The 72,089-nt window shown below is 38.4% G+C and overlaps 1 long non-coding RNA gene and 1 pseudogene across 2 annotated transcripts; one reads left to right on the top strand and one right to left on the bottom strand.

The window, feature by feature from the left end:
* The first annotated feature begins 24,974 nt into the window (after positions 1-24,974).
* Positions 24,975-50,083, top strand: LOC143891406 (nucleoside diphosphate kinase 2, chloroplastic-like; annotated as a pseudogene). Its single transcript, XR_013255313.1, has 7 exons — positions 24,975-25,264; positions 25,359-25,415; positions 25,532-25,618; positions 26,828-26,908; positions 27,012-27,125; positions 27,259-27,308; positions 49,760-50,083. The product of XR_013255313.1 is annotated as a nucleoside diphosphate kinase 2, chloroplastic-like (transcript).
* Positions 50,084-54,360: 4,277 nt separating this feature from the next.
* LOC143889377 (uncharacterized) lies at positions 54,361-65,984 on the bottom strand. The gene is made up of 2 exons (XR_013254823.1): positions 65,433-65,984; positions 54,361-54,837 (listed from the first exon to the last, which is right to left on the bottom strand). It is a non-coding gene; the product is annotated as an uncharacterized LOC143889377 (long non-coding RNA).
* Positions 65,985-72,089: the final 6,105 nt, after the last annotated feature.

Raw genomic sequence — 72,089 nt, 5'->3', positions numbered from 1 at the left:
GGGTGTCATTATCAATCTCATGCGCAATAAATAATAGGAGTTAAATGCCACTCTGTTTCTGACCTGAGTCACCCCGTTAAGTTAAAGAGTAGATATAAAATACACTAGAAAGGGGCTGTCCAGTTAAGAAGGGGGGTTGGAAATATCATTTCCTCTTACAAAAGCCATCGAATTAGGGCAAAAAGGGGGGGGATCCCATTTCGTAAACGCCAGAGGGTTTTCTTTCCATTTGGGAGAAAACCAGAAGAGAAAGCAGAGGGAGAGAGATTCGGCCATTGATTCCGGCCATCTCCTCCGGCTCCACTTCGCCCCCACCATCACCAGCAAGACCACTACCTCCTCCCTCTTATCTCCATCTCCTTCCACCTTCATCTTCTCTTCACTGCCCTAACCCATTTCCTTAACCCCAACCCAGATCTGACCACCCACTCCCATTCTCGCCACCATCTTCAACCTCCAACCACCACCATCTACAACCTTGATCCCAGCCTTCATCCCTACCTCATCACCATCTTCGTCTGCCGTTTTCCTAGAGAAATTTTAGAGCATAGAAAGAGAAAGAGAGAGTGCGGCAGAGAGGGAGCTCGAGCTCCGCCCACAACCCATCACCACCACCACCATCATCCTCACTAACAGCAACCACACCCATTCCATTTTCTACACCCCTCCTGTCACCATTGCAGCCACCATCTACTCCTCAAACCCACTTCATTTTACTTCCCTTTACAACCAGACCTAACCCATACCCTCATCAACCTCCCCTAGTTTTACCCATCCTTCGATCCCCATTTGTTAGCCCCATCTCTAAAAGCCCATCTCAACAGAACCTACTCCATCTTCTACATCCAACCTTACCACCATCAAACCCACCTGGATACTCTCCCAATTGCAGCCATTAAAACCCACTTCCATTTTCCCTCTCCTCTGCTTGAGCCATCATCTACATCTCCATCTCCACCATAGGAACCCATTTCATTTCCCCCATTTCACAGACCTCGTTCACCTATTCCACCTACAAACCCCAATACCATAGCAGCCACCTCACTTCCACATCCACCACCTTCACTACAAACCCAATTTGTTTGTCCTTCATTTGCATCTCCACTACCATCAACTCCACCACTAGCCATCACAATCTATATCTCCTTACCTTCTCTCTCAAACCCCTTCTTTAAAACCCAAGATCCATAAAACCCTAACCCATTTTCCCATGTTACAGACCCGCCTACATCATTTCCGCCGTTACCACCTCTATAGCTACTATTTTCTTATCTTCTCCTTCAAATCTAGACGAAAGTTCAATGTTGAAGAAAAATGAGAAGAAGATACTTCAAGGAGGAGGATCTGAAGAATCAAGTGGTGGGTTTGTAGTTCTTCATTTGTACTGCCCAAAACCCATCTCATCAAAATCCAAAGAGGGTTTCAAATCCGAGCTTATCGTTGTCACAACTCAGGTAATTTTCTTTGTTTTATTCGAAGCTTGATATGATCTGGGTTCATTTGAGTAATGCATGTCTATGATGTTTACTTCATTTCTATTTCTTGCTAATACTCATTTGGAAAGACACAAACTCTTCTGATTTTTTATTTTCTGGGTCGTTTCTTTGCTCAAATTTCTCTTTAGTTCATAACATCGCTGATTATGTCAATTTTACAAAAATTCAAAGAGTATATGTCATGATTTTTCTTCTCTCCCTGATGATCGTTTCAGTACATATTTCCAAAAACCAGGAGGAAATTCATATCATGAATATTGTTTCTTGTTGAACCTGAATTCTGGACTTTAACATTGTTTTGAGTTCTTTGATCCCATGCCTGATTGATTCTTTTTCTTTTTGCTACTCGTATGATGTGATATTTGCAGGGCTGCTTTGATTAATCATTTAATCGAATATTGTTGTTGTCTGCTTGAGGCTAATGCTAATTCATTAGTGGCTTGTGGGTTTGGTTGTGGTTTTCTATTTACTGTCGGTGTGCAGGTTGGAAAAGTTGTATGGTTTCACCAATAGTTTAAGGCTAAGATTTTCCAAAGAACAAAAAAGGGTACAATTCAAAGGCTTCATGAATTCCCATGTTTTTATCTTCATTTGGTTTTGCTAAGATTATTTCCGGATAATGACGACACATATGCTTTGTCGAGGTTTTTACAAATGGTCACGAATTGCCTCTGTTTGGTTCAAGTGTCTTTGGTTTTAAGATAGGGGTACAATACATACTTGATTCCCACTGCCCATAAGACACATTGTATAGTTGTTTCTTGTTCTTGCACAACATGTTCCTAAGCTTAACATAAAATCTGGGTATAGTATATTATCCATGAGCTTTTCTGTAAGCCCAAGGGTTCCCATGGGTTAATCATTCACCTTACCTTCTTATTTTGATGCTAGCAAACTAAATTGATTAGCTTTTATGGACGAATGTGTTGCTTTGAGATATTGTGTCATATACAAGAATTTCATGTCATAATCGCCATTACACAACTTTTCTCAACACATAGCTTGTGGATCAAGAAAGCAAGGAACCAAGAGCTTGCACCTACATTGGAGGCATCATCACTTGGAGATGATCAAGTCAAGAAGGTCAAGATAAATATCCCTTAAGTTCCCATCAAGTATCAACAAGAAGCTTGGAGTTGAACAAGCCATTTGTGACTCCTCATGCACCTCTCAACATGCAGTGAAGATTCACAAGAGCCAAGACAAAGTTCAAGATCTTCATTCAAGCTGAAGAAGTCCAAGGAAGTGCAAAGAGCAAAGACATTCCAAGAAGACTCAATGGTATACACTTTAGAATGTAGTTTGGAGTCCTCTTGATTTTATGTTTAAATGCACTTTCAAAAGGTTTTCAAATGGTTTTCATACTCAACTTTTTACATCTTTGAAATCCATACACACACCCAAAAATGTGTTTAAAAACCTAGGACTTAAGCCCAAGACCAAAGCCAAAGCCCCTGGATTTTAAAAGTTAAAAATAAAATTTTACTCAAGGCCGGTCGACCGGGATATGCCGGGCGACCGCGGGATGCTACCTGGAATTCCAGGGCATCTCGAAATTTATCCGGTCGGTCGACCGGGGTGATCCGGGCGACCGCGGATTCGTTTGTTGAAAATCTAGAAAACATCCAGGTTGGGCTTGGCGGACGACCGCGATGTGTCTGGTCAACCGCGATAGTGATTTTGAGCCAAATTTTTATTCAAACAGATTGCCCTCGCCGGGCGACCGCCAAAGGGCCGGTCGACCGCGCCGATATGAAATTTGAAATTAAAAAAGAGAGCCCGATAAGGGCGGGTGCGTGCCTCGGTCGATCGCCGCGACTTGGAAATAGAGCCGTTGGGACTTGCGAAGGTTGACTTTTTCAACCCTGTATTTTACAGTTTTACCCCCAAACTGTCATATTTCCTTGTGAGCTATATATACACTATTAAAACCTTTCTAAACTACCTTTTGAACATTTTGCAAGATCAAATCCTATCGTCTTGAACCTAAACTTTTATATGAAAAGTTAAACATCTTTGAACTTGTATTTTTACATTCTTTCAAGAGGATCTCCATAGGCTTTACATTTGTATCCATTCCTTGGGGAGTTTGTGAGCTTTCAAAGTTGTAATCCGCCTAATCTAGAGGCATTAGAGTTCTTAACTTTTAATTCTTCACTTATATTTGAGGGTCTCTGATTTGGCCCGCTAAGAAAGGTGAATCATTGTAAGAGGGAGTGTGCCCTCGCAAGGCTTCGTGCAAAAAGGGTGCGATCCCTTTGAAGAAGGAGTTGGTGTATGGCTTTAAGATTCGCCCGTTGATGAATCTTATATTTTAGTGAAAATCCCAAGGAGGTAAACTTGAAAGAGTGGAGTAGGTCTTGTGATAGACCGAACCACTATAAATTGTGTGTTCCTTGTGGTTGCCTCTCTTCTCCTCTTCTTGCACTTGGTGATTGGTAATCTCTATCCTTTATTTACTTCTATGTGTCAATCGAGCAAGGGTTAGAGTATATAAGTCTAAAGTGACATCTAAGCCCTAACTTCCAATATCTTGATTATTTGAACAAGGGTTAGACCATATTTGCTTAATGAGAAAATTAATTTCATTGATCCACCTAATTAAGCCAAGAATTTTTAATTGACCAATTCACCTCCCCTCCTCTTGGGTTGTCACACCCGTATTTCATTTGGTATCAGAGCCTAGGCTCTTAAAGAGATTTTTAAATTCAAAATCTACAAGAGATAAAGATCCGTGACAATTCAAATGGATTTTGAGTTAGGACAATCCGCTATAATTCCTCCATTCTTTGATGGAACAAATTATAGGGCTTGGAAAGTAAAAATATTTGCCTATCTCAAATTCATAGATTTTGACATCTTAGATGTCATTGAAAGGGGATTTTCTATACTAAGGAGATGGACTAAAAATTATGCAAAATTATTTTTGTTAAATTCAAAAGCTATTATTATAATATGTTGTGGACTATGTCCCAATGCTTTTGATAAAATTTCATCATGTACAAATGCAAAAGATATTTGGACTAATCTTGAAAAATTTTATGAGAAAAATGATAGCATCTCTTCAAATGATAAAAATGTTACTTTTGAACAAAAAGAGGCTTTACAAAAATCTTTTGCAAATGAAAATTCTTTCAAACATTTAATTTCCAATTTGGAAAAACAAATTGAAAATTTGAAATTGGAAGTTAATGAAAGTTTGGAAAGAAATGAAAAATTAAGTCATTTGAGCAAAATCTTGATAAACAAAAATGATGACTTCATTAAACAGTGCAATATCCTTGGAAAAGAAAAGGAAAGCCTTGCAAACACAAACAAGGGTTTAAATGAAAAATGCACACTTGTTTGTGAAAATAAAGAAAAATTAAAAACTAATTTATCTCAACAAACAAATTACTTTGAAAGTCAATTAAATGATATTAAATTAGTTAATAAAGAACTCTCTATGAAGAACCAAAGAATACAAGAAGAAATGGACAAACATGTTTGTCGTCATGTGTATTCTTATGGTTCTAGTTGCTCTTCATCTACCCTTGCTTATTCATGTTCATATTGTGGTAGATTAGGGCATCACAAATCTAGGTGTAGACTTAGATTTGTGAAATTAAACAAGTTTGTGTGGATAAGAAAATACACACTCCCACACACAAACTTGGTTGGAACCAAATTGATTTGAGTTCCAAAATTCCCCACTCACATTATTGTTTAAAATTATTGATATATGGGGTTGTGCTTTAATTGATATATTATATGAATTTGATCTCTAGATACTGCATTTCAAAGTTGCATTCTTTATATCTAGACCACATTTGCTTAAATGATATATCATTTGCATTTATGAGCTTAGATACATATAATTGCACTTATTTATTAAAAAGTGTATCCATGCTCTTATGTACTTAATGATCACATCATACACCATTTGTAGTCTATGAAGAAAACAAAGAATTACTTCATATATTGTGCTTTATTGAGAATCTTTTTAAAAAATCCATCTAAGTGCAAGAACACACACATATGCACTTAGCATCTACAAATGGAGAGCTTATCCTGACAATATTTTGCTAGACATATAGTAAATATATGTAATCATCCATATCTAGCAAAATCCATCAAAAACACATCCACAAATAACTTCATTGAAAACATATGTCCATTCATTTTTCTTGAGCTTAAATGTTAGAAAAATATAAATGAATTTTTAGAAGTCCTCACATAGCATAGGGATCGAGTTTACACGTTCATTAAAATCCCATAAATACGAGAAAAATAGGAGAAAATCGATTTGTCCAAAAAATCCCTTGAAAAATATCAAGAAATTAAAAACAAGGGTGTGACGGTTGACCGAACCTTGGCGGGCGACAGCAGAAGGCAACCTGGACAAAACAAAAAAAGAGTTAGTCGTATCGCGGCGGCAGGCGACCGCGATAGCCCGGTCGACCGCGACGGTCGAAAACTGCTTTTTAAAGGGCATCCGCGAATCAGTTTTTCACTTCCGCTGCTTCCTTCTTTCCTAGGGTTCTTGTGTTCTTCCTCTCCTAAAATCATTTTCGACCAAGATCTTCAAGATTAAAGTGTTTTGATTATGATTCTTCATCTTCTCCTCTTAAATCTCTCTTTTCTCATTCTCTTTTTTTTTCATTTCCTCCATTAACATTGCTCATTTTCACCATCTCTCTTACCATTTCTCCCATCTATTTCATGTATTCCCTCTGTTTTTCATCATCTTCATCATTCTCCAAATCTCTTTTGTTTTCTCCTTTATTTTTCAATTCTTCTCAAAACCCTAGCTTCTAAAAATGTCATCCTCAAGAAAATCTATCGCACAAAAGGGCAAGCGTGTGAGAACTGAGCCGAAAGAAGAAGCATTCCCCACCGAACACTTCTTCAACAAGCAAGCCAAGGATCGTCACAAGGCCTTCATAGATCGAGTCGTCATCTCGGGGTGAAAAGTTATTTTCTAAGACTTTAACAAATTTGATCTTCTATCACTTTTTGAATTCCAAGGTTGGTCCTTCTTTCTCATCTATAGCGCTCCAGTCTATCCTGAGATAGTTAGGTATTTTTATGCCAATTTGGATATTTCCCATGAATGAGAAGTTATGAATACCCACATTCAAGGAGACCAATTTGGGTTAAATTTGAAGGATTTCTGTACTTGGCTTGATATACCTAATGTAGGAAAAAGAATTTTCTTTTGGGGGAAAAATGAAATTGGCCTCCACTTCAATATGTCAGATGTATACCAGACACTAGGCACAGTCCCCCCTCTTGAAGAAAAGATTAATGTCACTGCTAGCTCGATGAATCACAAGGCTAGACTGATTCATAAAATAGTAGCCTATAATATCACTCCCAGGGCTGGAAATTTTGATGTTGTGAAGCCCTTCGAAGCCCTTGTGATCCACTGTATCATGAAGAAAATTAAGTTAAATTTAGAGCATATTATTTTGGGATACATGGATGAGGCAGTCAAGAGAGGACAAGGTGGTCTTCCTTATGGGGTCCAAATTACTAAGCTCATAAGGCTCCATAAGATCAATATGAAAAAAGCCTTCTCAACAAACCCTGATCTACCACTCAACCACTCCACCATTACCCTTACTAGAATTCCTATACCAGGAGTAGGTGGTCCTAGTGGGGTCACACAAGATGACATCAATGAGGTGTGGATGAAGTTAAACGAGTGGCCCTGATGCAAGAGCAGAGTAGAGCACATGAGCATGCGCAGGCTCAGCAGCGTCAGCCCCCTTCCACTGGCTCATATGAGGATCTTACTAGAGATATTGCATCCTTGAGGACTGGCCAAGACACTCTCACGACTAGAGTTGAGTCCCTCGCTACTGCCTTTACGACTGCAGAGAGTCAGAGAGCCTCAGATCATGTGAGACTTATGAAACTTATGACGAGGCATCATAGGGAGATGATGCAAGCTTATTAGAGGAGTCAGGCCACCAGTTACTACACCTCCCGGTCTCCATTTTGTGAGCAACAGACTCCTCCTCCTCAGGAGTGACAGATGACCAGCACCTTCTCGACAGCATTTGCAGTTGATTACATTTTTTTACTGCTTGATCATCTTTTTGATTCCTTCTTCTTGCCCAGTTTGGGCTTTTGGACTATGATTGTATTTTTATTTTCTTCATAGATGATGTTTATGCCCGATGTGGCCTTTATGTTTTGGTCTGTATGCCTAATATGGGCTTTATGATATGTGGATGATGCCCAGTGTGGGCTTGATATTTTGGGTGATAGATGGTTGTGCCCATTAGGGGCATTTTATGTGTATATAGATATGGATGGACATACCTTGTTTGCCATGATTATGGATGTATAAGATATTTGCCCAGAGGGGCATTATGCTTTATGGTTCATTTTATTTTTCATGTTCAGAGATTATGTGATTTTACCCATTGTAGTGGTGACGAGTTCTTGTTCCTCACACCCATTATTTGTGTATCTCTGTCATGTAGTTTTGATGTGAAGAGGGTGTGTCTCTCCCATCGGTTATTCATGTATATGGGACCTCTTCTTTTCTCATCTTTATATATACATGAGTTCTATTGGTTGCCATGGATGTGTACTTCTCTTGTCTGTCTGTCTTTCTCTAATCCATGTGTTTATTAGACTGTATTTTCTTTAACTTTATAATCTTATGTCGAATATTCATCCATTCTAATTCAAAATATACTTTTCATTTGAATGGAGCAAAAATTAGAATAATTAAGGTGATTAAAATCAAGGGCTTGTGTGCTTGAACTATTACAGTTAGACTAGATGCACATAGTCAGGGGGAGCTTTCACTTACAAATATATAACGATCTAGGGCCAAACAACTTAAACTCAAAAGTTATTTTATAGTTCTGAGCATGTTCATGCTCAGAAAAAGACTTGTCTGCCCTATGACAAGAAAACCCCTACATAATGCAACTTGTGAACTTAAAAGGTTAGGTCATAGATCTGAGCATATCCTTGCTCAGGTAGATACTTATCTGCTTCAAAAAGTTACAAATGAAGCCCAAGTATTCAAATTATTCTATCCTGTCATGCCCTACAACATAAGTTTCACCTAGGCCAATGACAAACTCATAGGGGGAGAGCTCAATGATTATATATTCATGATTATATAGACCAATGTGATATGCTCATATGGTTTATTTCCGCTATTCTTGTGCTTAGCTTGCAAATCATTCGATCAAAAATAAATAAATAAATAAATAAAAGGCTTATCATGCATTTCACTTTTGTTTTCTCTTTGATAAAGCATTACTTGAGCTTGAATTATATATCATATACAAGGCACATAACTTAGACAAGCTTTTATTCATCTTGACACCCCACTTACACTTTCACTTGTAAATTCCTACCTTTTTGCTGTTGTCAAAAGGGATAGAATTTTGAAAATTGATTAGGTAGTCCAATTTTATATGCACAATATGCTTTGTAGTCATTAATTATATTTGTGCATATAGTGAGGGGGGGCTATGCTCTATTATGTATATCATATCATGCATACTCATCTATTTGGTTGATATCTCATTCCTCCCTAATCAATTTGTTTGCCATCATAAAAAATGAGGAGAATGTAAGCCCAAGGGTTCACATGGGTTAATCATTCACCTTATCTTCTTGTTTTGATGCTAGCAAACTAAATTGATTAGCTTTTATGGACTAATGTGTTGCTTTGAGAAGTTGTGTCATATATAGAAATTTCATGTCATAATCGCCATTGCACAACTCTTCTCAACACATAGCTTGTCAATCAAGAAAGCAAGGAACTAAGAGCTTGCACCTACATTGGAGGCATCCTCATTTGGAGATGATCAAGTCAAGAAGCTCAAGATAAATATCCCTCAAGTTCCCATCAAGTGTCAAGAAGAAGCTTGGAGTTGAACAAGCCATTGGTGACTCCTCATGCACCTCTCAACATGCAGTGAAGATTGGAGGAAGTCATAAGAGCCAAGACAAAGTTCAAGATGTTCATTCCAGCTGAAGAAGTCCAAGGAAGTGCAAAGAGCAAATACATTCCAAGAAGACTCAATGGTATACACTTTAGAATGTAGTTTAGAGTCCTCTTGATTTTATGTTTAAATGCACTTTCAAAATGTTTTCAAATGGTTTTCATACTCAACTTTTTACATCTTTGAAATCTATACACACACCCAAAAATGTGATTGAAAACCTAGGACTTACGCCCAAGACCAAAGCCCTTGGATTTTAAAAGTTAAAAATGGAATTTTACTCAGGGCCGGTCGACCGGGATATGTCGGGCGACCGCGGGATGCTACCTGGAATTCCAGGGCATCTCAAAATTTATCGAGCCGGTGATTCAGGAGATCACAGATTCGTTTTCTAAAAATCGAGAAAACATCCAAGTTGGGCTTGGTGGACGACCGCGATGTGTCCGGTCGACCACGATAGTGATTTTGAGCCGAATTTTTATTCAAACAGATTGCCCTCGCCGGTATGAAATTTGAAATTCAAAAAGAGAGCCCGATAAGGGCGGGTGACCGCCGCGACTTGGAAATAGAGCCGTTGGGGCTTGCGCAGGTTGACTTTTTCAACCCTGTATTTACAGTTTTACCTCCAAACGGTCATATTTCCTTGTGGGCTATATATACACTATCAAAACCTTTCTAAACTACATTTTGAATCTTTTGCAAGATCAAATCCTATCTCCTTGAACCTAAACTTTTATATGAAAGGTTAAACCTCTTTGAACTTGTATTTTTACATTCTTTCAAGGGGATCTCCATAGGCTTTACATTTGTATCCATTCCTTGGAGAGTTTGTGAGCTTTCAAAGTTGTAATCCGCCTAATCTAGAGGCATTAGAGTTCTTAACTTTTAATTCTTCATTTGTATTTGAGGGTCTCTGATTCGGCCCGCTAAGAAGGGTGAATCATTGAGGGAGTATGCCCTCGCAAGACTTCGTGCAAAAAGGGTGTGATCCCTTTGAAGAAGGAGTTGGTGTATGGCTTTAAGATTCGCCCGTTGAAGAATCTTATATTTTAGTGGAAATCCTAAGGAGGTAAACTTGGAAGAGTGGAGTAGGTCTTGTGATAGACCGAACCACTATAAATTGTGCGTTCCTTGTGGTTGCCTCTCTTCTCCTTTTCTTGCACTTGGTGATTGGTAATCTCTACTCTTTCAATGTGTCAATCGAACAAGGGTTAGAGTAAGTCTAAGGTAACATCTAAGCCCTAACTTCCAATATCTTGATTATTTGAACAAGGGTTAGACCATATTTGCTTAATTAGAAAATTAATTTATTGATCCACCTAATTAAGCCAAGAATTTTTAATTGACCAATTCACCCCCCCTCTTGGGTTGTCACACCCGTATCTCATTTTCTTTGAACCAGCCACTTCTGATTAATTTTTGCCTACTTCCAACATTACAAGTGGCTGGCATGAGTGTGTAAATGAGACCAGATTATCAAATCTCCAATCTAGCATGTCCAATTCCCCAGCTTTGAATACCTTGACTAGATATTATCCTTGCTTGTTTCGGGTATCATACCAAACTTGCCATTCACCAAAACCATCACTTGCTTTATAAATTTAACAGGTTCGTGAATCTATTATGGTTGGTCTGCGCGTGTAAATGAGACCTGATTATCAAATCTCCAATCTAGCATGTCCAATTCCACAGCTTTGAATACCTCGACAAGATATTATCTTTGCTTATCTCGGGTATCATACCAAACCTGCCATTCACCCAAACCATCACTTGCTTTATAAATTTAATAGGTTCTTGAATCTCCTAATTGTTTGCATGAAGTCTCTAAACCCAAGCCCATCTTTAGGGGACTTGCTCGGTCCTAGTAGCGTTCCCCTCTTTAGTTAGTAGACTAACCCAGTCTTTTAGACACTCTTAAATGTTAAATCTCCTCTATCATTGCAATGGCAATGAATGAGTCATCCAGAGCCCCATTAGGAGACATACTTTGTCTCATTTTGTATCCCCTTTTAGGAGACAAGCTTTGTCTCATTTAGAGAGGTCATCCATAGGAGACTACCCAAGTCTCACAAGTTGTACCCCCTTACTAGTTGGAGACCAACTTGGTCTGTTAGTAGCCTTTTATCATTGCAAGGGCAATGATAATGATACTTGGAGCCCCCATAGAAGACATGCTTTGTCTCATTAGAGTTAGTTGTTTCCCCTTTAGAAGGCAGGCTTTGCCTTATTTTTTTAGTTGTATCTCCTTCTTCACAATGTTTCGACTTATTTACAGCCCCTCTTTAGTGGTACTAGTTTAGGAGTTTATATTTTAGTTTAGACGTTTGTTCTTTAGTGTTATTACCACTCCTCTTTATTAGACACTAGCACAGTCTTATTAGAGCGTTGCTTACTTGGGATCTTACCATATTTATTTTAGTTGGGACACTAGTTTGCTTACTGGGAATCTAGGATCATTTACTTGTTTTGGGACATTATTTTATTTGTTTGCGATCATTTTATTTTCACTAGTTTACTCGTTTCGAGGTCATTTCACTTTTAGTGAGTTTGTTTGTTTGGAGTTTCCCCTTTGCCCTAGGGTGTTGCCTTGTTTGTTCCCTTTGGTCTTTGGCTAAAAGGGTTAGAACATTTTAAAAATCTAAAAATATTTAAAACATTTAAAAATCTAAAAAATATTTGAACATTTTAAAACTCAAAAACATTGAAATATTTTGAAAAGCTTTTAAAACATTAAAACATCTAAAGTGTTAAGATTTTAGTAGAGTAGTTAGGAAAGTTTGTTTCAGAACTACGTTGGCTTGATCATCTTTCACAAGGTACGTAGGCAGCTTGGGATCTTTATCCCAAGTTCAGTCAAACTTTGTAAATAAATCATTTAAACTCTTTAAAAAGCACAAAAATCTTTCATAAACTGTTTTCGAAAAGATCTTCCTCTAGAGTTAGGAGTTTGCCCTAGATAGAGGGTTTTAGAGATAGGAGTTTATCCTTGAAATGTTGTGTGGTTTGTTTGTGTTTGTTTTAATATTTTGCGTTTATGTTAGAGTTAGGAGTTTGTCCTAGTTAGGAGTATGTCTTCGCCTCTATCCGGTCAGTTGGCGATCCACATCGCCGACTGATGACAAGAATATGAAGCGTTAGATAGTCCATTATTTTTCTTAGGACACACAGCATAATTACACATAGGATATAGGAACCACCTGCATTAGCTTAAGGTTAACTTGCAATTAGTTAGGGCATATAGGAAGTCCTAAAATTCACAATTTACTTTAACCTAAACAACATTCAAGAAGCTTTAAAAATTAATCTGGTCTTTTAGGTTGAGTCTAGTTTAGTGGTCTAGATGTCTTAGGCATCATAGTTTAGAATAGGCGCGTAAGAACTGCGTTGCCTTGATTCTTGTGAGGCGGGGATACGTAGGCGGCTTCGGATGAACACCAGACCATCCGAAGATTCGGGCGACATCGTTTAGAGTTTTAGGGTTTGTTGTTAGTGTTTTTTTAGAATTTTGTGTTTGTGGTTATCATTTTTTCTTGTGTGTTTTCTTTCAGATTGAGATTATTTCCTTATTTGATCACTCACATGCTTAGTTGTAGCTCTTTACTGCTTACTAGTCTATTACTTCTTGATTATATTGCTTAGCTATAATTCTTCACTGCTTTCTTTATTGATATTTCACATGTTTAGTTGTAGTTGCTTTACTATTTTTCTTGCTTATCATATCTCATTATACTTGCTCATTTATTTACCTTATACATTTAGCTGTAGCATACATGTGTTTGCCCAACAGAACTTAGACATCAATTAGACATGACACTCATGACCTAGCTATGCTTAGGTAACACTTCTTTCATTTATTTTGTGTGTGCTTATTATTTCTATCCCCGGGTCATGCATACTTAGGTAGACGTTCTCTCGGGGATATTTGTTCCCATTTCATTTGATTTTCGTCCAAAACTCTTCAAAGTTAATAAATAAATGGCATAAGAGACCGAGTGCTTGCACTCGGACGGATTTGGTGCTCTGCGGACCTTCCTCATTCCTAATCAGTCACGGACCCATATATATTTCTGGTTATCCATTGCACAGAGGATTTGTTTTATGGGTTCCAAGGCTAACTTCCTTGGATCGTGACTCTGAGTTATTTTAGGTACGTCTTGGTTTCGAGCCCTGGCTCCGGATCAAGAGGTATATCACTTATATCGCCACTCGCGCTATGCTATGAGAGTGACACCTTTTTCAAGAGTTGCTTGGTAGAGCTCTCCTTCATGTGGAGATTCAAAGGACCGACGGGGGACTCGTTCCTCGCCGCCTCCTCGGGATCGGGGTTCACAGTAAGGCATTCAATGATAACAGTAATTGGTAGTTCAATGGCATCAATTTCAGAAATAAGGCATCATTCAATTTTAATATTCGATATGGGTGTCAAATTCGATAGGTCAGAGTTTCTTGAAACATCAATATTGCTATGTGTAGACACTCCATTTTGACCGTGCCCTAAACCATCTAAGTTTTAGTAAAACCCAACCAAATCAATCAACTAGGGTCTCAAATTTCACCCCAAGGTAGGTTAGGGTCCCAGCTAAGTCCCTGTAAAATTTCGTTGAATTCCGAGTGCGTTTGCTTAGCGAACGAAACGAATGAGAACCGTAGTATAAACCAGAAAGGGGGTGAATTTATCCTGAGAGGGGGGCGAATTTATTTTGTAAAAGGCGAACATGGACCAAAAAGGACACGCAATTTCGCGCGCCTATCAAAATTCCGCGCGCTTCATTAACTTGGAGTGCCTTTATCAACTATCTTTCTTTGCCTATAAATAACAAATTAACCCTCATAAAAAAAGAAGAGAAAAAAAAAAGATTTTCGCAGAGAGAGAGAACGAGAGATTTTCCCCTTTTTTCTGGTTTCCGATCATCCTCTCCGGCAACCTCGTCGGAGTTCTGGCCAAGAGATTTTGTTCGTTTTCTTCTACATCTTACACTGCATCTATTGATCTCTTTTTGCGTCCATCTCAGAAAATCCAATCTTCATTTCTTGTCCTCCGGCCGAACTCCGGCTAGTTCTGATCCAATCCGGTTGAAATCATAGATCTGCTCTATTTTACACATCTGTACCCTAGAAATCCTAGATCTACTCTTGTTTTACCCATCCGTACTCTGAAAATCCTAGATCTACTCTCGAACCCCCTTTTTCTCCGGCGATCTTTGATTTCTCTGATCGATTTTTCGATTCAAAGATCTTGATCCTAGAAATTCCAGATCTGATGAATTTCGGGTTATAGCTGGTAGCAGACTTGCTTGCGATCATCTTCTACAATTGTTATTATAAATCTAAAGTTCAGAAATTAGCAACAAGTCAAAGAATAATAGGAGAGAACAGAAATCAGCTTTCACCAGGTATTTCTCTAAAATTGTTATTTTATATGAAGAGATAACCTCGAGGCATCCCTTCCATTTCAAGACCCCTGAGGCAACCTTTTCAAATGAAGACCCCTGAGGCATCTCTTCCATTTAACCCCCCTGAAACATCCATTCCATATCACAACCCCTGAGGTATCTGATCCTTCCAAAAGTCCAATATTCACAAAATCATCTCCTTCATTCTTCTTTCTCTCCAATCAATTTTGGGTCAGTCAAAATGTGTTGTCTATTCAGCTTTGACATTCGCGCGACAAGCACGCTCTGCTAAAGAGGGGCATCTGTAGACACTCCGTTTTGACCGTGCCCTAAACCCTCTAAGTTTTAGCAAAACCCAACCAAATCAATCAACTAGGGTCTCAAATTTCACCCCAATGTAGGTTAGGGTCCCAGCTAAGTCCCTGTAAAATTTCGTTGAATTCCGAGTGCGTTTGCATAGCGAACGAAACAAATGACAACCGTAGTATAAACCGGAAAGGGGGTGAATTTATCCTGAGAGGGGGGCGAATTTATTTTGGAAAAGGTGAACATGGACCAAAAAGGACACGCAATTTCGCGCGCCAATCAAAATTCCGCGCGCTTCATTAACTTGGAGTGCCTTTATCAACTATCTTTCTTTGCCTATAAATAACAAATTAACCCTCATAAAAAAAAGAAGAGAAAAAAAAAGATTTTCGCAGAGAGAGAGAACGAGAGATTTTCCCCTTTTTTCTGGTTTCCGATCATCCTCTCCGGCAACCTCGTCGGAGTTCTGGCCAAGAGATTTTGTTCGTTTTCTTCTACATCTTACACTGCATCTATTGATCTCTTTTTGCGTCCATCTCAGAAAATCCAATCTTCATTTCTTGTCCTCCGGCCGAACTCCGGCTAGTTCTGATCCAATCCGGTTGAAATCATAGATCTGCTCTATTTTACACATCTGTACCCTAGAAATCCTAGATCTACTCTTGTTTTACCCATCCGTACTCTGAAAATCCTAGATCTACTCTCGAACCCCCTTTTTCTCCGGCGATCTTTGATTTCTCTGATCGATTTTTCGATTCAAAGATCTTGATCCTAGAAATTCCAGATCTGATGAATTTCGGGTTATAGCTGGTAGCAGACTTGCTTGCGATCATCTTCTACAATTGTTATTATAAATCTAAAGTTCAGAAATTAGCAACAAGTCAAAGAATAATAGGAGAGAACAGAAATCAGCTTTCACCAGGTATTTCTCTAAAATTGTTATTTTATATGAAGAGATAACCTCGAGTTTTTACAAATTCGGTTTTGATTAGTTAGATCTTAGCAAATATTATGAGATCTGGTTAATTAGAAATTAAATTTTGTGTTTCTGGCATAATTTTCTAAACTTTAAAAGGAAAATATGAAGACTTGGTCTAATAGTCATTATTTTGAGTTTTGAGGTTATTTTATTAAAAGATACATGAGATTTTTTTTTACTATTCACTTTCCACAATTACTGATTCTGCATTGGATGTTGTAAATCATACTTGTAAAAATTGTCACTAAGATCCACGACTAATGAAGCTAGATTTGATGAGAAGTATAGTTGCTCGATTTTGTCTTCATATTCTCAGATATCACTGTTTGTTTAAAGAACTTATGAATATTTTTTGAAAGTTTCTTCAGAAAGTACCTTAATAATTCCTTATTCTACTCTAACCAGAACTCTTTAATATTGGTCATTGCTTACCTTCATAATTGAGGCACAACATATCAGGAGAAATTTTGCCCTTTGGTTCAACTTAGTCCAGAAAAAACAATGTGAAAATGTGAAGAATAATTCTTTGTATATATGGAAAATGATAATGGCCTGATCACGTTTTTTTTTATGGATAGCAATATATCTTAAGCATGTTTTCCATTCATGTTGTTTGAATACATCACTTTAATTGTCTTTATTTACATGGTAGCCGTGGTTCACACTATGTGTTATTTGTTGGGATTTCATTAGAGGATTTAAATGCCAAATAATATAGGGCTGCTTTGTTAAGACATTAAGAATTGAGAGTCCATTTGTTCAGTCATCGAATGGAGTAGGACTGCCTTGTTAAAATGTTGAATATTGTGAATTTTTTGGGTTGATTATTTAACTAGAGTGTGCATCTCTTATTTTTTAAATCCTCATTCAGATATTCTTTTCCCAGTCTATTTGAAAATGTGTGATTGGAAATGATGTAAATATATATTTTGAAATGGATATCCGCAATCCTATATTTTGGAAATGATTTTTTGTTTGGCGACTTTTTTATTCATATGATTGGTCGAGATTGTTGAATGTTCGTGATGCAAATGTCAATCCTTTGTTTCAAATATCAGTACTATTGTGTCCTAATTATCTGTCATAATTATCAGCAAGTTCATCCTGTCTCTTTGCTTCTTCTGATTGATTTATAAAATCTTTCTTTTTGGTAAAAATGTTTGAACAATGAGGCTAATGGAAGATAAGATAGTTAAGAGAAGTCATGGTTATAAAAACATGGTTATTATTACATCAGAAGAGTAAGAGCAGTAGTTACACTTGAAACTATTGGTTATAGGTTAGTTTGTAAGTCATAGCCAATATAAATGATCTAAGAATCAAGAGACAAAATTATTCATTGATTATCTTTTTGTTGATGAAGCTTGTGAAAATTTGACTATGTACATAGCATTAAGCTAACCTTTTGATGTAATGCATATCAGCTGTAATTTGGTCACGTTAATATATGTTTCGATGCCCCCTGCCATGGTAATGAGATTTGAGTGGTTATTTTGTATGCCCATGTTTTAGGTAATGACATAAACATATGTCAATTTTATGAACGAGCACATAGTCGTCAGCCCTCATTTTTATATTTTGTTACATTTTCTACCCCTATACAGCATATCTGTAATGTGAATGGGTTATATGAAAGCTGTAGTTGGAGCCTTGACTTAGAGATTGTCTAAGTTTAATTTTCATGAATTTGGGGTTTGAGTAAAAATTATATGATTGTAGCTGCTGTCCTTACAACTCGTTCCATTCTACAGTTATTGTTTGTGTTTGATTAAAAGTACAATTGCTGCCCATTGGTTCTGTTCATTATTGCACATAGCTGCTGTCAACTAATGTCCACATGATTGCTGTCCATTATTTCATACAAGTGCTGCCCATTAGTTCTGTTCATTTTCTACACATTTCTGCACTGTTTTAGCATTGGTTTGGCTCATTTTATGTACATTTCTGCCCTGTTGTGACATTGGTTTGACACATAATACAAGCTCACAATTCAGCTCATATTTTAGCCTTGTTTTGCACATCCCTTACCCTTTTGATGATGACAGCCAATACTATTATAATAATGGCAGCTCACACACATTTGATAATTGCAGCCCACTCACCTTAATATTGGCACAAATAAAATTGATAAAGCTTAAAGTTATAAATTGATTGGTTATTTCCTCTAAACTGATTGCTGATTATTCAAATATTTATAGAATGGTCTTTATATTCTATTGTTGCCTGGATAATCTGTTGATAATTTTAAGATGATTAACTGATTTGAAGATGTTCCTCTTGTTCAGTGAGTTTAATTGCATAAAATCCCATATCCAATTGGAATATTAGATTTTCAAAAGTGATTTTTGTATGAATATTATATCACAGAATACACAGAATTTGGATTTGAGATTTTGTTTCAAATTGATTTTGTCGTTTGTTGCTATATTATAATGTTTGCTCAATGAGGGTTCTCTAGTTCTTTGAATATTAGTAATGGTATGCATGTTGATGAGACTTTCTATTGTAATTATATAATGCATTTATATTCTGGCAATTAAAAAAAAAGAAAGTACAGAAGTTTATTTACTCTTTTAATGCATTAGCGAAAGTATTTAATAATGGTGTTAATTCTTCCTTAGAGCTACTATTCATATAATCATGTGTAAATTGCAAGGACAGTTGTTTTGATAGGCATATATGAGCTAATAGAGAAAGTAGTATTAGCACTGCTATGTTTAGGTAGAATTTGTGAAATAATTAGGAAGTCGTATTTAATGAGCCTAAAATATGTTTTAGAATGCACTTGTTGAACCTATTAAATTCCAGAGTCCAATTCTTCAATTTGTCTTACCCTGTATAATTAGCGCTCCCCTCTTTTATTATAAGACTAGCCTAGTCTTTTAGACAGGAGCCCTGAAACCATTAGGTTCTTCTCATTGCAGGGGCGATGAAGGCGTTAGCCCAAGCCCATCTTTAGAGAGACTTACCATGCTGTCCAACCCTTGCAGAGTCGTGATTCTGTTCTTTTCCCCCGCAAAGCGTAGGATGCTGTCCAACCTTTGCGGGATATCAGGAGTCTGTCCTTCCCTTATGATGATAGGATTCTGTCCTCTCGTGTCAAAAACATCAAAAACATCTGAAAAACCAAAAATATCAAAAATCTTGAGTCATAGGAGTAGTTAGGAATTCTGTTCCGAACTACGTTGGCTTGATCCCTTTCAACAGGGTACGTAGTGCAGCTTGGGATCCGCATTCCAGGTCCAGCCCAAACCTTTAAAAACAAAATTTTCTAACCTTCCAAAAATACAAAACCTTTTTCAAAGAGATCTTCCTCTAGAGTTAGGAGTATGTCCTAAATATTTGGGGTGTTTTAGAGTTAGGGGGCTGTCTTGATTTGTATTTATATGGTGTGTCATGTCGTGTGAGTGTCCCTAGAGTTAGGAGGCCTCAAGTCGATCGGTTAGACATTCAGTCGAACCGATGGCTAGACTAGGAAGCATATAGTCAGCCCATAGTTTTTCTTAGGATGCACAGCCTAGTTATACATAGGATATAGGGCCCACCTGCATTAGCTTAAGGCTAATCAACTTGCATTAGTTAGGGCATATAGAGAGTCCTGAAAATTACAATTCAACTGAACTTAAGCAATCGTACAAAAAAGCTTTAAAAATCAGTCGAGTCTAGTGGAATCGAGTCTAGGATAACAGTTCTAGATGGTTAGGCATTATAGTTTAGAATAGGTCATCGAACTACGTTGACTCCGATTCTTCCCGAGGCCGGGATACGTAGAGCAGCTGGGATGGACGGCCATCTTGGTCTGAGTCAAGTCGCATTAGAGTTTTAGGACTCATCTTGTCCAGTCATATATAGAGTTGATTTGTGTTGTATGTTTTGCTATGTTTTCTTATTTTCATGTACAGATCTTATACCTTTAGCTGTAGCATGCATGTGTTTGCACACCAGAATTTAGACACCAATTAGGTGTGACACTCACAACCTAGCTATCATTAGGCGACACTTCTTTCATTTCTTTTTATGTGTGCTTATTATTCATCTCCGAGACATGCATGATTAGATAGACGTCTTCTCGGAGATATTCATTCCCATTTGGGGTTTGAGTAAAAATTATATGATTGTAGCTGCTGTCCTTACAACTCGTTCCATTCTACAGTTATTGTTTGTGTTTGATTAAAAGTACAATTGATGCCCATTGGTTCTGTTCATTATTGCACATAGCTGCTGTCAACTAATGTCCACATGATTGCTGTCCATTATTTCATACAAGTGCTGCCCATTAGTTCTGTTCATTTTCTACACATTTCTGCACTGTTTTAGCATTGGTTTGGCTCATTTTATGTACATTTCTGCCCTGTTGTGACATTGGTTTGACACATAATACAAGCTCACAATTCAGCTCATATTTTAGCCCTGTTTTGCACAGCCCTTACCCTTTTGATGATGACAGCCAATACTATTATAATAATGGCAGCTCACACACATTTGATAATTGCAGCCCACTCACCTTAATATTGGCACAAATAAAATTGATAAAGCTTAAAGTTATAAATTGATTGGTTATTTCCTCTAAACTGATTGCTGATTATTCAAATATTTATAGAATGGTCTTTATATTCTATTGTTGCCTGGATAATCTGTTGATAATTTTAAGATGATTAACTGATTTGAAGATGTTCCTCTTGTTCAGTGAGTTTAATTGCATAAAATCCCATATCCAATTGGAATATTAGATTTTCAAAAGTGATTTTTGTATGAATATTATATCACAGAATACACAGAATTTGGATTTGAGATTTTGTTTCAAATTGATTTTGTCGTTTGTTGCTATATTATAATGTTTGCTCAATGAGGGTTCTCTAGTTCTTTGAATATTAGTAATGGTATGCATGTTGATGAGACTTTCTATTGTAATTATATAATGTATTTATATTCTGGCAATTAAAAAAAAGAAAGTACAGAAGTTTATTCACTCTTTTAATGCATTAGTGAAAGTATTTAATAATGGTGTTAATTCTTCCTTAGAGCTACTATTCATATAATCATGTGTAAATTGCAAGGACAGTTGTTTTGATAGGCATATATGAGCTAATAGAGAAAGTAGTATTAGCACTGCTATGTTTAGGTAGAATTTGTGAAATAATTAGGAAGTCGTATTTAATGAGCCTAAAATATGTTTTAGAATGCACTTGTTGAACCTATTAAATTCCAGAGTCCAATTCTTCAATTTGTCTTACCCTGTATAATTAGCGCTCCCCTCTTTTATTATAAGACTAGCCTAGTCTTTTAGACAGGAGCCCTGAAACCATTAGGTTCTTCTCATTGCAGGGGCGATGAAGGCGTTAGCCCAAGCCCATCTTTAGAGAGACTTACCTAGTCGTGGTAGTACTCCCTTCTTTCTTGTTTTCTCTCTATAGACTTGCATAGTCCTTAGAAACCCTTAGAATTTGTCCTTGTTCATTGCAAGGGCTATGAAAAAGCTATCTAGAGCCTTTTTAGGAGACAGGCCGTGTCTCATTTATTTGAGTGGTTATCATCCTTTTAGAGAGACATGCTTTGTCTCGTAGAAAAGCTTACCTTCAGGGAGACAGGCTATGTCTTATGCAGGGAATGTTCTATCCTTTAGAGACAAGCTTTGTCTCATTAGTGAGTCCATCCCTAGGAGACATGCCATATCTCATTAGCACCTCTCTTAGAGTCATTTGTCTGAAAGTCAGTCCTTTAGCATAGGAGTTTATCCTTAGAGAGTCCTTCAGTTTCAGGAGTCAGTCCTATCATCATAGGGGTTAGGATTCTATCAAACCCTTCATCAAATCGTATGTTTTTCTATCCACTCTTGCAAGGCATTGGATGCTGTCCAACCCTTGCAGAGTCGTGATTCTGTTCTTTTCCCCCGCAAAGCGTAGGATGCTGTCCAACCTTTGCGGGATATCAGGAGTCTGTCCTTCCCTTATGATGATAGGATTCTGTCCTCTCGTGTCAAAAACATCAAAAACATCTGAAAAACCAAAAATAGCAAAAATCTTGAGTCATAGGAGTAGTTAGGAATTCTGTTCCGAACTACGTTGGCTTGATCCCTTTCAACAGGGTACGTAGTGCAGCTTGGGATCCACATCCCAGGTCCAGCCCAAACCTTTAAAAATAAAATTTTCTAACCTTTCAAAAATACAAAACCTTTTTCAAAGATATCTTCCTCTAGAGTTAGGAGTATGTCCTAGATATTTGGGGTGTTTTAGAGTTAGGGGGCTGTCTTGATTTGTATTGATATGGTGTGTCATGTCGTGTGAGTGTCCCTAGAGTTAGGAGGCCTCAAGTCGATCAGTTAGACATTCAGTCGAACCGATGGCTAGACTAGGAAGCATATAGTCAGCCCATAGTTTTCTTTAGGATGCACAGCCTAGTTACACATAGGATATAGGGCCCACCTGCATTAGCTTAAGGCTAATCAACTTGCATTAGTTAGGGCATATAGAGAGTCCTAAAAATTACAATTCACCTGAACTTAAGCAATCGTACAAAAAAACTTTAAAAATCAGTCGAGTCTAGGATAGCAGTTCTAGATGGTTAGGCATTATAGTTTAGAATAGGTCATCGAACTACGTTGACTCCGATTCTTCCCGAGGCCGGGATACGTAGAGCAGCTGGGATGGACGGCCATCTTGGTCTGAGTCAAGTCGCATTAGAGTTTTAGGACTCATCTTGTCCAGTCATATATAGAGTTGATTTGTGTTGTATGTTTTGCTATGTTTTCTTATTTTCATGTACAGATCTTATACCTTTAGCTGTAGCATGCATGTGTTTGCACACCAGAATTTAGACACCAATTAGGTGTGACACTCACAACCTAGCTATCATTAGGCGACACTTCTTTCATTTCTTTTTATGTGTGCTTATTATTCATCTCCGAGACATGCATGATTAGATAGACGTCTTCTCGGAGATATTCGTTCCCATTTCCTATGACTTTCACTCAAAACTCTTCAAAATTATTAAGTAAATGGCATAAGAGACCAGGTGTCTGCACTTGGGCGGATGAGGTGCTCTTTGGACCTTCCGAATTCGTAACCAGGCACGAACCTTTCTTTTATAATCTCTGGTTATCTGTTGCAACAAAGCATAGTATGGGATCCTTGGCCCACTTCCTTGGATGGTGACTCTTCTTTGTTTAAGGTACGCCTCGAATCTGGGCTAGTCCCCCGAATCGAGAGGTATCTCACCTTTGTATCGCCACTCATGCTGTGAGGGGCACTTCTTTTGAGAGTTTCTTGGTAGAGCTCTCCATTCACGTGGATGATCCATAGAGACCTAGCGCGTGGGGCTCGTCCCCCGCCGCCTCTCTCGGATTGGGGTCCACACTATGTTTATTGATTCAATATATGTCTACTATATGACAGTAATTACACTGGCCAGTGGTATCTAAGTGCCAACAGTATTATGCATTCCCCCATTGGCTAAGGGTCTAGAAATATACTAGCATCCTAAGAAAAATTGATTCGATATTCAGTAGGGTTAGGTATTCAATAGCATGTGGTTCAAAAAGGTTCATAATGGGTGTGCAGTCTCAATCTATAAAGTATCATGGTTTCAATATTCAATAGGGTGCCATAATCAATAATCTGAATTGGTTTTCAAATAGTAAAGCATGTGAACAAAAGAATATTGTCAAAAAGGGTTTGGGACAACCCATAGTATAGTCCCTTATCACTCACATCGATTGAAGTTCGAAATCTTCTTCACAGTACACCTTGGTTACCTGCACTCAATAATATGAGTATTCCCCATGAGTTCCGTCATTAATATCAGTCCTATAAGGCATATATATCATTCCACTGACACAAGACACCCTTTGGTAATCATTCGGAAAAGAATTGGTAAACCGTCCTAGGGCTCTTTTTAGTATTTTGGAATTATCATGGTTATAAATTTTTCAAAACTTCTTGAAACTATTTTTAACAGAAAGAATGCATTTCTGGCATATCCGTAGAGTACAAGAGCGTCGAAAACGGACGAGAAACGAAGAAGTTATGAATTTCTGAAGTTTAAGCTGCTGAGGGAAAAACTGCAGCGCCAGACGTCCAGGAATCTTTTAGTTTGCCCGACTGTATAGAGTCGGACGTCCGCCATTTTTGCCAGTTGTCCGCCCCTGTGCGGACCCAGTTTTCCCCGAAACGCGATTTTTTCACCGTTTTTTACGCTAAAACGGCCATAGCTCATACGTTTGACATCCAAATCGGGCGTGGTTGGATCCGTTGGACTCGTATCGATGAGAGGAATCCATCTATCACACTCGAAAACCCTTAGATCTAATTATCAAAATTAATCTAATCTTTTAGGGCATAGTTTTTAAACCTAATTTTCCAAAAACACAATGATTCGGTCTCGAGTTCGTTAGGGATCAAAGAACGACACAAAACCCCAAGAAAACTAAGATCGATCATAGGATTTGATTTAAACAAAATCACACTTCGATTCACAACTCCAAAATTCACAAGTTCTTGCTCTAGGGTTCTTAAACATGTACAAATCCTCTATAAAACATAGATCTTACCTTCATTCGCGTTTTCCCAATTCCAAACCGCAATCTCCTTCTCCTATCTTGAATCGCTTTCTTTAGAGCTGCAGAAAAGATTAGGGTTGCTTTTAGTTTCCCTAATTTCCAAAGAGTTGTATTTATAGGCCACTAAACAGAGCCCTAATCAAATTCTAATTGCTCAAGACAAAAACACCCCTCCACATAAGAGGATGGACAGAAATTGCAATAAGGGTATTTTGGGGTAAAATTTTGGGTATTACAAAAGGCATTTCCTAGATGGAGATGGACGCTAGCAAAACCCTTTATAACTTTCCCCTTATATAAAAAAAAGGCATCCATTTCCGAATGGAGAGGGGAGATAAAGAATGGAAACATTAGCCGTTTATGGAAGAAGCCCTAGCATTTCATCTCATCTTCATCCTAGAGTAGGTGAAAGAAGTGACAACTTATCCATCCCACAAAAGCTTATTCTACGTACCCAATACCTTTCTTCATTCAACCCATCTTTCCTCTCCTTTTTTCCTCTTCATCACCATGTTAAAATTCGAAAAAAGAAGACCAAAACCCACATCTTCCTTCCCCACCTGGTTGCATCAATGGTTAGACGCTTCTAATTCAGCTATCTTCCTTGTCTTCAAAACAAAACAAAAAAGTATTCGTTTAATTTTCCTTATTTTGAATTTTATTGTTTAGGAAGAAGTTCAAGAGACCTACATTATGGTGAAACCTGACGGGGTTCAAAGAGGACTGGTACTCTCCCTCTCTCTCTCACCATGTTAGTGTATGAGAATTTTAGTAAAAACCCAAGAAAAGTTTTGGGTTATTTTCTGAAGCTTATGTACTTGGGTTGGGTTGGGTTGGTTTAGGTTGGGGAGATCGTTTCACTTTTTGAGAAGAAGGGATTTTTATTGAAGGGTTTGAAGCTTTTCCAATGCCCCAAGGAATTGGCAGAGGTATAACCCTGTTTTTATTCATATGCTTTTATCTGATCAGTTATAATAAAAGGAGCATGGCTTTATTTTTACTACAGTGTATATATATATATATATATATATATATATATATATATATATATATGAGAGAACGGTTCCTACACATATGTGTAGATAAGTTATCTACACACTAGCTTAAAATACAGTGGGGGCTACATTATTTGGGTGATCCAAACCATTCATTTTTAAGGCCCTCACATAGATAAGGTGTCCACAAAAAATCAGATCCATAGGATCATCCTAACCATTCGAACTGTGGAGACAAAAAATGGACTAATTTGTGAAGGTTTAAAGACATCCATTTTACCTCCACAAATCGTAGGGTTGTGATGATCCTATTAATCTGATTTTTTGTAGGCACCCTATCTATGTAAGGGCCTTTAAAATGGATGGCTTAGATCACCAAAACAATGTGGGCCCCCACTGTATTTTAAGCTAGTGTGTAGAGAACTCTCTACACATATGTGTAGGAACCGTTTTCTCTCTCTCTCTCTCTCTCTCTCTCTCTCTCTCTCTATATATATATATATATATATATATATATATATATATATATATATATATATATATATCATTCCCAAGGCCCTTTTTGGATTGCAAGAAAACATTTCTGACAATTTTTTTTCTTAGGGGCATTTTTTTCTTTCTAGTTTCTACCATTTAGAGAGAAATGATATGGTTATGGTTAATTTAGAGGGATATTATCAAAAATTGAAAGTCTCTCTAACTAGAAATTGAATGAGGTTGGTTTAAATCATCTTTTATCGTGTGTAAAAAGTACGAAATTTTAGAAATATTTTTCTTTCCAAACTTTTCCAAACAATTCCTGCAATCCAAACAGGCTCCAAATGAATTGGTGGTGGGGTACTTTATGTTAGAGTCAAGCAAGGTTGCTTGAAGCATTACACCCTAGGTATCTAGTTTGGAATACCTAGACTGTTGCGTCCAGCCCCTATATGTAGAGATACACTAGGGTTATTGACTGGTTAATTATAGCCCATGTAGGCCCACTACACCGGTCCATTATCTTATTAGACTTATATTAGAACATACATAGGGTTATACTATATACCCAACACTTTAGGGGGGGAAAGAGAGAAACAAAGCAAGTCGTTTCTCCTTTTATTCCATTTATGACATAATGATTTGATTTTTACTAGGTAATTTTAGGAGCATTACAAGGATCTTTAGGCCAAATCTTTCTTTCCTAAGCTGATAGATTACATCACTCCGGGCCCTATGGTGTGTATGGTAAGATTCCTGTCATCTTTCTTTCTCTTCAATTCATGAAATGAGAAATTCAGAATATTCAAATTGTTTAGTTTTTCATTTGTCTGATTTGTTGGCAAGGAAGGCTTGGGAGGGTGTTGGTGTTGTCGCATCAGCACGTAAGCTTGTAGGTGCTACAAATTCCTCTTCAAGCTGAACCGGGTACCATCCGAGGAGATCTAGCAGTTCAAACAGGAAGGTTAGAACATATTCTACTTCCTATATATTCATTTAAAGTTTAATTGAGATGAGTCATGAGTATGTCTATGCGATGGTCTTGGATTGCTATCTGTTTGGCAACAGACAAAACCTTATGATGAACTATTATGCAGAAAAGTTGTTCATGGAAGTGATAGCCCCGAGAATGGCAAGCGTGAAATAGGTGAGGCCTGCAACGTTAATATCCTATAAATACTTCATAATATATTTCCCCATGTTTCTTGCTTTTCAATGAAATATCTTTATTTTGATGTGGAAGTTACACATGTTCTTTTAATATTCAGTTTACACACACTAAAAATAATAATAAATAAATAAATAACTTGTTACTTGAAGTGTGTTTAAACATTATTATACTTTTAAATTGATGGCAAGGATGCAGAAATGGAACCATCAAAGTAATAAGATGTCTAAAGCATTTCCTCAACAACCATCACTATCTATTTAAGATTCATATTAATTTATCTAGCAGTCCTCATGATTCAACAAGCACACGGAGAATATATGGCCATATTTGATTTTGTTGGAGGAAACGATAAAAATCACCCTACCATTTTGTTAAACCCTAAACTCACCTTTCTTTACAGTTTATATTCAAAACAAGCACTTGGTTAACGTTGATTTTTCCATGTTACATGGAATCATGGTTGAACTTTTTTTTTCTCCGTGTTGACATTGAATTGGAGCTTATCACTAATTCCCTTTTCATATAGCATCTTCATTTTCGTTTCTTAAAAAATTTCTTTCCTTCTCCAAGTGGATGCCACATATTCTCGACTTATTGAAATTGGATCTTTGCCCAGTTATCGCTTCATAACATCTGAGAACTTCTTTCAAATTCAACACTTTCGAAGCAACATGAAAACTGAACATATGAGAATATCGCCAACTTGAAGGTGTGAGACTTCCTCCTCATTATTTCCGATCTTGAATCCTTCTATCAATCCACAAGATTTCGCTTTCTCCATAAGAGATCTGAGGGTCTCTGCAACTATTACAAAGAGAAAAGGAGAGAGAGGATCCCCTTGTCTTAAGCCATGGGAGGATTTAAAAAGTCCTTTTGGAGAACCATTAAACAGGACGGAGAACCAAGCAGAGGAAACACAACTCCTCATCCAATCTCTCCATCACCTACCAAAACCCATTCTGTCCATGAGGTAGTCAAGACAATTCCATTCCACTCTGTCATATGCTTTTTCCATGTCCAATTTGCAAACTAATCCCTTGACCAATCTTTTCGTAATAGTCCACAGCTTCATTAGCAATCAAAGAACAGTTGATAATTTGCCTATCACTAACAAAAGCACATTGGCTATCAGAGATGATATCCGAAAGAACCTTTTTCAATCTTTCTGCTAGTACCTTAGCTAGGACTTTATACAAGCAACCAACCAAGCTAATAGGGTGAAACTCAGACACTGAGGACGCTCCTTTAACTTTTGGGATCAAAGCAATGAAAGTTGCCCCTGTCCCCTATCCAATTCCATTCCTTCATAAATTCTCTGAAGAAACGCAATATGTCCTCTTCGCCAAACTCCCAACAGCATTGAAAAAGCGCCAGACAGAAACCATCCGGACCAGGGGCTCTATTCCTTTCAAGAGAAAAGACTCCTCTCTCAATTTCCTCCTCCGTAAAAGGAATTTCAAGTCCCTTACTAGTCGCTTCCCCAAGAGACTTGAAGTACACTCCTTCGGGTGTGGGGCGAGGAAGCTCTTCTGACAAAAACAAAATTGAATAGTAATCAACTATTTCCTTAGAGGTCACTTCTTTATTGTCCGTAGACTCTCCATTCACTTTAAGCACCTCGATTCTGTTTCGACGTCTTCTTGCACTTGCAATACCATGGAAGTAAGATAGATTTAGTGGAAAGTTGGAAACATGGAAAGAAAGTTGGATACATGGAAGTAAGATAGATTTGGCGGAAGTTAGATAGAGTTCAAGGTTTGGTGGGAATTATGGGGTGTGAGATATATTCTCTTCCTACTTTGTATTTGGGGCTTCCCTTTAGTGTGGGAAGAGCAAGAGGGATTGTTGGGACCAAATTGTTGAAAGGGTTTATAGAAGGTTGGATAGATGGAAAAGAAATCTTGTGTCTAAGTGAGGCAAACTTACACTTACTAAATCAGTTCTCGCCAATATGCCTATCTATCAATTGTCCTTTTCAAATGTCCAGCTCGCGTGGCTAAGAGAATTGAGCAAATATAGGGGCTCTTTCTTTAGGGTGGAAATGGTGAAAAAAAGGGATCCCTTTGGTTAGGTGGAAAGTTGTCTGCAAACCTATAAAATTTGGAGGGCTAGGGATTAGAAGAGTAAAAGAAATGAACATCACATTTCTAGGCAAGTGGCTCTGGTGGTTCGGTGAGGAAAGATCTCATCTTTGGGTAAAAGTAATAGAAGGTAAATATGGGGCATTGCCGGGTTATTGGTGCCCTGATGAAAAGTTTAGATCCCCTGAGGCTACTGTGTAGAAAGACATCATGAAGATTTATAACCTATTTGCAGAAGGTATCAGATTCAGAGTTTATGAAGGAGGTAGAATTCTCTTTTGGTTGGACAAGTGGACCTCTAAAAGACCTTTAAAAGATTTGTTCCCTGACTTATTTGCTAATGCAAAAAGAAAAGAAAGTTTAGTTAAAGACTATATGGAGAAAAGAGAAGATGGGATCATATGGAAACCTGACTTTTGAAGGAAGTTTTTTGAAAGGGAGATGGACTCTATTGCTAGATTGGTGAAATTATTAGAAGAATGTTGCATTAACCAGGATGGGCAAGATAAAAGGATATGGACCTGGAATTCATCTGGTAACTTCTTAGTCAAATTGTTCTACTTCAACCTAGTGGTTTGCCATGCATCTTCCAATGTAGCTAGAGTTTGGTCATTCCAAGCACCCCCTCTAGTATGCTCTTTTGGATGGGCGACGCTAAGGAGAAGAATCTAAACGGTTGACTTCCTTCGAAAAAGGAAGACGATTATCATTGATCATTGTGCCTTATGCATGGAGGCGGGTGAAAGAACAGATCACCTTCTTATTCATTGCAAAGTTGCTAGAGAAGTATGGGGCAAATTACTTAGTAGATTTGGCATTTTTTGGGTCTTCTCAGAAAGATTGTTTGACCTTCTCATATGTTAGTCCTCAGCCCCTTGGAAATAAAAAGGAAAAACGCTTTGGAATGTGTCTTTGCTAGCCACCATTTGGGTGCTATGGAAGGAAAGGAACGCAAGAGTATTCAAAGGGATTTCTCGGAACCCAGAATCTCTATTCCTTTAAGTTTTAGCTCTAATGATAAACTGGGTGAAGATCCTCCCTTCTTTTAGGTTCATTTCTGCTTATGATCTATGGGAAGGGTGGAGAGTGGTATGTGAATAAGTGGTTCTAATCCGAAAGTGACTCAAGAGTGGATCCCTCCGCCAGAGGATTTTATGAAACCCTACATTGATGGTTCTAGCCAAGGCAGCTCAGGCCCAACCGGAATTGGTTGGGGTTCTTAGAAATTCCTAAGGAGAGGTCTTGTGGGCTTTTGCAGGCCTCATTGGGAGAGCCGATACCACGGAGGACGAAGTCATAACTGTTCACCAAGGCTTGAAATTGTTAGTAACACATCGGGTGGAAAATGTAATAATTGAAGGAGACACGTTGAATGTCATTAGGTGGTTGAAGGAATTTAAAAATCTGCCTTGGAGATTTGTTCATCTTTGTTGGAGAGGAGATAAAATAGAGAAACGTAAGTTGAGAGGATCTCCCCCACTCTATTATATTTATATTAAGTTACATGTACAAAGTCCATTATGCCGTTAGGCATATCACACACTCTAACACTCCCGCTTAAGCTGGAATGTATATATCATACATTCCTACTTCCTAGCTTGTTATAAATATCACTCAATTTGGACTTGCTTAACGACTTTGTAAACATGTCAGCCAACTGATCCACTGAACCACTAAACTCAGTTCTTATTTCCCTTTTCTGGATTCTTTGACGAATAAAGTGATAATCCACTTCAATGTGTATCGCAGCCTTGTTATCGCAATACAATTGTGAATGAGAAGAGGGACCAAAGCCAATCTCAGATAGAAGTGAGTGCAACCAAATGCGTTTAGTGCTCGTATGTGCCATTACTCTGTATTCTGCTTCTGCACTGGACTTGGCTATGACAACTTGCTTCTTGCTTCTCCATGACACTAGATTATCACCGACAAAGGTATAATAACCAGTAGTCGACCTCCTATTTGCAGGAGATCTAGCCCAATCTGCATCAAAGAACCCTTCAATTTTCATATGGCCATGTCTTTTAAACATCAAACCCTTTCTTGGAGCACCTTTTAGGTACTTAAGGATTTGAACAACTGTAGCCCAGTGAGATATGCGAGGAGAGCTCATGTACTGACTGACTACTCCTACAACATATGATATTTCAGGCCGGGTAACTATAAGGTATATGAGTTTCCCACTAGTTTTCTATATCGACCAGGGTCCTCCAATATATCACTTCTTCTAGAACCAGTTTCACATTAGGATCCATGGGTACAGATGCTGGCTTGACCCCAAGATTGCTTGTTTCTTCGAGTAGGTCCAAGACATACTTCTTTTGTGATAGAGAAAGCCATTTAGAAGAACGTGCCACCTCTATTCCAAGGAAGTATTTGAGACAACCTAGATCCTTAGTTGAAAATTCTTTCTGTAAGAAGGTTTTCAATTTCTGTATCCCTCTTGAGTTACTACCTATGATGATGATGTCGTCGACATATACGATCAGCAAAATGCAACCTTATGAGGAGTGATGACAGAACACTGAGTGGTCCGCTGCACATTGTTTCATGCCAAAGTGCATGACTGCCTCGCTAAACCTTCCAAACCATGCACGAGGAGATTGTTTGAGTCCATAAAGAGATTTTCGTAGACGGCACACAGAGGAGGACATCTCCCCCGTGCAACATACCCTGATGGTTGCTCCATATACACCTTTGTGAGATCCCCATGAAGAAACACATTCTTCACATCTAACTGATGGAGGGCCCAACCACCATTTACTGCCAGAGAAAGAAGAACTCGAACGGATGGAATCTTTGCAACTGGAGAAAACATCTCATGGTAGTCAACATCAAATGTCTGAGTATTTTCTTTTGCAACTAAACGTGCTTTCAAGTGCTCAATAGTGCCATTTCGTAAGTATTTAATGGAGAACACCCATTGATAACCAACGGGGCGAGCACCAGATGGTAAAGGAACCAGATCCCAAGTCTCATTAGTGTGAAGAGCTCCCATTTCCAAGTTCATGGCCTCATGCCAGCCAGGATGGGCGAGAGCCTCAGCCACAGTCTGCGGTAAGGAGACAGAATACAAAGAAGATACAAAGCTTTTGAAGGAGGGTGTGAGATTATCATATGAAACAAAATTAGAGAGAGGATGTGCAGTAGAATGAAAGCAAGTGTTGCAAGCAACAGGGGAATCAGAAACCTCAATTGAAGAAGGTTGAGTGGATATCTGAGAAGAAGATGCCGGGATCAGCCTGAGAGGAGGACAGATCGGCTTGGGGCAAAGTCGCAGGAGCTGGTGAATGAGCCACAAGAATAGGAGGATTAGACGGAAACACGAGTGAATCCAGCAGGGCTGGTAGAGGAAGAGTGATCTCTGAGTCTGGAAGAGAAGGACGAAGCTCAGAGCGCTGAGTGAAGAATGGCTCAGACTAAAAAATGTAACATTGGCAGACACGAACCCTCGACGAAGACGAGGACTATAGCAACGATACCCCTTCTGCGTACACGAGTAACCCAGGAAAACATATCGCTCGGAGCGAGGATCCAGTTTGTCACGACCCGGACCTTGGTGGTGTACAAAACAAACACATCCAAAAACACGAGGGGTAAGCAGAAATGGATCCTTGCCAGGATGTAAAACCATGAAGGGCGATTCCCCACGAAGAATGGAAGAAGGAAGGCGATTAGCCAAAAAACAGGCAGTACTGATAGCATCACTCCAATAATGCTTAGGTACCGCATTTGCAAGTGTAGGGTGCGAGTGACTTCGAGTAAGTAACAGAGCTTCTTCTCAGCATCACCATTCTGCTGAGAGGTGTAAGCACATGAGGTCTGATGAAGGATGCTATGGGTGGAAAGATACTCCTGAAAACCATTTGCAGATAAAAATTCTCTAGCATTATCAGTTCGCAAACATTTGATATTGCAACTATATTGATTTTGAATTTCATCATGAAACATGCGAAAGGCAAAGAATACCTCAGAACGGTCTTTAAGTAAATACAACCATGTCATGCGAGAATAGTCATCAAGAAAGACAATGAAATACTTAAAAACAATTGCAGACGCGACCCTGGAGGGTCCCCATACATCAGAATGAACTAACTAAAATGGACTAGAGACTCTACTAACGACTCGGGAAGGAAATAACACATGATGGTGCTTCCCAAGTCCACACGACTTGCACTGAAAGGATGAAAGAGGCCTGAAACAAGATGTGTCTACTGAAGCCGCTGAAGCGATTGATGACCAAGACGACAGTGCCACTAATAGGCATCCAAGGAACTATGAAGGGCAGTAGGCGGCCGACAGTCAAGACGATACAGCCCATCCACCTCACTACCCGATCCAATCGTCCTCCTAGTCAAAAGAGCCTAAAAAACACAGTAAGACGGATAAAATGAGACAGAGCAATGAAGACTTTTAGTAATTTGACTAACCGAAAGTAAACTAAAAGGAGATTTAGGGACACACAGGATTGAAGATAAGGTAAGACTAGGGTGAGGAGACACAATACCAACACCGGTGATGGGAGTAGTAGACCCATCAGCAAGGGTAATAAATTGAAAACCAGAAGGAAAGGACCGAAACGAGGACAAGTGAGAAGTGTTACCGTTCGTGTGGTTTGAGGCTCCCGAATCAATGATCCATGACCCGGAGCTCGAAAGAAGAGTGGTGGGTGAGCTACCTAGCTAGGCAAACCCCGCAGTAGGCGGACGGGCACTGAGGCGATGGTGCTGAAACTCCTCATAGTCAGCATGTGAGAGGGTGAATGAATCATCAGTTGGTGCAATGACAGTAATAAAGGGCTGTGGTGGGTCGGAAGAACCAGTAGAACTCAGGTGGGTAGGGTGAGCCTGACGAAGCTCGGGATGAAGAGTGTAACAGATGTCGATGTGATGTCCCCCCCTCTGACAGCGAGTGCAAAATGACCTGCCAAGGCCGCTAGCAGCACAACCACCTCCCTATCCTCTACGGCTACGACCACGACCAAAGAAGGTACCACCACTAGTGGGACGACTATTGCTATCATAGGCTGCAAGAGCCGAGCCATCCATTGGGATGGGAGAGTAAGAATCACCAAGAGAGTACTGTTGTACACGGGAGTAAACCTCGGTGGGAGAAGGAATAGAGCCCGAGCGAATAACCTGCTGACGGAGATGAGTGTACTCCGGACCCAAACTCTCAAGGTACTGAACAACTCGAATTGGATCCCTCTGGTGAGCAGCAACACTGAGATCGGTTGTGAGAGGCATGTAGACATCAAGCTTATGGCATAGGGCGACAAACTGGTTGTAGCAAGTGGCGAGGGAAAGATCACCACGTCTTTTTTCTACACCAGAAGTGGCGGAAATGATGCGTGCGCGCTGATCGGTGTCGCCGATGGGGCTACAAAGATCTCACCTATGCTCCTCCTACTTCAACAGACTGGAAACGAGATGATCCAACCGTCTGATATACTGCTGATGGCAATAGAAAGTGGCTACCTGTCACGGATCGTCGATCGGATATCGGAAAGGCGTCGATCGAAGAGGTGGAACACGATCGACGACCGAGATGTCTCCTGAAACTGTGCTGATAGGCGATGTCGGCTGCTGAAAATGAGATAGGCGTACTCTGCTAGATGCGTGGAACAACTTCCGTGTGGAAATCGAGGCATTGATTCCGAGCGAAAATAGCCCGGGTGAGGAGAGAGAGAATGATGAGAGAGTGGAGAGAGGGAGGAGAGAAAATTTTCCTCCTTTGTCTATTTTTTTCTTTTTATTATGTTGCTGTTCTTTCAAGTGGTCACGTGACCACTTAAGTTAAGAGAGAGGGGGTGTTTGTGGGGAAATGGATGGGGGCTTATTTACCTTATAACATAAGGTATATAATACACATGAACGCGGGGTATCCAAGAAAAAATAGGGGGCAAATTTTGTTTTTCTTTTCTTGTTCTGTACAAAAAGATTATAAGTCATTTTGGGTTTCTTCACTAAGAAGCAAAACCCAAAATGGGTTGTCTTCCTCGGGGAGGTGCGGCGGATGTGGCACGAAGGCGGTGGCGCGCGGCCCCGGCAAACGACGGCGAATGTATGGATTAGGGTGTGGTTTTCTCTCTCTTTTTCTTTTTTCTTTTTTGAAAATGGAAAAAGAAAGGGTTATGCGGTTAGGGCTGTGGGGTTTTTGTTGGTGGGTTTCAATGGCAGAGAGAGGGAGAAATCTAAGGGGTTTGGGTGAAAAGCTAAGAGGTGGGTTTCTACACAAGAAATAGGTGCTGGAAATTTAGGTTTAGGGCAAGGGTTTGGAGTGGAGGTAGTGATGAGGATCTGGAAAAGGGTGGTATGTTGAAGACAATTTGTAGGGGTTGGGCTAACAAGGAAGAAAATAATAGGTATAGGGTATGATAAGAGGTTTTAGGTGTTTAGGATCGAGGGAAAAATTGTTGTAACCTAAAATGGTTTAATGGCTCATGTCCATTATTTCCTGAAAGTTACAAATTCTCCATTCATTTCATGACAGTTATAAATTCTCTATTTATTTCCTGAAAGTTACAAATTCTCCATTTAATTTTTTGGTGAAAAGACATGTCTATTCGTTTTCTATAAATAGCAAACGAATTTCTCATCCAATACACAATTTTTCTTCTGCAGAAAGAGTTGTTCTCTGAAAGAAAACTATTTTTTGATCATCCTTTTGATATCAAATCAAATTTTCCAAGTGTTTTCTCTGAGTGTGTTGATCCAAGTAAATTTCGATCGCGGCCAAGTTTGGTAGTGCTAATCAAGCCTGGTTGGAAGTGTTGTATCTTGGGAAGCATTGTTCATTATCTATAAAGCACCATAGGCAGGAACAAATCGCTTTAAGGAGATTCGGTAAATCGTACCTCACTCATTATTTGATTATCTCACTAACAATTCTTCTATACATTCCAATTCTATTATTGGTTTACAACAAATAGTGTGATTACAACAATCTTAAAGCGATTTTGATCTAACTGTTTGTTGGGTTTATAGGAGAATTGAAATGGCGGGAATCTTTGATGACTTACCCGATATCCAGAACTTGAATGTCGGGGAGGACATTACAAATGATGGAAATGTTCCAGTGGTCAATCCGACCAACAACAATGGAGCGCCTGGTAACAATGCAACTAATGCTGCGGGTCTTCGTACCGAGACCACAAATGGTGGTGCGGGTTCAAGCCGCACGACTTTTGGACCCGGAATTGGTTTACCAATATAGGTTTTATGCCTTTTGGTTCTTCTGTTGGAGGTATGGTTCCACAAACCATTCCTCGTGTGGTGATGCCAAATCCACCAAATGAGAAGCCAGAAAAATTTACTGGCGTTGGGTTCAAACAATGGCAACAAAAAATGTACTTCTATCTGACCACTCTAAACCTTGTGAAGTTTTTGTCGGAGGTGTGCCCGATATTGTCTCCTAATGAGCATGATGTCACAACGCTTGCGGCGTTGGAGGCTTGGAAACATGGTGATTTTCTTTGCCATAACTACATTCTCAATTGTTTAGCTAACAATTTATATGCTGTTTATAGCAGTTTTGAAACAGCCAAGCAATTGTGAGAGTCCTTGGAGAAGAAATGCAAAACTGAGGATGCTGGCACAAAGAAGCATATCATTGCCAAATTTATGGACTTCAAGATGGTTGATTCAAAATCAATCATTAGTCAAGTTCAAGATTTGCAAATCATTTTGCATGACATCCATGCTGAGAAAATGACTTTGAGTGAGTCTTTTCAAGTGGCGGTTGTGATTGAGAAGCTGCCACCTACTTGGTTAGACTTCAAGAATTACTTGAAGCACAAGCGCAAGGAGATGAATCTAGAAGATCTCATTCTTCGGTTGAGAATCGAAGAAGACAACAGAAGGGCAACAAACCCTTATAAAGAACCAAAGGCAAACATTGTTGAATCTTCCAAACCCAAAAATGATGGGAAGAGGAAGAGGTTTGACCAAGAGAAAGGCAAACAAAAGGAACAGAAGAAGAAGTTCTAAGGCAATTGTTACGTCTACAACAAACCTGGCCACCGGGCTAAAGATTGCAGAAAGCGCCCGAAACAAGGCAAGGACAAAGAAGCCAAACAAGCAAATCTGACTGAGCAAGAAGATGATGAGAAGTTTTTTGCTGTGGTGATGTCAGAAGTATGCTTGGTGTCTAACACCAAGGACTGGTTTGTCGATACCGGTGCCACAAATCACATTTGTGTCGATAAACACTTGTTCTCATCCTATGAAAAGGCTGAAGAAGGAAAGAAGCTTTACATGGCGAACTCTGCTTCAGCAAACATTGTTGTAAAGGGAAGCGTGGTCCTGAAGTTTACTTCTGGAAAGGAGCTTACCTTGAAGAATGTGTTGCATGTTCCAGAAATAAAGAAGAATCTAATTTCTGGCCCCATACTTGTCAAGAAGGGGTTCAAAATTGTATTTGAATCTGACAAATTTGTACTCTCTAAGGGGGGGATGTACGTGGGGAAGGGGTACTTATGTAGTGATTTGTTCAAAGCCAATGTGGCTGTTATTGATGTAAAGAACAAGTTTATGTATCCAAATTCTATTATCAATAAAGATAAAAATTCAGTTTACATGGTCGTTTCTCCTTTTCTATTGCATGGTAGAATAGGGCATGTAAATTATGAAACTATGAAAAAGTTAGCCAACTTAGGGCTAATTCCAAGATTTGATTTGAATGCCCGATACAAGTGTGAGACTTGTGTTGAAGCTAAGTTTGCTAAGAAACCTTTCAACTCAATTGAAAGGAAATCTGAACCTCTACAACTAATCCATAGTGATCTATGTGATTTAATGTTTGTGCAAAGTAGAGGTGGAAAGAAGTACTTCATCACGTTTGTAGATGATCGTACTCGATTTTGCCACGTTTATTTGTTAACTAGCAAAGATGAGGCTTTAAGCACGTTTATCAAGTATAAAAATGAGGTTGAGACTCAACTTGATAAAAAAGATCAAGGTGCTTAGGTCTGATAGAGGAGGAGAATATGAGTCTTCCGAATTTGAGAAAGTATGTGCAAATTTGGGAATAATTCACCAAACTACTGCACCATACACTCCGCAACAAAATGGTGTTACTGAATGGAAGAACCGAACATTAAAAGAGATGGTCAATGCCATGCTTATAAGTTTAGGTTTACCTCATAACTTGTGGGGGGAAGCAGTACTAACTGCAAACTGTATTCTTAATAAAGTGCCCCACAGGAAGACAGGTAAAATTCCATATGAGTTATGGAAAAGTAGAGCTCCATCCCTTAACTTTTTAAAAGTGTGGGGGTATCTTGCAAAAGTAGCAGTCCCTCCTCCAAAACAGATTCGTCTGGGTCCTAAGATTGTTGATTATATTTTCATCGGCTATGCTCAAAATAGCAGTGCTTACAGATTTTTTTTCACAAATCTGAAATAAGCAATATCCATGTTAATATAATCATGGAAACAAGAGATGCTGAATTCTTTGAGGATATATATCCTGCAAAGAGAGATCAAGGTGAACCTTCTCAGAAAAGATCAAGAGAATCTAATTTTGAGAATGAGAAAGTCGAACTTCGAAGGAGCAAGAGATTAAGAACTGAAAAGTCATTTGGTCCTGAATTTCTAACATACATGTTGGAAAGTGAACCTCAAACACTTAAAGAGGCTATGCCAACTCCAGATGCTCCTTTCTGGAAAGAAGCTGTAGACAACGAAATAAATTCTATCCTAAGTAATCATACTTGGGAATTAGTTGATCTTCCCCCGGGAAATAAACCAATTGGTTGTAAATGGATCTTCAGGAGAAAGCGTAAAGCTGATGGTTCCATTGATAAGTACAAAGCAAGGCTAGTAGCCAAAGGGTTTAGACAAAAAGAAGGTCTAGACTACTTTGATACTTATTCACCGGTAACAAGAATAACATCAGTGAGGATGTTAATTGCTATAGCTTCGCTATACAATTTGCAGATACATCAAATGGATGTAAAAACTGCATTCTTGAATGATGATCTTGACGAGGAGATTTATATGGAACAACCAGAAGGTTTCAAGGTCAAAGGACAAGAACACAAAGTGTGTAGACTTGTCAAATCATTGTATGGACTTAAACAAGCTCCTAAACAATGGCATGAGAAATTTGACCGAGTCATGATACAAAATGACTATAGAATTAATGAGTGTGACAAATGTGTATACATTAAATCCAATTCGGATGGTTATGTACTCATTTGTCTACCAATTTCGCCATATCCCCCTTATGAGATCTCGATCTCATTGTGATCCCATCCCCTTCTTTCATTTATGTTGGAACCATTGAATTCATTAGATACTGATTCCTATATCGAAAAAGTGTCTGCTCCTATTTTATTTCTTGCCCATCGATGACATGTTGATTTTTGGTAATAACTTGAAGGTTATTGAACAAACCAAGAAGATTCTCGAAAAGAACTTTGAGATGAAAGATTTAGGTGTTGCTGATGTTATACTTGGCATAAAAATTATAAAGAATTCTGATGGCCTAAGTTTAACACAATCTCATTACATTGCAAAGGTAATTGAGAGGTTTAAAAGGTTTGGCATTAAAGATGCGAATAATCCTTTTCTTCCATACCTAACTCTGAGAAAGAATACTGGAAATAGTATTAGGCAGCTGGAGTATTCTCAAGTAATTGGTAGCATCATGCATCATGAATTCCACTAGACCGGATATTGCGTATTCAGTTGGTAAACTAGTAGATACACAAGTAATCATGGTCATTACATTGGAATGCTTTGTTGAGAGTGTTGGGTTATCTTAAAAGAACTAAAGACTATGCTCTACAATATGGCAGATATCCGGCTGTTCTGGAAGGCTATAGTGATGCCAATTGGATTTCGGATTCTGATGAATCGAAATCGACTAGTGGATATGTATTCTCGCTAGGTGGAGCTGCGGTTTCATGGAAATCCTCTAAACAAACTTTGATAGTGCGCTCAACGATGGAATCTGAATTCATCGCCTTAGACAAAGCTGGTGAAGAAGCAGAGTGGCTTCGACATTTTCTGGAGGATATTCCATTATGGCCAAAACCTATGCCTGCAATTTGCATACACTGCGACAATCAAGCAGCAATTGCAAGGGCACAGAATGTAATATACAACGGTAAGTCTAGACATATTCGTCCTAGACACAAAAGGTTTGTCGAGAGAGCAAGTGAACTGCGCATCGAGGGGAATGGGGTTAAAAGCCTTAACCCAATAAAGAGATTACAGGGTGGAAACCCAACCAAGCGATCTGAGATCCCGTGGACTAGGTTCAATAGGAAAACGTAAATTTTGGAAACTTTAATGTGAGCATTGTTTCCTATTCCTATGATGCACTAGTGCTACCTACAGCGTTTTAAGGATACACTAAGCGTTTAATGATTCCTATATCTTGGAAAACCAATATTTTGGTACACCAAGTGAGGTATAGTAGGATACTTTTGATAGGAATGTGTAGACACCCCCATTTTGCTCTGCTTTAATCAACAAAGAAGTTAGTGTTCTTGTTATCAGTCTTTTTCAGTGTTTTCCATTCCTGTGTCCGTCCCTTATGCTTTCTCGATCTTTTCAATCATTTTCGCCATGTTTCGCATTTTTCCGTTAAAGTGTTGAGAGTGGTTATTCGCGAGAATCAAAGCAAGAGAGAATTTGGACCCATTCGGTGGGCCCGCATTGAGCATTTTGTTTAGACTTGGGTCAAACAATGAAACCATACATTTTTCCATGGAAAATGCATTTCGGCTTCATTTGGAGTTAACATTGAAACATTAATCTCTATGAGAAGGTGTCCATGTGTTTTAAGCCATGGGATGGGGCCCACCATGCGCTCAGCATGGTGTGGGCCCATCACCATATTTGTAAAGCATTTAGACAAATTGAAATGGGGCCACCATGATAAAAAGTTTAAAGGTAGGGCCATTATCATTTGTGGGACCATTATCATTAATTTTTTATGGGTGGTGCCACTATCATTTTGAGCTTCATAATCTGATGTGTGGGATCTACAATTTACATATCAGGCTATGGTTGGGTGAGACCTATCATTTTTATTTTTATTTTTATTTTGAACGTGATTAGAATTCAATGGTCCGATCGGCGAGGCCCACTGTACCCCCAATTACATACATGATATGGTTGATCTCAAGGTTTGGTAATTCCACCACCTAATAAATAAATTCGGCAATGTTTGGGGATTCCCTATGTCATTATTTTGAAAAGGAAAGTTTTTAAGAAAAGGATGGTGTAAATTTTCTCTCGGTCATTGAATATTTTTGGAAATATCCTCTCCCTTTCTAGAAATAATATGCGAATATTCTCTTCATAGGTGATGGGTTTTAGCAAGACACTAAACGTGAAAAGAAAAAAAAATTTGAAGAAGAAACTTTCTCAAATAAGAATGAGAGGATCGATCCTAAGAAAAAGGAAGTAGACACCATTAAGAAAAAAAAAAAAAGAAAGGCACAGGATCGGTTTTTCCTCAACAGGAGCTTGGGGCTGAGAAAAATTCCTCTGATCCTCATTCTCGATCTATCTTATTCTGATTCTCCCTCCATCTTGAAAAACAGAGTAGTGATATTGCCTGTCCAAAAAAAAAAATGAAAAGAGAGATCTGATAAAAAGAAGAAAAGGGAGGAAGGGAAGGGTCTCTTTTGGGTTTTCGGTGGCCACAGCAGCTTGAAAAAAGAAAAATCTCTATCTCTCCCTCTCTGAAACGGCCGGCCATCTCTCTCTCTCTCTCTCGGGAACAACTCTCTGGTCTCTCCCTCTCTCAATAGTTTTTTTTCCATCTCTCCCCCTCCATCTCACTCTCAGCATTCTCACCCTCTCATCTCCTCACCTCTCATCCCTTCAAGAGAATGATCTTTTGAGAAGCAGAAAAAAAAAAGAAGCAAAGAAAAGAAAGAAAACAGAGTATCGGTTTTCACCGATACTCTGTTTCACAGTTCTCTCTCTCTCTCTCTCTCTCTCTCTCTCACACACACACACACACACACTCTCTCTCTCTCACACACACACACACACACTCTCTCTCTCTCCCTCTGTTTACCATCTCCCTCAAGCTCTCTCTCTGTTTTCCTCGGTTTTCTTATCTCCTCACTTCTTTCAACCTCTTCAACCAAAAAAAAAAAAACGAAAGAGAGGAAAACAGAGTATCGTATACTCTGTTTTCTCTCTCTTTCTCTCTCTCTTTTTATCACTCTCTCTCTACCCCTCTCATTCACTCACTCTCTCTATATCTCTCTCACCCTCTCTTCGTCTCACCCCCCTCACTCTCCCACTCTCTCTACGTCCCTCTCTGTCATCCCCGTAATTCCTCTCTATCTGTGTCTCTCTCTGTCACTCTCCATCCCTCTCTTGGCATCTCTCTCTCACTCTCTCTCACTCTCTCTCTCTCGGCCTCTCTCTCATTCTCCATCAATCTCTCTCTCGGCAGCAAAGGAAAAATAAGGAAAAAGCAAAGAAATAAAGAGAAAGAAAGGAGGTATGATCGCACGTCGGCGGAATTTTCGGATTTTTTCGGCTCTTGGACTCGACAGAGATCTCGACTACAGGTTAGTACACTATTCTCAGATTTTTCCCGGATGATTTGGCATTTTTTATGAATTTTGCATGGTTTTTAGCATTTAATTAAATTTAATTCAATATTAAATGTGTGAGCTAAAAATCATGATCTGCATGAGTGTTTCAAATCCGTTTCGTCCCAAAGTTTAATACGATGTTCTACTTAAATAGAGTAAAATAACTATCGGATCGGATCGGACATTGGATCAACGGTTTTTTAGAATTTGAGTGAAGAGTAAAATTTTATTTAAAATATTGGCTGAGAAATTACGAAATTCGAAAAAATAGCCATCTCAGGATGATCTATTTTTTGGAATTTTAAATTTTTTTTGTGTTCATCACATCAGAACAAGGTTGGAGGACGTTTTCCGGAGTCGTAATTTTCTCGAAAATCGTGTTTTAAAAATAGAAAACTCTTTAAAAATATCTTTTCAACGAAGAAAAATAAATTATATACTAAACGGATTCGAAAATTAATAAAATTTCGTGAGAAAATAATATGATACTGGTACAATCTACCATGAAATTTTAAGAATTTTTGGATTTGGTTTGGTATATTATTTTATGCTTTCTTTGAAAATTATCAGATTTTGAGAGAATTGTTACAGACATCAGATCACAGATAAAATTCTTAAAATTTTTACAGTAGTCTTATATTCTATATTTCTAGTTGCTGTAAAATTTTCAAGTGATTTAGATCCTGTTTTATAGGGGATGTAGTGTTAATTCATAATCTGGTCTGAAAATTTAAAAATCCGAAACTGATAGTAAATAGTTTCCAGAATTCATGAAAATCTCTCAGCATGCTATTTTTACTTATATCTTGTTACTGTAGAAATTTCATTGAATTTAGATTCCTATTTCTAGTAGTTTCGGTGTTATTTTTGCAATCTGGTCAATTAATTGTTAAATCAAAGTTAAATATGAGCTTAATGTAAAAATCTTCCAGTAAGCTACATCTCATCATATCTTGCTTCTGTAGAAGTTTCAACTCATTTCGAGTTCGTTTGCAACAGTTTCACTTGTAAAATCACTCATATGTTTAAAATTGATAAAATTCATTGAAAATCCGAAATTAATTAAAAATCATCTGAAAATCTCTAAAGAACCTTAAATCTCTGTCACATATTAACTCCTTAATCCATTGAAACAGAAATCTTAGGATCTTTAGATTTCCCTGGAAAAATGGCCAGCGCATCCATAATCGTATCCCTATTGCACTCGATCTTTGACAATTTGAATATTTAAGCTATAGCACGTTGTTGGCTCTGAGGTTACTGTCCACGGAAATTCTGAGATATGCCAGGCAATAAGGTGCTATAACCTAAGTATGAAATTGCGCAAGGAAAGAGCGCACGATTCCCTTCCTTGGATGCTATTCTGGGCCGAAATTGGTGAATCCTAGAACCATTGGTAATCCTTAAATGTCCAGAAACTGAAAATCCTTGAAATCTGAAATTCATTAACTTCAAGAACTTGAATCGATTTGTCTCGAGTCTTTCAGAACCATTGGATTATGGTTTCCGATATAAGAACCATTAGAGCCCAATTTAGGAACACTGGTGTCAGGTCGTGTCCTAGGTTTTAGGGAGTCTTAAGTTTTAGGGAGTCCTAGAGTTAGGAGTCCAGCCTCATCACGGACGTTTGCTATGGATAGCAACCGTGTCATAGGTCTAGTTGCACTAGTCGCCCAATCTTTCCCTAGGACAAGCCTAGTAAACTAGGATGTAGGCTAACCTGCATTAGTCTAAGGAACCACTTGCATTTAGATAAGAATCATATAGCATCTTAGATGAAATCCTAGGATAATAAAATCCTCAAATTGAATTAAATAACTTCTCTTAAAACTGTTGAAACAGTCAATCCCGTCTAGGTCGGTGTCTTAGTTGAGTTAGGCATAAGTAGCTTAGCTTAGGTGCACCGAACTACGTCGACTCTGATCCCAGTGAGGCTTGGGTACATAGGCAGCTTGGATGTCTGATGGCATACCAACCGCGAGTCGGCTCCACAACAAATTGTGGGGTTTTGTATATTAATTTTCTTGTAAATGCTTAATTAAATCACTTAGGATTTTTCATGAAATTAGAATTTTAGGAGAACTTTCACTTAGATTGAATTCAAACCAATTAAGAAATCAAGATACACATCTAGGATTCACATTGAAATTAGATCATAGGATGCATGTCCCGTAGTTAGCACATTAATAGAGAGTTGAATGAGCCATTTAAAATAAATTTAAAAGAGTTAGCTTTTGGAATTGAAGACCGATTATCGGGCAGGAATGGTGCATGTGTGGTGGATAAATCCCCATACCTTCCATTCTCGTAACCAGGTAGCGAGTCTAGATTTCTGATTAATTATGGGTCCTAGATCCCACATCTAGGTGGCGACTCTGTCAGTCTTTTTTGTGTGGAATTCGGATTGCCTTAGTGATCCCAAGTTCACATAAAAGATGAATTAAAATCAATAATAAAAATGCACACGCCAATCGTGTGGGTACGAGAGACCAAGAGAGAGAGCGTGGTGGCTCCCGCCCCACCCCCTCTCGCAGGATCGGGTCACACAGAATGCACCTATATGCGTGGAGCTGGCCGACTCTATGAAATTCTTTAAAGGCAAGAATTTCTAAAGCACGCATGAATCCCGAGAGGTTCAGGGCCGAAATAATGAACACAACAGAAAACCAATCTTGGATTGGAGGGGCTCTGTGTGAGGTCTATTGTCTGGGATTACACAAACAACTAGCGATTCAAGGCATAATCCATCGACTAGTTAAGTAAGCCCGATAAGCTATCACTAAAGAAGGTTCAAAGCGAAACCTACCTATCTTGATGCAGTGTCCTTCCACAGACACACTCAAAATTCCTCGAGTCAAAATGTTTTATCTTGTTGATCCATTAAATGTGGGGGATTATTGTAACCTAAAATGGTTTAATGGCTAATGGTTCAATGGCTCATGTCCATTATTTCCTTTATAATTTAAAATGGATTGTTGTAACTTAAAATGGTTTAATGGCTCATGTCCATTATTTTCTGAAAGTTACAAATTCTCCATTCATTTCATGACAGTTATAAATTCTCTATTTATTTCGTGAAAGTTACAAATTCTCCATTTAATTTTTTGGTGAAAAGACATGTCCATTCGTTTTCTATAAATAACAAACGAATTTCTCATCCAATACACAATTTTTCTTCTGCAGAAAGAGTTGTTCTCTGAAAGAAAACTATTTTTTGATCATCCTTTTGATATCAAATCAAATTTTCCAAGTGTTTTCTCTGAGTGTGTTGATCCAAGTAAATTTCGATCGTGCCCAAGTTTGGTAGTGCTAATCAAGCCTGGTTGGAAGTGGCTTGGGAAGCATTGTTCATTATCTGCAAAGCACCATAGGCAGGAACAAATCGCTTTAAGGAGATTCGGTAAACCGTACCTCACTTCATTATTTGATTATCTCACTAACAATTCTTCTATACATTCCAATTCTATTATTGGTTTACAACAAATAGTGTGATTACAACAAAAATGGTTTAATGGGATTTTGATGTTGGGAGAGGATGGGTTTGATAGGCTAGGCTGAGGAAGAGATTTTTGGGTTGAAGAAAGGGGTGTAATCGACTACGGTTTTCTGTAGGTGGTTGCTGGAAAGGAAGATGTCGATTCACGGCTTGATCTTCAGAGGCTCGAATCCTTCGTTCTTGGATCTTTCGCTGTGATACTAGATTTGATGTAGTCTAGGGAGAGAAAAATAAGAGAAGAGAAGAGGAAGAATAGAAGACAAGAAATAGAAGAGAATCTCAGAAAAGAAAAGTAATCTTAGTAAATCATCCAAAAAAAAAGTCCATATAAAGTCAAGGTGGCAAACGGGCCGGGCCGGGCCGGGCCGGCATGGCACGAAACTTCTTGGCCCGATGTGGCCCGTGGGCCAGGCACGGCACGGAAAAGTTGAAAGTTAGGCAAGGCCCACGGCCCGCGGCCCGTATTGTGCCGGCCCAGGAAAACAGCCCTAAATACTCACTTTTACACTGATTTTACCGTGCCGTGCTGCGGGCCTAAACCCCACAGCCCGGCATGGCCCGCGACTTCTTGCCGTGCTGGCACGGCCCGCGTCACTGTAGCTATCCATGTCGTGCCAGCACGGCCTGTGGTGTGCCGTGCCGGGCCGCGGGCCAGCATGGCCCGTTTGCCACCTTGAATATAAAGTATACAAGTGGCCTATATAGGCATCAACAATAAGAAAAGACTAACATGTCCCTAAAATCAGTAAAAGACCAAATATCCCTAATAAAGCCAAAAATTCTCAAAATATCCCTACAGACAACAAGTAATCCCCAAAATGTCCCTACGAACAACAAGTAGATCCCTACGAAGCCCTCTGAATGCGGCTCCGCCTAGAATAAACCCGTAAGGGACATCTACAATCTCATCACTGTTGAGTAAAAATTTGCTCCTATCACATGGTGTCGACCACTGGTAATGTTGTCTAAAATCATTGCCAGGAGTTCTCGGAACATTCGGAATTTAAAATCTGGAATTTCTGAAACTTCCATTTCAACACGCTCAGAATCATGACATGCAACTCTGTGGTGGTGAGTTTTATGAGCTATTGAATCCAGTCTTAAGAGGTTAATTTCTAAATTTGATTAAACACCTCTCACATGCACGATTCAAATCAGCAGATTTTGGAATCTGGAACTTTTTGAAGTGCAAACTTGACAGATTTCTGCACTTATGTGACTGTTACATTTGACAAGAAATTTGCAACCTTCTTTCTTAAGCTTGGTGTTAAACTTGTAGGAATCTTCTAACTCCATTAGATCAGCTACAGGTTTGTGGGAATTGGCTTATAGATTAACTCACAAATTCTACTTCCATTGACAAATTTCAGTTAGTAGCACTCTCTTGTCTGCAATCTGCCATTTATGAGTCAATGAATGTTTCATGTGTTATTATCTATGGGAAAAGGGAGATTTATTCAAATTATAGGCATTGATTGAACTGGAATTAAAGGAATATCATTAGAGCTATAGTTGGACTTTGGAGTTGACCGAGTTTTCTTGCTCAATTTTTATAAGAACGAACTCGTAAGTTTTTTTATCACCGGCTGCAAGACCAGTCCTAAAATCCGTTCTCGAATTAAACTTCATCTTCTACTCATCTACACATTTGACTACCATCCCTGCAAAACATACTACATCAGAAGGGGTCTCACCTCTTGGTTAGGGCTTTAGCTGTGATCATTGTCATGCTATAATGGTCTGTATTTGCCAAAAGGTCTTGGGAAGGGGAGTCACCTCCTGGTTAGGGCTTTTCTAACATACCTTGAATCTCTTTTGAGTGCTTCATTAAAAATTCGTCTTCCTATCTTCTTGATTGTATGCGTCTTATAATTTCTGGGCAATATTTTAAAAACATGATAGGTGCTGAAGTGGGACTGGTTGAAATGCAGCATTCAAATGTTATGGGCAAATTGTCAATGGCTTGATTTCCTTTTAAGGTTTCTTGATTTCGGCTGTCTAGTAACTAATGGCTTGATTGCTTTTCATGGATTCTGCATTACATTGTGACATGCTAGTATGTGCAAGTAAGAAACATGCTTTCCTCAAGACCTGGCTTGGAAGTTATGTTCTGTGGCATAGTTACCATGGTGGGAAACGAAACGTGAAACGGAAACCGGAAACACATGAATTAAAATAGAGGGTAAACACGAACGAGAAAATGATAGAAAATCGTATGAGAAACATCTTAGGAAACTCATTAGAAGCGTTTAAAAAACAATAGAAAAAACACTCTTGAAACACTAGGAAAACAAGAAACATGTGGTTTTGTAGACTTACATTTTGTTAATTTCAATTTTCTATTTGAATTTTTCTTATTTTTATTTTTATCGCGGTATAGGCTATTGTTTTCTTTTTTAATATATATTCTACAATTTTTGATGAGTTTTTTTCCAAAATGATTTTCGTAAGTTCCACTTATGTTTCCTACGCATTTCACATGCATTTTCTATGAGTGTTGCATACGTTTATCACACGTTTCACACATGATTTACATAAGGTTCTCATATGTTTCCCATGCGTTTCAGAAGCGTTTCCGAAACGTGGGAAACATGTTTCCTACCCGCGAGAAACGCATTTTAGGGGAAACGGGTTTCTCACCTGCCCAAGGAGTTTCCGGCGACTATGTTATGTGGAATCAATGATAAAAGAATTTTTTTTTTTTTTAACTTTTATATCCTATAGTAGTGGACTTCTTCAATATGACTGGCCTTGAGTACATTTTAGCATTATCCTCCCCGATAATCAGGAAGGTATGTGTGGTATGAGGTCCTACAACACGGTATGGTTTGGCAAAAACTAAATTGGAACAAAGAACAGGCCTTTCTGTATTTTTTTAATATGCTAGGGTACAACTGCTTATGTAGGTGTCGGACATTATGTATAAAGGTTTGTTATTCTTCTTCATTTATATATTATAAGATGTTTCTCCCCAATTGTCAATACTCCATCAAAACGTTGGGGTTACATAGTTACAGGATGTGATGTATTCAATATGTTATACATTAAGTCCCTGTTTGTTTGGAATTTGACAACAGATTGTGAGTCCAAAACTGATTATTGGACTCAAATTTATGGTTAATTTTGAGCCCAATAATGAGTTTTGGTCTCACAATCAGGTCTGAAAATCCAAAACAAACTGTGTGCTAGTGATTAAACTTCTATTTAATGCTAGTTATAATTGTAATCTCTAATTTTATGGTTGTATGATGAAGGTAATTTCACTCCTTTCATACAGATATGTGGTTCAAAGGAGGTGAAGTGTGTCAATGGACACAAGCTCAAGCATCTTGGCTTAGAGAGTGATCTTCACCAAGTGCTTGACCATCGAGCAAAGCAATTTGGAAGACCACTTTTGCAATTTTCTTTTCAAAGGTAAAATTATTCTATCCAATGTGGTTTTGATGAGTGTAGTCAAATGAAATTTTTGTTACGAGGCCTTTCCATCTTCATGTAGCATTATACATCATTATTTAAGATAAACTGGTCAAAATTCTATAGGCCCTCTCCAATTTGAGAGGACTGTTTTGGAAATCACAACAATTTAACTCCCACACTAGAACACTCCATATATTTGTTGTTTGAACTGGTGAATTTTATTTTATTTTTTAAAAGTAAACATGAGGTCAACATGTACTACAATACATAATTACAAATATTTCCAATATTTTTTAAAATGTCACAATAGTTTGCATGATGTATTCTAAATTGAAAGGCGCCCTTGCAAAAATGGGGTGAAAGGGCTCCCCCATTGACTACAAGGGGTGGTTATGCATTTAATGCACTTTGACTTTCATCCATCATAAATGCACAACTGCTCCTTTCAGCCAATGGGATTGCCCATTCCTCCCTTTTCTACAAGGGTGCCCTTCAGTTTAGAATACCTCAGTTTGCGTTTGTTTTTCTTCTTATAGGCGACAAAGTGCCAAAATTTTGCCTTGATTTTTATAATTGAGCGAGACATCTTCGTATTTTATTTTTATCACGAAAATATCCCGATAAATTCATGATATTATTTATTGGGGAAGTGATATATCCACCCCCTTTGATTACTTGGGACACCCAACAACATTTTATCAATGACTGCAGAGGGGCTGATGTACTTCACGTCAGAAGGATTCAATGGGACTGATTGCCTTGTACAGTGCTTCTAGGTGTCCCATGTAATCAAAAGGGGCGGATATATCACATCCCTATTTATTGGCCTTATTTTGTTCTTAAATTATATATATTTATATATTTTATTTTTTTCAGTTTTTTTTCTTGAGCATAAACCTGAAGATAACAAAAATATTTAAGTATCATAAAATACACCCTTCCCGAGGAATTCCCATGACAAATATTTATGACCATGCTATAGTAATGACGATAATAAAGACCAAGAAGAATCAAAGCCAATCAACCTTCACCCAAACTGTAGGGTAACCATACATTGAAATGCACAAACCAAGCAACTTTAATTTCAGATTCATTGGCGTGAGGATTCATTGGCGTGAGGGTCCCCACAAGAATATGTATGAGAAAGATGATTTTCCCATTACTGTTTGGATCGCAAGAAAAACATTTTGACGGAAAATTTTCTTTAGAATTTTTTTTTTCAAATTATATAATTATAACTAGGGATTTGCTAGGGACCATCCCATAAGGCATTTCGCGGATGGTCTGTTTGCATGTGAGAGCGGCCGCCTGAGATGAATTAAATTAATGAGACAAAATTTGCTGAAAAGTGAGCATGTGGCTGCTCTCATATGCAACAGCCCATCCGCCTTTTGCGATGGTGGCTAGCAAATCTGTCACGCCCCCAAACTGAATTCCGATCTAGGCACATAACAGCGCCAAATATTCATCAGCCACAAATATGTAAGGGATTCATACTGGAACCATGCAATAAACAGAGCCACTAAAATAATAACTAATTAATTAATTCACAATCATAGTAATCTATGCGGAAACTAAAATCTCTTGTCCAATGGACTACATCAATTTAAATAATTAGAAGTGCATTTCAACTAAAGCTATTGTCTTAATAACTGAAAATAATAAATCTCCTAAATTGTCGCCCTTGCCCACTCTCAAGCTCGCAAAATCAAGCATCCTACTGTCCATCACCTGTAACATAGAATGCATGAAATGAACTAACGCCCAGTGAAATAGATATGTCTACACTAATAACATGATATTAATCAAATAGAAACAGAGTAGCTAGCAATCTATGCAATAATTGTAACTGGCATAGCAATTTGGCTAGCAAAATTGTATAACTCACATAAACATGCACAACTGTAACTGGTAACTGTATCTTGTAACTGGTAATGGTAATTGTGCCTGATGCCTATTGTAGTGAGACTAGTATTGCTAGACTACGTAACCAACAGAACCTGCCTCTTAACTTGTAGGAAGCCGAATCCTAACGATCTCGTATGGGATTACATCTTCGAAAATACTGCGTAGGGTTATAACTACGGCTTGATCCGTGACCTTCATTCGACAGCCTAGAAAAAGTCTCATACACTAGTAATCATGCAAAACACTTTGTCTCAATGGACATTAATTGTTGCATCCTCACTTGGACAACATCATGACCTGATGCAAAACTGTGACTATAAAAGTCTAACTAGCACCCAGTGCATATGGTAGATCTTAACTAGGAGTCATACCATACTGCAAATATTGACCCTTGTGTACACTAACACAATCAATATCAATCAAGAACATGCATAATAAATCGTATTCAATATTTAGAATAATTGTGGTACAACAAGTCTACTCACCTATGATATCAGTTTGATTTGTCTCACACGAAGTAACTCCTTCGCTCACTGTGTAGTATTACCTACAACCCATATTAACTCTTAATAAACACTTTGGATTAATAATATCTAAGTCCTTCGGAGCAAATCTATGCCCTCCAAACTGTCTGAAAATTACTCCAGAAATCAGCCCAAGCATTGTGTTTGGGCGTCCGAATCAGGCGTCTGAGCCACCCCCCTCGGGCGACTCTGAGATTTTCCCCCTTGGGCGTCCGGAAGACCCTTCGGGCGTTCGAACCTCGCGATTTGGGTTTTTCCCAAAACCCGCGAGAACATTGTTTCCTCCGGATTTCTATCTGAAACCCCCTTTTTCTTTTTCCTTTAAACAAATTAAAATATCTTAACAAATTGTTTCTTAATTTCCTTGATTGATTAAGGTATTAACGCAACACGAAAACGAAGATCTTCGGGGGAAAACCAATTTCCCTCAACCCAAATTAATGGTTCTTCAATCAAAGAATACAAGGCTTGATTTAATCAATATAAATACGCTTTAACTTTTATTATCAAGAGATATGAATCTTTGTAGGGAGTAGAATAAATCATGATTGTATTTTACATACCTCTTAGAAGATAGATTCCCCATACTTTACTTCGTTCTCCTCTCCCAAAAGCTCCGCACGATCTATCTTTAGGGTTAAAGTTCTAAAATCTGTAGCTTAAGTGTGTTTATAGACTCTCATTAAGAGTCCTAAAATAGCAGGCTTTTGGAAACCCTAACTTATTCTAACTAAGAAACTAGTTTATTTCTAATTTTGTTTTAATGTTTTATAAATTAATATTTCGGGACAAAAATACCCCCTCTAAAAACACTATACGTTTTGGGATATTTCAAAATCCCTTATTACTAATTTAGATTTTAGAGGGATATCATCATAAATTGAAGGTCCCTAGTTAAAATTGAATAGGGTTGGTTCAAGTTATCTTTTGTTCATAATTTTAGAAATATTTTTCCATTCCAAACATTTCCCGAAAATTGATGCAATCCGAAGATGGCCTCATGGCTAGCGATAGTCCCACCAAAGGCAAATATTCTGGTTGATATCAGCCTTGACATGATTTCATCATTGGAACTGATATATTCACCTCATTTGCTTCCCTGGGCCAGCCCCCTCAAATGTATTTACTACTCTTTTACACTACAAGCCGGTAGTGTGGGAAGAAAAAAGTGGCGATCGAATCGTTTCCCTTTCATTATTAACATGCCAATAATTGTTTCTTGGAGACTGAATTAGGTTTACTTACCAGAGGGCTGTGTTCTCCCACGTGTTCAACACCATATTAATAATTGTTTTTTCATCACATAAATAACCATTCCTTTTTTTGTTTTGTGTTTAAAATGACAAACCCTTTATTTTCATCCCATAAAAATCAGCCTTTCACTTTTAAGTGAAGGGCTGAGATTAATCACGCGAAAAAAAACTTCTTGTTTCTTCTCAGCCCTTTACAAAAAGTGAAAGGCTGGTTTCTAGGCGACCCACTTAGTTGGGACAGAGGTGAAAAAATCTCACTTAAAGAGTCCTAGTAATGAGAAGAAAAGAACATGGTTCGATCAATAAACTTCCCCTCACAGCCTCACTCATTGATAAGAAGTTTTAACAATATGCTCTCATTAAAAAAAATCTAAGGCCATGTTTGGCAACCATGAAAAAAATATTCCATGGAATATTTGTGGGGCCAATTGTGAGAGATGGAGACTTGAGAGAGTGGGAGTGGGGGAGCATGAAAAAAAAAACAATTCTCAGTATATATTTTCTTTTCCCTAATTTCTAGCGATTTTTTATGTCTCTATACTCTCCGCCCACTCAATTCTCTTCCTTTCCTTCCCACCAATATTCTATGGAATAATTTTTCGTGGTTGCCAAACATAGCCTACGCATCTATTTCATAAATTTTGCCTATAGGAGCTGTTTTCCATGGGAAAACGAGACAGTTTGTTTTATCCTTGGATAGGCTTGCCAACCCCACGACCTTTGTTCTTCGATAAAATATTACTAGATAAAATTATGCAAGCAGGATATAGCCAATCTCAGGAACAACTTAATCAATGGATTTCTTTCTTAGTGGAGAAAAACCAAATCAGTGATTACATCTATAACATAATCTAGTTACCATACAGCTAGTGGTGGTCCCACTTGGGTCAGGTTGGGTTGAGATTTTACTAAAAAATGAATAGGAATCAACCCGACCGTGACCCGACTTTAAGGAAAATGATAAATGCGTCCCTTTTCATCACTTGGAACACCCAGCTACAGTGTATCTATGACTGCAAAGGGGCTAATGTACTTCACATTTGAAGGGATGAAGTGACCTGATTGCCACGTACAATGCAGCTGGGTGTCCCGAGTCACGAAAAGGGGTGCATTTATCATTTCCCGATTGTAAGATAAAAGCGCAACCCAAAAATCGACCCGAGCTGCACCCCTAGCCAGTACAAATTCTCGGTCAAAATGGATCTTTTGACAGGATCTTTGCTACATGTCAAAATTGTTTTGGCTCTTGCTCCCTGAAACAGCGGCGGAAAATCCGAAGAATTACTTCTGTGAGCGGTTGCTGAACGCAAATTAACTGAATCTAAAAAAAAAAATATGAACACAAGAAGTTGTATCTGCTTCATTAGAGTGTGACTAAATCCATGAATGAAGAATGAAGAGAAGTAGTTTCATTGTGATTATATCCATGATTCAAAAAGTGATTTTTTCGGTATCACTTGTTAAATGAAGATATCACAGCTGCACTCTTGCCAATAAAAGAGATTCTTACTCTCTTAAATGGAGATATCACAGTTGCATTATTACTAAGAATAGAGATTCTTCTCCTTGATTGGATCCTTCCTAATTTTGGACATTGCATTCACTTTGGATTATTTCCAAAGTCAAGACTAGAATAGTATATTGTGTTATCGATGTTTAGCATATTATTTGATTCATTCTTGTAATCAGGGATTTACAATTTGTATACGTAGATACAATCCCAAAATTGTAGATGACAATAGTTTATAAATAGTGACAGACACCTCAACCAAAAGTTAAGGGGTGAATTACACGGATCTCTCTCTCTCTCTCTCTCTCTCTCTCTCTCTCTCTCTCTCTCTCTTAATTTCTTACAAGGTATCAGAGGGTGCAATTGGCATAACTATTGCACCTTGAACGATCCTTTAACCCTCCTACTTCGGTAATGGCAGACCCTTCCCTCTGCTCAGCTTCCTCTAATCCTCCTGCTTCGGCAGACTCTTCCCCCCACTTGGCTTCCTCTAACCCCCCTGCTTCGGCAGGCTCTTCCCCCCACTTGGCTTCCTCTAACACTCCTGCTTCAGCAGACTCTTCCCCCCACTTGGCTTCCTCTAACCCTCTTGCTTCGGCAATCTCGTCTCCCACATTCTCCTTCACCCCCTCTCTTCTAACTAATATCACACACCTTGTTTTTGTTCGTCTAGACCGAAATAATTACCTCCTATGGCGTAACCAGTTCTTGCCGATTCTGCGAAGCCTTGACCTACTTCGAATGGTAGATGGATCGACCCTTCCACCACCTCGTTTTCTCTCCTCCTCGACTGATACTACTCCCTGTCCTAATCTGGAGTATCTTGCATGGGAGAGGGTTGATCAAACCCTACTAAGTTGGCTTAATGCTACCATGACCGAATCGATCCTCCCTCAAACAGTGAATCTTTCATCTGCACACGCTGTTTGGAGCACTCTTGAATCCTCCTTCTCTGCTCACTCCACAGCCCGTATCATTCAACTTCGAGACGAACTTCGGGAACTGCGCAAAGGATCCCTCTCAATGATAGATTATCTAAATCGTCTCAAGTCAATCGCAGACTCCCTAGCAATTTTCCCTCTCTCTGATCGATGATCAAGATCTAGTCTTCTATACCTTGTCCGGTCTATGCCCTGACTATCTTGTCTTCAGTAGTTCGATATCTGCACGTAAACATTGACCTTCCTTTACTAAGTTATATTCTCTACTACTCAGTCATGACTTGTTTCTTGAGCGCACTACTCGACTCCATCATGAACAAGTTCAGGCTACGGCGTTTGTCACCTCTCAATCTCACAACAATTCTCGTGGACGCAATCGTGGCCGACGAGGATGTGGCCGTGGAACACCCCAACTGTGCCCAACTCCACCTGTTCCTCCTCATGCTGGCATTCTTGGCCCACCTCCACCCACTGCTGGTCCCTCACTACTTGTATGCCAGCTTTGTTCTAAAAGAGGACACGAAGCGTTACAATGCTATCGTCGTTGGGATCCTTCTCTTCAACACGATGATGTATCTCAAGCTCTTGCAGCCATGAATATCGGTAGCATGGATCAACAGTGGTATCCTGACACCGGTGCTACCAACCATATGACCCCAGTCATTCATAACCTTCAAAATTGCTATGAATACAATGGTAATACCCCATATACGTTGGTAATGGTTCTGTTTTGCCCATTTCCCATGTTGGTTCTCTTGATCTTCGCACTGATCACACTACTCTTCCCCTTCAAAATGTCTTATGTGTTCCGGCACTCCGAAAAATATTCTTTCTGTTGCTCACTTAACACGTGACTTGGATTGTGTTTTCTTGTTTGATGCCCATGGATACGTGATACAGCACAAAGCAACGGGGAGGGTGCTTCACAAAGGCACGAGTAAGGGAGGGATGTATCCTCTTCTCGCTGACTTAGTGAAACCTAAAGACTCATCAAGCACTGTCTACTACTTGTGTTGATGTTGATATTTGGCATTGGCGATTGGGTCACCCGGCTAACACTATCCTTCGTCAGTTGGTCTCAAATAAATTAATTAGTATTTCTCATTTTTCTTCCAAGAAACATGACTATTCTAGTTGCTTAGCTGGTAAACATTGCAAACTACCATTTAATGTATCTTATGTTCGTTCTTCTGCACCTTTGGAATTGTTACATTCAGACTTATGGGGCGCACTCCAGTTTTGAGTAATCAATGTTATAAGTATTATTTTTTGTTAGTGGATGACTTTTCCCGCTTCTCATGGATTTTTCCACTCTTTAACAAGAATGACGTTAGTCGGTGCTTTATTCTTTTTAAGAAACTTGTTGAACATATCTTCTCTATGAAGATCAAGTCTATCCAAACCGACGGTGGTGGGGAATATACTGGGTGTGAATTTAAAAATATTCTTTCTGAAAATGGTATTCGACATTTTATTACATGTCCTCACACCCGTGAACAAAATGGTGTGGCTGAGCGTAAACCCGGCACGTTGTTGAAATGGGTATCCCTTTGTTGGATCAAGCGAAATTACCTAAATGTTATTGGTTAGATGCCTTTCAAACAAGTACTTATTTAATCAATAGACTTCCCACTCCACTACTCCATGGTCGTTCTCCCTTTGAAGTGCTATTTGGAATGCCTTCTGATTACAACAACCTCCGTACTTTTGGGTGTGCATGCTATCCGCTCTTGGTCCGTTACAATAAAAATAAATTAGAACCCAGGACACATCAATGTATCTTCCTTGGATATGGGATACATCAAAAAGGGTTCAAGTGCCTTGATCCATCCTCAGGCCGTGTTTACATCTCTCATCACTGTGGACCCCGATCCGAGAGAGGCGGGGGGCGAGCCCCCGAAAGTCTCTGGATCATCCATGTGAAGGAGAGCTCTACCAAGGAACTCTCAAAAAAGTATCTCTCACAGCATGAGTGACGATGTAAAGGGAGATACCTCTCGATTCGGGGACTAGCCCGGATTCGAGACGTACCTTAAACAAAGAAGAGTCGTCATCCAAGGAAGTAGGCCCTGGATCCCATACTATGCTCTGTTGCAATGGATAACCAGAGATATAAAAGAAGGTTCGTGCCTGGTTACGAATTTGGAAGGTCTGAAGAGCACCTCATCCGCCCAAGTGCAAGCACCTGGTCTCTTATGCCATTTATTTATTGATTTTGAAGAGTTTTGGGCGAAAGTCATATGAAATGGGAACGTATATCTCCGAAAAGACGTCTACTTAATCATACATGTCTCGGAGGAATAATAAGCACACACAAAATAGATGAAAGAAGTGTCACCTAATAGTAGCTAGGTTAGGAGTGTCGTGCCTAATTGGCGTCTAAGTTTTAGTGGGCAGACACATGCATGCTATAGCTAAAGGTATAAGGTCTATACATAAAAGTAAGAAAACAAAACAAAACACATATCACAATTTGACTCCACACACGACTCGACACGACAAACCCTATACTCTAATGTGATACTTGACTCGGACCAAGATGGTCATCCATCCCGGCTGCTCTACGTATCCCGGCATCGGGAAGAATCAGAGTCGACGTAGTTCGATGACCTATTCTAAACTACAATGACTAACCATCTAGAACCATTATCCTACACTCGACTAGTTTTTAAAGCTTCTTATACGATTGCTTAAGTTCAAGTGAATTGTAACTTTTTAAGACTCCTTATATGCCCTAACTAATGCAAGTTGGTTAGCCTTAAGCTAATGCGGGTGGTTCCTATATCCTAGGTGTAACTAAGCTATGTGGCCTAAGGAAAACTGTGGGTTAACTAAGTGTTTCCTAGTGTAGCCATCGGCCGGACTAAATGTCTAACTGACCACGACTCGAGGCCTCCTAACTCTAGGGACACTCACACGAAGAGACATACAAAGCACCAATATAACCAGGACATACTCCTAACATCTCGGACAGGTTCCTAACTCTAGGGGAAGATCTTTTTGAAAAGATTTTGAAGAATTTTTATATTTTTTAAAGGTTTGGCATGTGTATTTTTAAAAGTTTGGCTGGACTTGGGATAAGGATCCCAAGCTGCCTACGTACCTCGTAGAAGAGGATCAAGCCAACGTAGTTCGGAACAGATTTTCCTAACTACTCTCCTAATGACTCAAGACTTTTGAATTTTTTGGTTTTTCAAATGTTTTTCAAGTGTTTTTAATGTTTTTGAATCAAGAGGACAAATTCCTATCTTCATAAGGGAAAGACATACTTCTAATATCCTGCAAAAGTGGGACAGAATCCTATACTTTGCGGGGAGGGCTGGATAGAATCACATCTGTGCAAGGGTTGGACAGCATCCTATACCTTACAGGAGTTAAATAAAATCACACGACTTGATGAGAGGTTGGACAGAATCCTAACCCCTATGATGATATGACTGACTCTCTAGCTAAGGACAGACTCATATGTGTGGACCCCGATCCGGGAGAGAGGTGGGAGACGAGCCCCCAACGGCCTCTAGGATCATCCACGTGTGAAGGAGAGCTCTACCAAGGAACTCTCGAAACGGATGCCACCCTCATAGCATAGCACGAGTGGCGATATTAAAGAGATACCTTTCGATTCGGGAACAAGTCCGGATTCGAAACGTACCTAAACAAACTCAGAGTCGCCATCCATGGTATACGGCCATGGATCCTTAAAACAAAATAGGCTCTGTATACCATGGATAACCAGAAATATATATGGGTTCGTGCCTGATAACCAATGAAGAAGGTCTGAGAGCACCCCCAATTCGTCCGAGTGCAAGCACTTGGTCTCTTATGCCATTTATTATTAAATTTAAAAAGTTTCGGGCGAAAATCATATGAAATAGGAACAATTCTCAGGAATCGTCTATCTAAGCATGCATTTCCTGAGGATAAAGAAATAAGCATACACAGAATGAAATGAAAAAAAATGTGCCACCTAAGCAAAGCTAGGTTATGAGTGACATGCTTAATGGGTGTCTAAGTTCTGGTGGACATACACATGCAAGCTACAGCTAAAGGTATAGTATCAGTACAAGAGAGTAAGAAAACACATCAAAACATAAAACACAAATCAATCATATATATGACAGGACAAGACAAATCCTAATTCTAATGCGACTTGACTCGGACCAAGATGGCCATCCATCCCAGCGCTCTACGTATCCCGGCCTCGGAAAGAATCGGAGTCAACGTAGTTCGATGCCCTATTCTAAACTACAATGCCTAACCATCTAGAACCGATATCCTAGACTCGATCCACTAGACTCGACTGATTTTTAAAGTTTTTTACACAATTGCTTAAGTTCATGTGAATTGTAAGTTTTAGGACTCTCTATATGCCCTAACTAATGCAAGTTGGTTAGCCTTAAGCTAATGCAGGTGGGCCCTACATCCTATGTGTATCTAGGCTGTACAACCTGATAAAAACCATGGGTTGACTATATGCTTCCTAGTCTAGCCACCAGTTCGACTAAATGTCTAACCGATTGACTCGAGGCCTCCTAACTCTAGGGACACTCACACGACAGGACACACCATATCAAACAAATCAAGACAACCTCCCAACTCTAAAACACCCCAAACAGCTAAGACAGGCTCCTGACTCTAGGGGAAGATCTTTTTGAAAAAAGGTTTTGAAGAATTTTTATAATTTTGGAAGATTTGAAATGTTTATTTTATAAAGGTTTGGCTGGACCTGGGCTGTGGATCCCAAGCTGCACTACGTACGTCGTGGAAGAGGATCAAGCCAACGTAGTTCGAAACGAACTCTCCTAATACGCTAAAAAGCTCAAAAGCATTTCAACATGACTCAAGATTTTTGATATTTTTCAACTGTTTTTGAATTTTAAGATATTTCAATGTTTTTTTGAATTTTAAAATATTTCAAATGTTTTTGAATTTTAAAATATTCAATTGTTTTTGTTTTAAATTTCAAAGTATTCAAGTATTTTTTTTTTAGATTTTTAAAATGTTTTAACTCTTTTGGTCAAAGACCTAAAGAGAACATACAAAGCAACAAACTAGGGCAAAACCTTAAAGCTACGGGGAAACCCCGAACAAGCAAAGTAGTGTCAAAGACACTTGAACTAAACCACAAACAAGTTACCGAAATCTAAAGTAAAAGAGAAAGGATAAGGTTCCTAACAAGTCAAACTTGAACAAGACTAAGCACTCTAAGGATAAACCTCTAAACCACAAAATACTAAAGAGGGGTTACAAATTGAAGTATAAGTAGGGGAGGTTCTATAAATGAAACACTGTATGCCTTCTATGGGTATCTCTCTAAACGAGACAAGGCTTGTCTCCTATGGGGGCTCCAGAAATGAGGCCTAATATGCCTCCTATACACAAAAGATGTAGACAAAGGATCAACGAGACTGGGCAAGTCTCCTAAACAAAAGAGGGAAAAACTCTATCTAAAGGTATTTAAAAGACTTGGAAAGTCCACCAAATAAGGATGATAGCATTACTTAGACTGAGCAAGTCTCCTAAGGATGGGCTTAGGCTAGCGCCTTCATCGCCCTTAATATAATGAATAAGCAAAGCTATAGACAATTAACAAACCACATTGGTCCTCCATCAGTAGGGGTTCCGATAATGAAGCCAAGTAAGCCTCCTATAGGTGAACTTTCTAATGTAATCAAAGTAAAATTCTAAAGAATAACTCCCTACGTGCACACATCTCCAACATATTGAACATAATAACAGTTATACAATTAAACATCCAAGAGAGAGTTTTTTTTTATCATGAAGAAAGCTAATTAACTTGCTCATTAATCATGTGAGATGGTGTGAGTATCACACACAGGTTAGAATAAAACTTGAGCATCTTTTATTCATTTTTAATGATCTACAACATTTAGCTCATATATTATTATTCCATAATTTCCCAAAACGAAAGAAAACAATACAATTACCAATCCATAATCCTAAATAATATAATCCCAATTTATACTTGAGGCAGTTTTACACTCATGAAACAGCAGTAGCAGGTATATTCAAAGATGACGAACATTTTCATGTTTCTTAATCAAAATGCAACTTGTAACTATAGAGTATAATGGTAAATACGAATTCCAATCCTTAACAGCCAAATTCAAAGCAACATCCAATGCATAATATGACTAACAGTTTCAAACCCTTTATTAAGTCTTATCAAATGCTCAGGCAGATTTCATATCTCATATACCAAATGACTTGTCAAAACAAATTTACAATTAGGAATGATAACAAATGATAATATCTATATGGATATGAAGACATATATGGGCTAGAACAGATATTGAACCGAATATACACATAAGCATCCAATTCTACATATTCACAAATATATACATGTATACATTCAAGATCAAATCCCATAACATTTCAGAATTATTTATCTTAAATTCTAGGCTTTACTGAAACAATTCATGGACAGATTTGTGGGTGAAAAACTGTGCTTAAATAGGGGGCTGATGTGGGTGAAAATTATACTTAAACAGAGGGCTGAAGTGGGTGAAAATTATACTTAAATAGGGAGTGAATTGAAATTATACTTAAATAGGGAGTGAATTGAGTAAATCATAATGGACAACAGCTATATACAAAGATGGACAGCAGCTATATGAAACTGTGAAATGCATGAGCATGACAAAATTAGCTTTCTTGTTGCAATCCTATGATCATATCATGAATTAATCAATGTAAATGATCATCTAAAAATGCAATCTGACACAAATCTATCTATCCAGTAGTGTCCTAAACACTACAATTGCTACAAGGTAATTTCAAGCAGTGCTATCCCAAAAAAAATTTTAAAAAATGAGACTTATAAAATGAATCTTTTACTTCAGTGGCAATCAATGACTCATAATTTTCTCCTAATTTTTTAAATTACCTAATCATTTACCATGCTCTTTCCAAGTTTCTAACAAATCAATGAGTCAATGAAGCCTTTTGACTTTAAGCTAAACCAAACTACTAAGAGTATAAGAGCATAGAATGGAGTAAAATCGTCATCATAATTTCAAACATGTTGTAACAGTTATGTAAGTGAGGCATTCTTGATGAAGAAATTTGAAGAATAAATGGGTACGGTATGGATTGAAGTACAAATCAACTTGATACTATTACAGATATATCAATCAAATACATACTATATGTAAATTGAGATTTATCTACTCTAACTTATTTCCAACAAATATCATTATAGAATAAACTAAATAAGCTAGTAGTATACTAAACATGACCAATCTAATGCCATTTTCATTATTATGATCCTCAACAGTAAAGCATTTGGACTCTATAATGTATAATTCTGGGTCTTAAATCAACTCTATGGGAAATTCCTTCCCTTGAATAACCAGATGGAATAATTACTTATAATGGTTGACATCTATATCAATATTCTAACATTCAATTCGACTAGTCACAGATCAACAATCATCAAAATATGTAAAGTTTTACAAATAATTCTTAACCTATACAGAAGAAGATTTCCTACGAAAAACATTATAGAAGCAATAAAGTCATAAATGAAATTCCAATTCTACTAATTGACATATCTGAACCTTGACACAATCACCCTTCTGCCTTAACTGTTTCACCAAAGCCATTTTCATTTTGACACCTCTAACAATAGTTCTTCACACGGCATTTAATGACCTACTAATCAGCAAAGAGGGGTCACACACGTCAAAGCAAGGTGAGGATTGCTCATGTCAAAGCCAAATGAAGGCTGCTAATATTTAAAAATGTGTAGGGACTGGCATCATTAAAAATGTGTGTGGGCTGTTATCTCTTAGTATCAAATTAATAAAAACCCAAGCCATACAATGTCTATTAAAAAAATGGTCAATCATTACAATGAATTATTGAACAGGGACTGAAACAAAGGCAAAATCTGTGCTCAACCAGAGGCTGATTCAGGAATATATAATTCTACCATTTCCTTAGTATTCTCAACTGGTATAATCCCAATCAAATCTATCAGGTAACAATGAGCATGTTCATAATTTTTGTGTACATATGCATTGGAACATTACTGATCTAACAAGAAAATGTCATCAATCAGTGATAATATCCCCACAATTATATAGTTATGACTACAGTGATTCTTCTTATCTTCCATTCAACAGCAAAATCAACTTAGGAATCAAATTGTACTTATCCAAATAATTAACCGTACTACTCATTTAATCACCAAAACCCCATCTTCTTCTTAATGATCCAAAGGAGGCTTAACAAGAGAGGAATACACAGCGTGCATCAACAATTGAAAGCTTAATTAAAAAAAAAAATTTATAGCAAGGAAAGAAAGACATGTACTACTGATAAGCTCATTGTTATGTAAATGTTCTCATTTTGACAATGACACAGTTAAAAATTAAAGAAGTCATTCATCGAGACCAATTACCGTGTCATAATTCTGTATTTGAAATCATAATAAATGCACAAAGATCTACCATTTCAGCGAGCAAATATGCATTTTAGAGAATGAGATCAACATCAAAATACAGAGAGAGAGTGATCAACAAAGCGTGATTCAAATGGAATCAAACTAGATCAACCATTATCAGAACATGACAGTATAATCTCTAGCTCTTTAAATGCATTTTTGGGAAATTATGCATTTGCATCTCTACTTGTAAATAATGTGTTAAATTGATATCCTTTTACATGATTTCTATAAAAACCTTTCTACTAAAAAAAAATAATGATTCTCATATCATATAATGTATGGCATCGATAAATCTGCTTATAGCTATGGCTCATATTCAGATAAACACAAGAGAATAAAATCTACAGTCATTCTATCATATGAAGTACAAAACCAGTCCAACAAGAACACTCAAATAAATGTCTAGATCATACAAATGAAAACCTTTTTATTTTTTTATTTTTTTATAAACAAATGAAACAAAACATTTGACATGCAATGGTGCTTTAAATCATTTCGTTTTTAACACCTGTAACCATAGCTCGACTAATACATATGTCTAGGTCATTTCAAGACAATATTAATACTGCTGATGAAAATGATAGAAAATACTTATATAGAGGGCATCCCTTACAGCTTTTCTGAAGTTTTTTTTGCAAATCATACAAATGATAGAAAATAAACTATAAAATCACAAATCCATGGGAATGCCAGCGACTCATAGCAGGAAAACCAAAAAATAAAAAATACAACAACAATAGATAGTAAAATAACCTTAGATCCTTAAAATTATAAGCACTAGGTAGCAGTATAAGCACAATTTTATCATTTGGAACAAATCAGTGAAGTTTCAACTTATCAAAGAACAATAGAACCGATACTACAATTCAAATCTTACAGAAAATATCATAAAAACGACCAAATTTAATGAGAAAAGAATAATACCTCTTATTCTCTCTTTTCACCTCCCTTTTTTTTATCCAGATCCAAGAACAGAAGAAGAAACAAGGAGAAAAATCCTACTTGAGCTCCTCAGACAAACTCCCGATCAAAGCCTGTAGAACCTGAGTTTCTTTTCTCTATCTCTTCTTAAACCTCTATTTATTAGCTTATACGATGACTGCCTGGACTCTCGCTAATTTCTCATTTCTCAGATCTGAAAATTCCTCCCGTATTTCTTGCTTTGGATCCTTGAAATTAATCTGATTTCCTTCTTCCTCTTTGGATTTAACAATCACATCTAAAATTTCCAGAAACCTAATATTTAAGATTCATAACCTAGATCTGAGATCTGCAGAGGCTAGAAATCTTATGGAGATGAGATTGATGCACGGTTGGAGAAAGAAAGAGATGAAGAGGTTAGGATTTGTGTAAAGGAAAGGAAAAACAGTGAGAAATGAGGAGAAGTATAAGAAGAATGCAACGTTCGGAGCTTGATCGGAGCTCCGGCGAGCTTGCCGAGGAAGATCTACTTTCTCTCACTTGCTTTCTCGCTCTTTCTCTCTCTGAAGAAACAAAAGATTTTTTTTTATTAATGAACTCTAATGCCATATTTATAGAGAAAAATGGGCGCTGATATGGGCACTACTAAATTGATGGGCGCACAATATTTGATGGGCGCGCGAATCAAGCGCGGCCCAGACGGGATTATGCACCCTCCTCTTTCATAAAAATGATACTTCTATCTCCTTTTCCCCCACGGACAGCCCCTACCCTTATTGATTCAACCCCCCTTTTTCATGCATACACTACGGTCCTCTCTCGGCTCGTTCGCTAGGCAAACGTGCTCGAATTTCGATGAAATTTTGCAGGGGCCATGGTGAGACTCTAATCTAGCTTAGGGTGAAGTTTGGGACCCTACCTAGTTGATTTGATGGGGCTTCGCACAAACACAGCGAACTTGGGTCCGGTCAAAATGGGGTGTCTACAATATGTTAGTGACTCTGAGAATGGCTCTAATGAGACATGACATGTCTCATAAAACAAAAGGATAACTAGGGCCAATGGGACAAAGCCTGTCTCCAAAGGGTTTGAATTTCTATACGAGACATAGCTTGTCTCCTAAAAGGGTGGGCTCAAGATGACTCTTTTATCATCCTTATAATGAAAAGGCTACTAATGTTTAAGGGTATCCAAAAGACTGGGCAAGTCTTAAAAATAAACGAGGGGACGGCTACTTAGACCAAACGAGTCCTCTATGAATGGGCTTGGGATATCGCCTTCATCGCCCCTTGCAATGAAGGAAGGATTATATGGTTTAAACACGTCTAAAAGACTTAATAAGTCTTTTAAATGAGAGAGGAGAGAGCTACTAGGACTAAACAAGTCCTCTAAGGATGGCTTGGGCTAACGCCTTCATCGCCCCTTGCAATGAATGAAGGATTCTATGGTTTAAACACGTCTAAAAGACTTAATAAGTCTTCTAAATGAGAGAGGAGAGAGCAACAAGGACTAAACAAGTCCTCTAAGAATGGGCTTGGGCTAACCCCTTCATCACCCCTTGCAATGAATGAAGGATTCTATGGTTTAAACACGTCTAAAGACTTAATAAGTCTTCTAAATGAGAGAGGAGAGAGCTACTAGGACTAAAGAAGTCCTCTAAGGATGGGCTTGGGCTAACGCCTTCATCGCGCACTAGGCTAAGCAAGAATCAAACATTAAAAGCCCGCATTTGCATTCTACAAGAAAGCTAAAAATTTGTATTTACAATTACACTATCCAAATGGCAAAACTAGCAAAATTGTTACACATCAAAGTTGTAGGGGACACATCAGGGAACATTTGATTAGTTATACAATTCAACCGTTTTCTCACCGGAAGTGGCCGGAAAATGACCATCTCCGGGCAACTTTCAGATTTCAATTCTGCAGTTTTACTTTTCAGAAGTTCTGATTTGATTTTGCAAAACAGATGATCAAAAATACATTTCCAAGAAACGTGTTCAACTACAACGTTTTAGCATATTAATCAAATAAACTTTTCTCCATTGACAATTTTGGCTGGATCTTGCCGGAAGTGGCCGGAAAAGGCTATCTTTGGGCTGATTTCATATTCATTTATGCAGTTTTGCTTTTAAAACGTTCTGATTTGGTTTTGCAAAAAAGATGATCAAAAATACATTTTCAAGAAAAGTGTTCAACTACAAAGTTTTAGAAAATTGATCCAATAAACGTTTCTCTGTTGACAATTTCGGCTGGATCTTGCCGAAAATGGTCATTTCCAATCAAGTCCAAATCTGGAAATGTAGTGCTTTTGGCTGACATCATAAAAATAGTATAACGTTTTCATTTTTCATTGTTGTGAGGCCCGTAAGATGCCAAATCAAAGATCTTGAAAAAATCTACAGCTTCCGTCTGTATCATTTTTGCTAGATCTAAACAGATTGTAGTGAAAAATTAAAAATAAAATCTGGACAGCATGTAATTCAATACAATTTCATGACATTTCACATCAAAATTTCATTCAAACACATGATCTATGTGAATTTGACACAAATATATGATAATACATGTTGATTAGGCTTAGATCTAACTATGTTAGTTTCAGTTTTGAAGCTCTTTAACGAATTTTCACAAAAACACATATAGATTCACTATTTTAACTCTAGTTTTGAGCTGAAATCTTAAAACGGCCATAACGTTTTCGTTTCTTAGTCGATTTTGGGCCTTTATACGCCAAATCGAAGATCTCGACGAGTACTACACCTCCGCATGAGAAATTTTCATGAATTTGAACCAAAAATTGATGAAAATGGCAAAAACGAACCTGGACAGCACTTTATTTTTGTCATTTTCACATCAAAGTTCAACTAGAACTCAAAATTTGAGGTGATTTGCTTTAGATCTTCATATGAGACATGTTTTCAAAAATATTTTGGTAGATTTTAGCCCTAGGTTGCTAGATCAAACCATTTTTTAGCATTTTCCACTTAGATTTCTCATTTTATATTAGATTTTCAAAGAAAACTCAAAATCAAACTTAAAATCTACTAACCTTGTGCTCTTCTTCTTGGATCTCTCCTTGAAAGCTTCTTTCTCTCTCTAGATCTCATTCTTTCTCTCTCTAGATCTCCTTTCTCTCTCTAGATCTCATTCTTTCTCATTCTAGATCTCCTTTCTCTCTCTAGATCTCCTTCTTTCTTTCTCTCTAGATCTCCTTCTTTTCCTCTCTAGATCTCCTTTCTCTATTTAGATCTCCTTCTTTCTCTCTCTAGAAAGCTCTCTCTCTCCCTCTCTCTAAAATTAGATTAAGAGCCCTAATTCTTTTTAAATGAGAGCCCAAATGCTCTATTTATAGAATTTTTCCTTAATTTTTGTCCCCCATTAGTTTATAGGACAACCCATTTTCAAAAATTTTACTTTGATTTTGGTTGCAAAAGGGTGGTAATTTGAAAAAAGTTTAATGAAAAATTAACTAAAAGAAATTTTTCGCCCCTTAAGTTACCTTGGACAACCCCCTATTCATGTATATGTTGTATTTTAGCTAAATGATGGGTATTTTCAAATAAAACTTTTCATGGGCGACATTACAGGGATAATGCACCCCCATTTTCTGCTCTAGTGTAAAAATTGGCTGGCTTACAGGATATTTCACTCCCCTTTTGCACTACAATTCTAATTCGGCTCGTCTTATTAGGCAAATCTCATTCGATTTCGACAAAATTTTACGGGGACCTTGGGAGGATCCTAAGTTACCCTAGGGCATAATTTGAGGTCCTGAATCATTGATGTGGTAGGATTTTGCTCAAACACGGAGGGTTTAGGGCACGGTCAAAATGGGGTGTCTACAGTCACGTTCGATTTGATGAGCGCTCCTTTCCTTTTGGAGAACAGTCATTCCCTCCACCGCCACCCCCAACCACATTCACTACTCTTACCTGGATGATGCCTCCTCTATGCAGTCTGCCTCTCCCCATGGAATTGTCCTCCTCTCCATCCTCTGTTGTGGGCCCTGCTAGATCGGCCACTCCTAGTGTTGTAGATACATCATCATCTACAGATGACCCAATTGATTCATTGAGAGTTCAAGAAGAGTCTCCTCCACCCATAGCTTCTGTCATGAATACTCATCCTATGGTCACCAGGCTGAAAGATGGGATTCATAAACCTAAGGCCTTGCTTGCCACCAAACACCCCTTTCCTCAATGTCTTCTAGCAGCTACATCTTCTCCATTGGATCCTACCTGCTATAGCCAAGCCTCTCGAGAGACGCATTGGAGGACTGCAATGACTGATGAATTTAATGCCTTGCTTCGGAATAATATGTGGACTTTGGTTCCTCCTCCCTCCACTGACAACGTCATAGGATGCAAATGGGTCTTTAAGACCAAACTTCGCGCAGATGGATCCATTGAAACACACAAGGCCAGACTTGTGGCTAAAGGCTTTCATCAACAGGAAGGCATTGACTTCCCTGAGACTTTCAGTCCCATTGTTAAGGCCCCCACCATTCGCCTCGTTCTTGCATTGGCTTGCTCCAACAACTGGCCCCTCCGTCAATTGGATGTTAGCAATGCCTTTCTCCATGGACAACTGACGGAGATTGTACACATGCAACAACCACCTGGTTTTATTGATTCTAGTCGGCCAAACCACGTTTGCAAGCTTCATAAAGCCATCTACGGACTGAAGCAAGCTCCCCGAGCGTGGTTCAATCGCTTCAGCACTGCCCTGAGCGAGCATGGACTTGTCAGCAGCCAGAATCACTCCACTCTTCTTTCAGCATGCTGACACTGGTTCAATCTTTCTACTCGTTTACGTTGATAACATTATTATTACTGGAAATGATCTCCGTGGAATTAATAGTCTTATTCAAATTCTATCAGAGTGTTTTGACATGCATGATTTGGGACAGCTTCACTACTTCCTTGGAATGGAGGTCTTCCAGTCACCTCACACTCTTACTCTCACTTAGTTGGTACTCCTCTTCCTGATGCCACCAATTATAGAAGCATGGTTGGAGCTCTTCAATATCTCACCTTAACACGGCCAGATATCTCATATGCGGTCAACCAAGTGTGTTAGTTCATGCACAAACCCACGACCGTTCATCTCGAGGCTGTGAAACGTATTCTTTGATATGTTAAGGGCTCTGCCGATCATGGCCTTTAATTCAGATCAACTCGTGATTTCTCCATCAGGGCCTTCTCCGACGCAGATTGTGCTGGGTGTCCCGATGATCGGTGCTCAACTACTTGTGGAAGCATTTTTCTTGGTCCCAATCTCATCTTGTGGTGCTCTAAGAAACAACGCACTGTGGCCCGCTCTAGTATCGAGGCCGAATATCGGGCGCTAGCTACTACGACCGCTGACATCTGTTGGATTCAGGCTCTTCTTTCTGACCTCGGTATCCCTTGCGGGGCTCGCCCAATCCTCCATTGCGACAATGTAAGTGCCATGTATCTTGTTGCCAATCCAGTCTTTCATGCACGGACTAAACATATTGAGGTTGACTACGACTTCGTTTGTGAAAGAGCTTCTCGTGGTGCCTTACAAATTTGTTTTGTTACAAGTGAACATCAAATCGCCGATGGTCTCACCAAAGGCCTCAGTATGCGACGTCATGCCTGGTTCCGTGGCAAACTTAATGGGGTTCCCACTATCAGTTTGAGGGAGGGTGTTAAATGAAGATATCATAGCTGCACTCTTGCCAATAATAGAGATTCTTACTCTGTTAAATGGAGATATCACAGTTGCATCATTACTAAGAATAGAGATTCTTCTCCTTGATTGGATCCTTCCTAAATTTGGACATTGCATTGACTTTGGATTATTTCCAAAGTCAAGACTAGAATAATATATTGTGTTATCTATGTTTAGCATATTATTTGATTCATTCTTGTAATCAGGAATTTACAATTTGTATATGTAGATACAATCCCAAAATTGTAGATGACAATAGTTTATAAATAGTGACAGACACCTCAACCAAAAGTTAAGGGGTGAATTACACGGATCTCTCTCTCCCTCTCTCTCTCTCTCTCTCTCTCTCTCTCTCTCTCTCTCTCTCTCTCTCTCTCTCTCTCTCTCTCTCTCTCTCTCTCTCTCTTTAATTTCTTACATCACTAACCTATGAATCAGCACATAGATAGCAAAAAAAAAACAAACACTTCATTATTGGCTTGCCCAGCACTTAAGCAAAATAAGATAAATTAAGGGAAATATTATCATCACTTCAATGTTTTGATACCCACGCTCTCCTTGCTTGTCTTTTAGTATCTAAAGGGCTTGTGAGAGCTTTTTGGGAACTGCAATAACCTTTTGACCAAGGTTTTAAATTTTGATTTTGGCTATAATTTCGGGATTCACCAAAACCAAAATTTCAGCAGAAATCCCAAAATTTCGGTCGAAATTCGGTAGACGTTATCGAAACTACGGATTTTCTCCTGAAATTTCCGTAATTTCAGCTGAAATCAGTAAAGGAATAAAATATTAATATTATATTGAAATTTCGACCGAGATTTGGTATGTTTCGAGAATTTCGGTTTTGGTGTTGACCGAAAACCAAAATTTCGATTGAAATTTAAAACCTTGCTTTTGACAGCCCTTTTAAATACTAAAAGACAAGCTAGTAGAGCGTGATCTCAAAACACTGGAGTGTTGA

This window comes from Tasmannia lanceolata, unplaced genomic scaffold (assembly GCF_043159265.1).
Source record: "Tasmannia lanceolata isolate RefF3 unplaced genomic scaffold, GAP_Taslan_0.1 ptg000013l, whole genome shotgun sequence".
In the NCBI taxonomy this organism is placed as follows: domain Eukaryota; kingdom Viridiplantae; phylum Streptophyta; class Magnoliopsida; order Canellales; family Winteraceae; genus Tasmannia; species Tasmannia lanceolata.
This window is presented reverse-complemented; position numbering and strand designations above follow the sequence as displayed.